This window comes from Dasypus novemcinctus, chromosome 7 (assembly GCF_030445035.2).
Source record: "Dasypus novemcinctus isolate mDasNov1 chromosome 7, mDasNov1.1.hap2, whole genome shotgun sequence".
NCBI classification, from domain to species: domain Eukaryota; kingdom Metazoa; phylum Chordata; class Mammalia; order Cingulata; family Dasypodidae; genus Dasypus; species Dasypus novemcinctus.
Genome location: NC_080679.1, coordinates 42,910,410 through 42,982,498, shown reverse-complemented (window position 1 = coordinate 42,982,498; position 72,089 = coordinate 42,910,410). Strand labels below are relative to the sequence as shown.

The window sequence follows — 72,089 nt, the reverse complement described above, 5'->3', positions numbered from 1 at the left end:
TCTTTAATGCCTGCCTTGACAGAAGACAGCAGGGTAGTCATATCTGCTTCAATTGTTTCAACATTGTTTGCAATTGGTTGAAGTTAATAAAGAAAATCCAGCCTCATACAGATATGTATTTGGAAAAGAAAGCCTTTTCAAATAATTGTGGATATTCTTCTCTGAGAGCATAGTTTCTTAATTGAAATGTGGAATCTGAAACCATATCAATGAACTTTTGTGTTCAATTACATGGAAATCTATTGGTCTGGCTTGCACTTTGAACATATATTTTTTTCCATGCTTAACTTTGTAATATTTTGCATTAGTTATTTAGAAAACATTGATTCACTGAGTTATGTAGATCTTCTAATTGTTGACATGTTTCATTATACAATATCCAAAAATTGTATTCATTATTTTTACAGACACATCAGAAAAGATCTTTAAGTGTTGGAAAATAGTCAAACTCTCAGTGACATATATAAGTTTTCCAAATTCAAATTTTACTTGAAAGCTCAAATTTTGTCATTAACAACATTAATTGTCAGTTGTTTTCTTTAAATTGACAGGCTCATTTCTTCTTTTTTTTTTTTTTGAGAAAATGTCTGCTGTTTTCCCAAGTCTGAAAAAGCATTTTTGACCTGTCATTTGTTCTTTAACATAAAAATAGTGTTCCATTAAAAAGAAGTGGCTAGACACTGAGTGTACACTTTGAATGGACTGTACAAAGCTTGGGACTGTATGATACAGAGAATTCAGTGGTGGAAGATGGACTGTGGTTAACAGAACAAATATGAGAATCTTCTCTCATAAAGGATAACGAATATGTAATACTAATACAGCGTTTTAAAAATCGGGTGGAGGCTGGTGGCGAACTTGGCCCAGTGGTTAGGGCGTCTGCCTACCACATGGGAGGTCCGCGGTTCAAACCCCGGGCCTCCTCGACCTGTGTGGAGCTGGCCCATGCCCAGGGCTGATGCACGTACGGAGTGCCCTGCCACACAGGGGTGTCCCTCGTATAGGGGAACCCCATGGAACAAGGAGTGTGCCCTGTAAGGAGAGCCACACAGCGTGAAGGAAGGTGCAGCCTGCCCAGGAGTGGTGCTGCACACACGGAGAGCTGACGCAACAGGGTGACTCGGCAGGGAGAGACACAGATTGCTGTGCTGCTGACAACAGAAGCGGACAGAGAAGACACAGCGAATGTTCACAGAGAACAGACAACCGGGGTGGGAGGGAAGGGGAGAAAAATAAATCAATAAATCTTTAAAAAATAAAATAAAATAAAAATCAGGTGGGTTGGGGGAAAATAAACCAAATGTAAGTTATGCCCTATAGTAGTATGCTAACAAATATTTCACAACACGCAAGGTGTTGGTGATGGTGTGCTGTATGGGAGTCTTGTATGATGATACGCATGTTTGTTTTGTAATTTCATAACTTTTACTATATACACTTACTGTTTTATGTGTGTTCATGTATGAATGATATATTTCAATAAAACTTTATTTTTAAAAAAGTGCCTAGAGAAACTTTGAACAACCATCAAGAACAGGCAAAAAAATCTTTCTTGAACCTCCAGAAAATAAAGGCAAGTGCCAAATTTTAAAAAAAGAAAAAAAAGGCTACTTAAAAGAAGCCAGCTCTCACTGGTTAGGTATGAACCTAGCCCAGGCTCCTAATGTATTTAAGGAGTATGACGTGTGCAACCTACTCTCAAATGTTTAGATGATAGATGAAGATAGATAGATGGATGGATGGATGGATAGATAGATAAAAAGAGAATCATGGGGCAAAGGTGGCAAAATGTTAAAATTGGTGGATTTGGTTATCTGGGGTTTATACATATGTTGGAGTTCTCTGTAGGGGTTTGTAGTCATTTTTGCAACTGTTCAGGAATTTTTTAATTATTTCAAAATAAAACTCTTTTTAATAAGTGGCTAATTCAACAACCAGCAAGATGGCAACAGAGTAAGGCACTCCTAGAGTCAGCTCCTGCTACAGGGCAGTTACTAATCACCAAGAGCTATCTAAAGCACCTGTTTGGGGGCTCCAGGAGACCAGAAGAGCATCCTGCAATATCCTTGAAAGAATAGGAGGAGGCTGCCCATCTGCAGAGAAGATTCCTAAGTAGGGCACTCCACACCATGGAGGCCAGTGCCCATTCTCCACTGACAGCACAAGCTGCCTCAGGAGCTATTCCACAGCTGGAATTGGAAGCTCCACTTCCCAAAAACAGGGGAGGAAGAGATGGCTGGGCACTAACTTCACCTGCTGATTAGTAAATTCAGCAGAATGAGGTATAGTCCTAGGAACGGCTAAGATTTGAACCTGTCAATTCAGATAGAGGCCGGTAGTGCCATTTTAACTCTGCCCTTGGCACAAGGGGAAGCAAAGACTGAAAAGCACAGTGCTGGTAGGGACCAACTTCTTTCCATCCAGATTGGATTGCAACTCTAGCATAAGCCCCAGCCCCACTGCAGGCATGGAGGAAGCTGGGGGTCCTGTGCCAGCCTCTCTGGGAAAATACAGACTACACATTGGAGGCTGGTGATCATCCTTCTCTGATGGTGCAAGCCACCTCAGAAACTATTCTGTAGCTGTAGTTGAAAGCTCCATTTTCCAAAATAGGGGAGGAAGAGACAGTTGATCACTGACTTCAGCTACTGATTAATCAATTCGACTGGCTAAAGTATAACGCTAAGAACAGCTGACGTTTGGACCTGTCCAAGTAGGAAAGAGGCTGGTAGCCTCCCTTTTGACTCTGCCCATGGCATGAGTGAAAGCCAGGCAGACTGAAAATCACAGTGCTGGTAGGGATCAGCTTCTTTCACCCAGACTGGTCTCCAGCCCTAGCCTAGGCTTCAGCCCCACCTCTAGCAGGGTTGAGGCTGGCAGGCCCTGCACCAGCCTCTCTGGTTAACTGCAAGTATATTTGACTGGCACAGACTGAATAGTCAGAAGTCTACTGGGGCATCTGTGGTCATTTTGGACCCACATGGCATAGATTGCTGCTCACACATGCAGCGCCATCCCTGCCCCAGGTAGGGAATGGACATGAAGCCTCATCAGTTTCTCTGGGCAACTATAGTCTAGGCCAGCAAAACTTGGATTATTACACATGGCTGTGGCTCTGTCCCTTCCCCTGGCAAAGGAGAAAGTTGGGAGAAGCTTCCTTGGTCCCTGGGGCAATGAAGGCAGCTTGAGCCTCCACACCAACTACATCCTTGGCTCCTACTACACAACCAGCAAGGGAGAAAGGGCAAGAAACACTCAATTAAAGAGAGAAACTGCATCCAGAAAAAATACATATATTAAGCCACATGATTAAGACACCAACAAAAAATTACAATCCACACCAAGAAATGGAAAGATATGGCCCAGTTAAAGGAAAAAGATAAGCTTCCAGATATGACATAAAGGAGTTGAGACAACTAATCATAGTTGTTCAAACAAACCTCCTTAATAAATTCAATGAGATGGCTAAAGAGATTAAGGATATTAAGAAGACATTGGATGAGCACAAAGAAGAATTTGAAAGCATACAGAGCACAGTGTGCCACTAACCACCTGATTTGAATCTCTGAATGGGCAGCAGTGGAATGGGCACCCCGTCATTGCCCCCCACCTGGCAGCTCTACCTCAAGGATCACCGCATCTCCACCTTCAAGAACTGGCCCTTCTTGGAGGGCTGTGCCTGCACCCCAGAGTGGATAGCTGAGGCTAGCTTCATCCACTGTTCCACTGAGAATGAGCCCAACCAACTTGGCCCAGTGTTTTCTCTGTTGAGCTGGAAGGCTGGCAGCCAGATGGCAACCCCATAGAGGAACATAAAAAGCACTCATCTGGTTGTGCTTTCCTTTCTGTCAAGAAGCAATTGGAAGACTTAACACTCGGTGGATTTTTGAAACTGGACAAAGAAAGAACCAAGAACAAAATTTCAAAGGAAACCAGCAATAAGCAGAAAAAAATTTGAAGAAACTGCAAAGAAAGTGCATTGAGGCATCAAGCAGCTGGCCGCCCTGGAGTGACCCCTCTTGCCTTATCTGACTGGCTCCACAGCTGAACACCTGATTCCCAAGGCACGTTCCCCAGAGGCATGGCCCTCCTGGGGGACTCCTGAGCAGTGCCTTAGGGAAGGAGGACTTCCAAAACTTGAAATTAGGATATTCAAACTACATTTTGTTTTTTCCTGGGAAAAAAAAAAGAGAAAGCATACAGAGAAAAATAGCAGATCTTATGGGAATGCAAGGTGCAATAAATGAAATTTAAAACACACTGGAATCATATAATAGCAGATTTGAGGAGGCAGAAGATAGCCTTGGTGAGCTTGAAGAAATGCCTTCTGACAGCAAACATACAAAAGAACAGATGAAGAAAAGAATGGAAAGAATTGAACAAGTTCTCAGGGAACTAAACGACAGCAAGAGACATGCAAACATATGCATCATGGGTGGCCCAGAAGGAGAAGAGAAGGGAAAAGGGGTAGAAGGAATATTTGAAGAAATAATGATAGAAAGTTTCCCAACCCTATTGAAGGACATGGATATCCATGTCCAAGAAGCACAATGTACTCCCATCCAAATAAATCTGAATAGACAAACTCCAAGATACACTAATCAGAATGTCAAATGCCAAAGACTGAAAGAATTCTGTGAGCAGAAAGAGAAAAGTAATGCATAACATATAAGGGATACCCAATAAGATTAAGTGCCGATTTCTCATCAGAACCCATGGAGGCAAGAAGACAGTGGTATGATATATTTTAAATACTGAAAGAGAGAAATTTCCAGCCAAGAATCTTACATCATGCAAGATTGTCTTTCAAAAATGAGGGCAAGGGAAGCAAATGTGGCTCAAGTGATTGGGCTTCCACCTACCACATAGGAGGGCTGCATTCAGTTCCCAGTGCCTCCAGGAGAAGGCAAGCTGGCATGACAGGCAGGCACATTGAGCTGATGCAACAAGATGACACAACAAAGAGACACAGAGGAAATACAATGAGAGACACAACAAATCAGGGGCTGAGGTGGCTCAAGTGATTGAGAGCTTCATTCCCACATGGGAGGTGCCAGGTTCAGTTTCCGGTGCCCCTTAAGAGAAGATGAGCAGACATAGTGCGCACATAGCATGGACACAGAAAGCAGACAGTGACCTCTAACAATAGGGGGTGGGGGGATAAAAATTTTTTTTTTAATGAGGGCAGGTTTACAATATGCACAGATTAAAAGAAACTGAGAGAGTTTATAACCAAGAGACCAGCTTTGCAGGAAATACTAAAGGTTGTGCTACAGTCTGAAAAGAAAAGACAGGAGAGAGAGGCTTGGAAGAGAGTCTAGAAATGAAGATTATATCAATAAAAGTAACCAAAAGTGTTGAAAGAGTGGTGAAAATAAAATATGGCAGATAAAACCCAAATACTTTGGAATAAACTTAACCAACAATGTAAAGCACTTGTACTCAGAAAATTACAACTCTTTCAAAAGAAATTTTAATAAACCTAAATAATTGGAAGAACATTCCATGCTCATGGATTGGAAGACTAAATATCATTAGGATGTCAATTCTATTCAAATTGATATACAGATTCAATGGAATCCAATAAAAATTCCACCAGAATTTTTTAAATAAATGGAAAACATGATTATCAAATTTATTTGGGAGGGTAAAGGATCCTGAATAGCCAGAAACATCTTAAAAAGGAAAAGTGAAGTTGGAGGACTCTCACTGCCAGACTTTAAATCATATTACCTAGCTACCGGGAAGCAGACTTGGCCCCATGGATAGGGCATCTGCCTACCACATGGGAGGTCTGAGGTTCAAACCCCGGGCCTCCTTGACCCGTGTGGAGCTGGCCCATGCATTGTGCTGATGCACACAAGGAGTGCCGTGCTACGCAGTGGTGTCCCCCGCATAGGGAAGCCCCATGCACAAGGAGTGTGCCCCGTAAGAGAGCCGCCCAGTGCAAAAGAAAATGCAGCCTGCCCAAGAATGGCACCGCACACACGGAGAGCTGACATAGCAAGATGACACAACAAAAAGAAACACAGATTCCCAGTGCTGCTGATAAGGATAGAAGCAGTCACAGAAGAACACACAGCAGCGAATGGACACAGAGAGCACACAACTGGGAGGGTGGGGTAAGGAGAGAGAAATAAATAAGTCTTTAAAAAAAAACAATAAAAATGTAATATTTGTGCATCTATGCCAAAGATGTACTGTGTTGATAATGGGGGAGTATGGAAAAAGTGTGCCAAATCTATACTATGGACCTGGTAATAATCTGACGATTATCTCATCATCTGTGACAAACGTTCTACTACAGTGTGGTGTGTTGATAGAGGGATGTTGTGTGGGAATTCTGCACATATGCATGATTGTTTTGTAAGTTTACAACTTCTGTCATAAAAATATATTTATAAAATAGTAATTGGATGTGTTGGGGGGAAAACACACCAAATATATGATAAAGACTACAGTTAATAGTAAGATTTTTACAATATTTTTCCATAATTTGTAACGAATGTCTCACAACAATGCGAGGTGTTGGTGGAGGGGTGATGTATGGGATCCCTGTATGAGGTTATGTGTGTTTCCTTTGTAAGTTCACAAGTTTTACTATACATTATTGTTTAGGTATGTTCATGTATAAATGATATAGTAATAATAATAATAATAGGCTGGGTTGGGGGAAAAATACACCAAATATAAGATACTTGGGTTAGTAGTAATATTTTGAGGATGCTCTTTATTTTCTATTTTTTTTATTTTTTAAAAGATTTCTTTATTTATTTAATTCCCCCCCCCCCCCCCAGTTGTCTGTTTTCTGTGTCTATTTGCTGCGTCTTGTTTCTTTGTCCGCTTCTGTTGTCAGCACCATGGGAAGTGTGGGCGGCGCCATTCCTGGGCAGGCTGCACTTTCTTTCGCGCTGGGCGGCTCTCCTTACGGGTGCATTCCTTGGGCGTGGGGCTCCCCTACATGGGGGACACCCCCGCGTGGCAGGGCACTCCTTGCGTGCATCAGCACTGCGCATGGGACAGCTCCACACGGGTCAAGGAGGCCCGGGGTTTGAACCAGGGACCTCCCATGTGGTAGACGGACGCCCTAACCACTGGGCCAAGTCCGTTTCCCAAGAATGATCTTTAATCATTAGTTAAACATGTTTCACAACAATGCAAGGTATTGGTGGTAGGGTGAGGTATGATAGCCCTGTATGATGTTATGTATGTTTGTTTTGTAAATTCACAACTATTACTATATACTTATTGTTTATATATATTTATGTATGAATAATATATTTCAATAAATTTTTTTAAAAAGAAAAAAATTTGCTAATTCAGGGGAGTAGATATGGGTCATGCAGATGAGTGTCCCCTTCCTACATGGGAAGCCCCAGGTTCGGTTTCCAGTTCCCAGAGTAGATTTTGACTAACTAGGGCACGGTGAAATAATTTAAGTTAGAAAATTTTGGAGATAAGGAGCAGATTTGCAATGAGTAGCTGATATGTTTTAGACAAAAGTTTGCAGTATCCAGAGTCATCCAAGGACAGATGTCCAGAAGGCAGCTGGATATGATTTGGACTACTAAGAGAAATCTGGGTTGAAGATAAGAGATTTGGAAGTCATTGGCACAAAATGATGGTGATGATGATGATGTTAATTATTAACATTTGTTGATTGTCAGACACTCTTCCAAGTACTGTACATGTATTATCTCACTTAATAGTCACAAAAACCCTTTAAAGTAGTAGTAGTGCTCATGGTAGGTTGAGGCTTTTATGTTCTTGAATTAATTCATACCTGTCAGTGTAAACTTACTGTAGGTATGACCCTTTGATTAGATTACTTCAGTTAAGGACCATTTCATTAGATTACCTCAGTATGATATAGCCCAGGGGGATCTTATTCCTCTTACTGGAGTCTTATATAAATAGGAAAAATATACTGAGAAAAAAGGACATACACAGAAACCACCAGAAACTGAAAAAAAGTCACAGAAGACAGAAGCGAAATCATTGGAACCTGGGAGAGAGAAAGCCACAGGAGCAGAGAACACCGTGAGAGCAAGAAGACGAAAGCAACAGAGCCTGGAGGAGAAGGCAGAGACCAGCAGTCACTGCATTGTGCCCTGCCATGTGGCAGGAGCCCAAGATCACCAGCAGCCTACCTTCAGGGAAAGAGCCTCTCCTGATGATTTGATTTGGACATTTTTTTCAGCCTTGGATCTGTAAGTTTAATTAGTAAATCCCCTTTGTAAAAGCCAACCCATTTCTGATATATTACCTTGGCAGCCTTTAGCAAACTAAAACAGTACTCTTTCAGTGTTTGTGCCTGCCAAACCAAATACCATGTAATAGATTGATTTAAACAATAGGAATTTATTGGCTCATCGTTTTTGAGTTTAGGAGAAATCCAAAACCCATTTCAAGTACTATCCTCATTTTATAGATGATCAAACAGAGACAAGAGAGATTTATAACTCACCCAAATAAGTGAGAGAGTTAGGATTTGAACCAGGAGATCTTGACTCTCGTTCCATCAGTAACTTACAACAGATAAGAGTGCAGGAGAAATATTCCCTAGACAAGGCCCATCAAAACAACCTGAGAGGTTTTCAAATTAAGCAAACCACAGTCAGCTCTGACACCCCACTCCAGGTGACACTATGTTGACATCTACTTTCTCGGCTCCACCTAATGACTTTGGTACTGAATAATTTAAGAAGGGCAAAAAGGAAAAAGAAGGGAAAGGGGAGGCAGAAGAGGAAGGGGAAAAACTCAAAGCTTTTCTTAATTTCCCGCCTCCAAGGCCCCAAATTTCTAGACTCTATTCCCTTCCATTTCTGCTTACAAATACACTAATTCTTCCCTGGTTGCATCTCTTTCTTGTAATATCTTGCCAAACACTCCTAAAAATAACCACTATTAAGTTTCTATTTTCTGTTCCCTTCTCTCAGGTCAGGCTCAATAGACACATGGTCTGCTGCTCGAGTAACTTCAGGCAACAGTTTTGCCAAATGTTGTGCCACTGCATCTAAAGACTTACCATCTTTTTAGCCTCTGATATCAGATTCAATGCAGTCTGTCACCTACCGATTAAGTCAATACTGCATAGTTAGGTAGTTTCTCTAAAGTAATTCTCCACTGCAAGCAGAACAAAACAAATAGAGTCCACTTTATGGAGGTCATGGAGGAGTCTTCTAACTCCTCAAAAGTTTGTTTTGTTTTGTTTTTGAGTTACTGGGGCCCAAGGATTAAACTCAAGACCTTGTATGTGGGAAGTTGGTGCTCAACACTGAAACACATTGGCTTCCCTGATTATCTTTTTTCATTTTTTTAAGATTTGTTTATTTATCCCCACCCCCTCATTGTATGCACTTGCTGTGTCTGTCTTCTTTGATTCTTTAGGAGACACTGACAACTGAACCTGGGACCTCTGTTGCAGAAAGGAGGCCCCTAATCACTTAAGCCACCTCCATTCCCTGCTTTATTGTGTCTCTCATTATTTTCTTCCTCCTGTGTCTCCTGTTGCGTTGGCTTGCCACAACTGTTCATCATGTCAGCTCGCTATCTTGCCTGCTTCTCTAGGAGGCACCAGGAACCTCTGTTCCCTGTCTTTTTTAGGAGACACTGGGAACCAAACCACAGACCACCCATGTGGTAGGCAGGAGCACAATCATTTGAGCCACATCCACTTTCCCCTGAGTTGGTTTTTTTTGTTTGTTTGTTTTGCTTGTTGTTTTTTCAAGAGATACCAGGAACAAAACCCGGTACTTCGTGTGGGAGGCCAGCACTCAACCGATTGAGCCACATCTGCTCGCCTTGAAAGATATTATTTTAGGAAAGACATGCTGCTTTCTCTGACTAGAAGACCATGCTACCCCTTATCTAGTTCCCTTCATTTGGATTACTCCTATCTACTAATAGGACTCAAAACATATCTCTTTCAGGTGTCTTTTCTCACCCCCAATTACACATCATGCTGATAAAAAAATTACCAAGATTTTTTACACTTCCTCCTCCCTGCTCATTAATTATTTAAAGCAAATTCCAGACATGTCATTTCACCCCCACATACTTCAGAATGCATCACTTAAAATGTAGATAATTTCCTTAAATTACCATAATATTACCAGATAACTATAAATAAAATGATTCTTTTAAAGAAAAAGAGCAACCAATTTGTTAACAGTTATGATGCTTGTCTGTGGTGGACTAAATAATGGCCCCCCAAAAAATGTTCATCCCCCTAATCCCCACAAACTATGATTATGTTATGTTACCTTACATGGCAAAAGGGACTCTGCAGGTGTTACTAAACTAAGGACCTTGAATTGGGGTAGTAATCCTGGATTATCTGGGTGGGCCCAACATAACCACAAGGGTCCTTAATAGTGAAAGAGAGAGGCAAGAGACTGAGTCCAGGTCCTTATGGAACTACCATATGACCTGGCATTCCCATTTCTTGGTATATATTCAAAATAATTGAAAGCAGGAAGGAGAACAGATATTTGTATGTCAATGTTCATAGCAGCATTATTCACAATAGCCAAACGGTAGAAACGAACCAAGTGTCCATCAACAGATGAATGGATAACAAAATGTAGTACAGTATATACATACAATAGAATTTTATTCAGCCATAAAAAGGAATGAAATCCTGATACATGTTACAACGTGGATGAACCTTGAAGACATCATCTTGAGTGAAATAAACTGGACACAAAAGGACAGATATTATATGATTCACTTACATGAATAAACTAAAATATGCAAATTCATAGGGACAGAAAGTAGAGTACAGTTTACCAAGGGTGGGTGAGAGGGGGATTGAGAAGTCAACGTTTAAAGAGTTCAAAGTTTCTGTTTAGGTTGATGGAGTTTTAGTAATGGATGGCAGTGATGGTAGCACAACGTTGTGAATGTAAATGCCAAGGAATTTTATGCTTGAAAGTGATTAAAAGAAAATTTTGTGTTGTGTACATGTTATCAGAATAAAAAATAAGGAGAGTCAGAATTTGAGGAGAGGTGATGACAGAAGCAGTGATTGGGGTAATGCAAGACCACATACCAAAGAATGTAGGTAGCCTCTAGAAGCTAGACAAGGCAAGGAAGTGGATTCCTTCCAGGGTCTCCAGACTCTAGGTGCCCTGCTGACACATTGCCTTTAGCTGGTAAGACCCATTTCAGGCTTTTTTTAAAAAAGATATATTTTTTATTTATTTCTCTCCCGCCCCCCCCCCCCCCCATCTGCTCTCTGTGTCCATTTGCTGTGTGTTCTTCTGCTTTGATTCTTGTCAGCAGCACTGGGAATCTGTGTCTCTTTTTGTTGTGTCATCTTCTGTGTCAGTTCTTGATGTGTGTGGCGCCACTCCTGGGCAGGCTGTGCTTTTTTAGTGCAGGGCGGCTCTCCTTGGGCATACTCCTTGTGCGTGGGGCTCCAGTACGCAGGAGACACCCCAGCATGACACGGCACTCCTTGCGCACATCAGCACTGCACGTGGGGATGCGCACCACACGGGTCAGGAAGCCATGGGTTTGAACCCTGGACCTCCCATATGGTAGGTGGATGCTCTATCAGTTGAGCCAAATTGCTTCCCAATTTCAGACTTCTGACGCCCAGAACTTTAAAGAAAATAAATTTGAGTTGTCATAAGCCACTAAATTTGTGGTAATTTGTTAAAGCAGCTATAGGAAACTAATACACTGTCTTTGTACCTGAACATGAGTGTGTTTCTACCCAAACTGAAAAGTACTAAATTGTTGAAACATATTCATATAAATTATTGATATTATTTTAATTATATATAATTAACCTATAGTAACTTTTTCTTTTTTTTTAAATTTTCTTCTTCCCCATCCCCCTCCCCCCTTCTCCCTCCCCTTTCCCTCCCTTCCCTTCTCCTTCCCCTCCCCTTCCCCCACCCTGCTGTTTTTGCTGTGTCCATTCACTGCGTCATCTTCTGTATCTATTTCTCTTTTGGTCTTCTCATCTCTTCTTTCTCCTTTAGGATTCACCGGGATTCGATCCTGGGGATGTCTGATGTGGAAAGAGGTTCCCTGTCAATTGTGCCACCTCAGTTCCTGGTCTCTACTGCACTTCACCTTGACTCTCCCCTGCATCTTTCTTTTGTTGTATCATCATCTTGCTGTGTGACTCACTTGCACAGGCTGACTCACTGCATGGGCACTGGCTTGGCGCAAAGTCATGCTTTCTTTTCTTCTTTTTCACCAGAGGCCCCAGGGATCATACCCGCTCTTCCCACATGGTAGGCAGAGGCCCTATCACCTCAGCCATATCTGCCTCCTGACCTTTTCTTTTTGATTTGGCAGTTCTTTTCAAACACTGAGTTTGAGAAACATGCAATCTTTTTACAGTATTATTGGAATAATTTTAAAAATCTATTTATTAATCTTAATTGTATTAAGAATTTCAAATATAATTATGCTATGTAATTATACTATTTATGTAATTGTATATTATAATTAAACACGTATTAATATCTTATGTTTATTTTTTTCTGTTAAAGAAGTAATATATACTTATGGAATAGTATATAATATTACAACATAATATAATGAATATATATAATACAATAATATAATAAAGAAATTATATAATGTCCTTTACAAGGTGAAAGAGCCCATCTTTGTGGATCCCCCTGCTGTCTAGGAAACTCCAAATAACATTTAGTTGTAAAAGACATTGTATAAGTCAGAGTTCTCTTGGAAACAGAATCAACAGGATAATCTGTAAATAGTGTAAGATTTTATAAAATTCTCTCATGTGACCGTGGGGGTGCACAAATCCAAATTCTACCTGCAAGTAGCAAACCAGGGACTCGGATGAAAGTCCTTGATGATTTCCCAGGGGAGTCTGGCTGTCTGAAGTCAAGCCGGAAAATTCTCTCTGAATGCTGAAATCACTTCCCTGTTTAAAGCATTCAACTGATTGGATAAAACATCACTCAATGCTAACAGCAATCTCCTTGGTTGATTGTAGATGTAATCAGCCATCTACGCAATAAATTCACTGATGACTAAAGTCCATAAATGTCCTTGTATCACAATTAGTCCTGTGTTTGCTTGACCAAATGACTGGGTACAATTACCTGGCCAAGTTGATACATTAGCCTAACCATCACAACATCTAAACAGTTTTATTCTGAATTTGGAGTTTGTATTTGAGAAGGATAATATTTAAAAGATTCATCAGAGGAGACAAGATATAAGCATGTCATATTAAGTACCTTTTAATCCTCTCTAGGCCAGTAAAAACAGGAGCTCTGTTAAATTTAAGGTAAGTCAATAACTAGTTTTTCTGGAGATAGGCAAAAGTATACTAATATGTTTGCTTAGAAATTATCTCATACAATAGAAGAATGTTATTGAAATTTGGAGCAAGCTAGGGATTTCTGAAGAATTTTATAACTGGATCCCACCCTATTTCATTGTGCACTCTGTTGTAATACTTGTTCAGTCACATTATGGATCACTCTAGGGATACAACTTTAAGGTTTATTAACATCTTGTCCATAGTGGAGCTTTCCCTCACGTCTTAGTTTATTTATTTCATGATACTGTCCTATTTTCCTTTGAGAAAGGTAAAAAAAAGAGAGTTATGCCCCCAGCACTCTTCGATTTCTCAGGAGGTGATGAAGCTCCAGACTGGTTGTCAGAAGCAATCATTTCTACTCTATCTGGATTTCCATTCCACAAGTTTCATTCCATTCATTCCACTAATTTCCATGGAAATGTGGATTTCCATTCCACAAGACTCATTCATATAGCTGTTATATAAATCAAAGCCATAAATAAATATTTCTTGTTCTAAAGCCATATCAAAGCAGTTGAAAATTTTTTGTACACATTTTCTACCCTTTAAGGGTATATCTTTCTGATTGCATACAAATGACTGATTTTTATAACCAATTTATCTCTGATAGTCTTCAGGGAGTGAAAAGTTGGGGGAGGTAGCAACAGATACAGAAATGTAAAAAAACATTACAAGGTCTAGGTACCTTTCTTTTGTGAGAAGGGGGAAAACTTTTTTCATTTATACCCAAATCGAACCAAGGTTTGAAAGGAAACACCAAGTACAAAACTTACTCATTGGGAAGTGGACGTGGCTCAGCTGATAGAGTGTCCGCCTATCATAGAGGAGGGTCCAGGGTTCGATCCCCAGGTTCTCCTGACCCATGTGGTGAGCTGGCCCACTCGCAGAGCTCTCATGTGCAAGGAGTGCCATGCCATGCAGGGGCGCCCCCATGTGGGCGTACCCCACATGCAAGGAGTGTGTCCAGCAAGGAGAGCTGCCCCATGTAAAAAAAAAGTGCAGCCTGCCCAGGACCCCTGAAGGGAGTGGTTTGGAGGTGAGCAGAGGTGTGGTCAGTACCTATGTTCAATAAGTGGTGGCAGTCAACATAACAGGACAATGTATCAGTCACAGTTCTCCAGAGTCATGGTTCTCCAGGATACACACACACACTCCTCATATAGAAAGATGGATATAGACATATAAAGATATTTATTAAGGAATTGGATTATGTAATGCTGGGGGCTGGCAAGTCTGAAATTTGTAGGGCAGGCAGCAGACTAGAAACTCAGGTAGGATTTGATGCTGCAGCCTTGAGGTAGAATTTCTTCATCTCCCAGCAACCTCAGTTTTTCTAAGACTTTCAACTTATTGGATGAGGCCCACCCACATTTTCAAGGGTAATCTCCTTTACTTAAAGTTAATTATAGATGTTAACCACATCTACAAAATACCTTCACAGCAACACACCTAGATTAGTGTTCACTTAAATAACCAGGTACTACAGCCTAGCCAAGTTGATACATAAGACTACCCATCACAGATGACAATACTAATAGACACCAGAGCAAGGAAATGTAGAGCTGGAGGCAGAAGTTCAATAATTACATGAGAAACGCCATCAATTGTCCATTCCCTAGGGAGTTCTGAAGAGAACAATGAGGGTGGCTGTGTAATCGTGGGTTACCTAACTTCTCTGAGAAGGAAAAAGAGGGTAATAGTAAGAGTATCTACTGTTTAGGGTTGCTGTGAGGATTACATCATATAACAAGCATTGGAAAAAAACAAACATACCAATTGTTAAATACATGAGAATGTTACTTTACTAATTTTAAATTAGGGTCATTTATAGTCACTCCAGTATTAGTCCTGCTGTTCTGAGACCCTAACTGGCCCCCTCCTACCTTGGTAGGAGTGCTAGGGGAAGAGCCTGGAATGCTCTTCCCTTAGTATCTTCATGGATGGTTGGTTCCCTTATCTTCCTAAAGTCATGTACTCAAATGTCATCTTCTCAGTGAAGCCTTTCCTGACTACCCTGGAACACTTTTCCCACCACTACCCTGCTTTATCTTTTTTTGTTGCATCTAGTATTACATAATGTACTAGATTTTACTTATTTTCTTTTCCCCTCACTAGAACGGAAGTTACATGAAGTAAGGAGATTTTTCTATGTTTTTTTCACTACTATATTCTTAGTCCCTTTAAGAATGACTGGTACAGCAAAGCAGACGTGGCTCAAATGATCCAGCTCTCACCTACTACATCGGAGGTCCCAGGTTCGGTGCCTGGTGCCTCCTAAAGAAGACAAGCAAGATAGCAAGACCATGTGAAGGGCAGGCGCAGCAAGCTGATGCAACAAGAGACACAAGGAAAACATAATGAGACACAACAAAAGCAGGGAGTGGAGGTGGTTCCCTCTCACATTGGAGGTCCCAGATTTGGTTTCCGGTGAGAAGACCAGCACAAAACAAGCAGACACAGCAAATGCAAACAACGAGGGGGTAGGGGAAAATAAACAAATGAAATATTTTTTAAAAAGAATGACTGGCACAGAGTAGACCAATATTTGTTGAATAGACAGCTGTTCATCATCCAGAATATTCATTTCCTATTAATAGGTATATCCTGGTGTGTTACTAGGCATATAGGAGGACTCTGAGCAAAGGGATATTTTTTTGCTAATCTCAGGAGGTCTCAAAAAGCATTTGAGGTCTTTAGTAGCACCTTGAAATAATTTAATCTCATCATTCATTCATTCACTTACTCACCTTTCATTACTCATATTTATAAAGATCAGACCATGTAAGGGATATTAGTGTAGTACTAGGCATCCAGCAGTGAATTTTCATGACATTTTTATTCTAGTTGGGACAGGGATGGCATTTTAGGGGTGAAGGGATAACAGGAGAAACATGTTTCTGGTCCCTGTCATTTCACCATGTTAAGCCATTCCTAAAAATAGAAGGCCCTCTGATTATCTACATTCTTGTCATACTGCTCTGCGCTTTCTCCCCTAGACCTGGAATTTTAACAAAGTATTGAGTCTCTGGCTTTTCCTTGCAGTAGGGAATTTCCAGACAAATACTGTAATTTGCCAAGATCAAAATCCAAAATCATAGTCAGCTCTGGATTCCTGACTAATGCATTCTACTGAGCTGATTATGTAAATGCCAAATTATTAGGTTGGTGCAATAGGAATTACGGTTTTGGACCATGAATTTTAAATCATTATAACTAGGCTCAATAGGAACCATTATAATCAACACATTTTTGCTAACGAGAAATAAGTTTGTTTATTCCGGTAGCATAAAATCCTTCCTTTGAGTTTTGACAAACTCTTGGAAAGCATTTTCTGCATCCTGGTGGTTATAGAAACATTTTCCCTGCAAAAAGTTGTTGAGATGCTTGAAGAAGTGGTAGTCGGTTGGTGAAAGTTTAGATGAATATGGCACATAAGGCAAAACTTCGTAGCCCAATTCGTTCAACTTTTGAAGCATTAGTTGTGCAACGTGCCGCCATGTGTTGTTGTGGAAAAGAATTGGGCCCTTTCTGTTGACCAATGCTAGCTGCAGGCATTGCAGTTTTTGGTGCAACTTACCGATTTGCTGAGCATACTTCTCAGATGTGACGGTTTCGCCAGATTCCGAAAGCTGTAGTGAATCAGACCAGCAGCAGACAACCAAACAGTGACCATGACCTTTTTTTGGTACAAGTTTGGCTTTGGAAAGTGCTTTAGAGCTTCTTCTCAGTCTACCCATTGAGTTGGTTATTGCCAGTTATTGTATAAAATCCACTTTTAAGGCAAGCGACTGTGACTCAATCTATTGGGCTCCTGTCTACCATATGGGAGGCCCTGGGTTTGTGTCCCAGGGCCTCCTTATGATAAGGCAAGCTGGCCCACGCCTGCGGAGAGCTGACAGCCCACGCCCATGGAGAGCTGGCGCAGCAAGATGACACAACAAAGGGAGACAAGCAGACATAGAAGAACGAGCAGCGAATGGACACAGAGAGCAGACAGCAAGCAAGGTGCAAGGGGGAAATAAAAAAAAAATCCACTTTTCATTGCGTGTCACAATCCGATTGAGAAAATGGTTCGTTGCTGTTGAGTAGAATAAAAAAGATGACACATCAAAACAATGATATTTTTAATTTTTGGTCAGCTCCTGAGGCACCCACTTATTGAGCTTTTCCACGTTTCCAATTTGCTTCAAATGCTTAACCACCATAGAATGGTCAACGCTGAATTCTTCAGCAACTTCTTGCGTTGCTGTAAGAGGATCAGCTTCAATAACTGTTCTCAATTGGTCATTGTCAACTTCTGGTGGCCGGCCACTACGCTTCTCAACCTCAAGGCTCTCATCTCCTTTGCATAACTTCTTGAACCACCACTGCACTGTATGTTTGAAAGCAGTTCCTGGTCAAATGCATTGTAGACGTTGTGCTGCTTTATGACCCATTTTGAACTCAAATAAGAAAATGGCTCAAATTTGCTTTTTGTTTAACATTATTTCCATAGTCTAAAATAAATATAAACAGCAAGTAGTTAAGTCATTAGCAAAAAAACCCAGAAAGCAAGAAATGCACATTAAAATGATGTATAACATAACCACATTTATTTAAGAATATATGCCAGTATCAAACAGCAAATTTCAACAATGCAAAACCACAATTACTTTGGCACCAACCTAATAACAAGAACAAAGGAGATGCCATGGTAAAGAGGCTTGTCACAGAATAATTGGTTTCATTTCTCTTTGGGTGAAGAAAGCAAAGCTTTAGTTACAAGGCAAATGATTTTACTTCCTGCAGACATTCATTATACATTTAGTAACTAATTAATTAAAGTCCACTTTATGATTAGCATAGTGTGAGTCCTTGTATGGACACAGTAAGTGTAAGATACAGACTCCACTCTGTAACAGACGGCACTCCTTTATGGAGACTAAACAGGAACATATTATGAATGGAAATAACATGACAAAGACTCTGTGCTTCCACCTCATCAATTTCCCCACTGCACCCCCTCTCCCAGTATAGCCATTTTCTTTTCTCTTGACTCCTGACCATACCGGTCCTATGACTATAATTAATCATGCTTTTGTCTGCACCCTAGATTCCCCTGTCCATTGACTTTATCCCACTTTCATCTTTTTTATTACTCAAACCGCTACTTTCATTTATCTTGTTCCCAGATTTCAGAGCTGTTGGCGAAAATCACATCACCTTGTGCTCTGTAACTTTGAGTAGGTTACTGTTTAATGCTTACAGACAATCTGCACATAGGGCCTGAGAAGTGAGAAAGGAAATTTTACTACTGGACTCCTGAGTAGTGGAAGAATTGGCGTATTTAAGTCCTGTCACTGAGACTGAAAGTGTTCCTGAAAACAATTTACACCAGACGAGGGGCAAGGTTTCGATTCAACCCTGCAGTCATTTTTACAAATGCAGCAAAAATAGGGAGAGGCCTATACATATTTGAAAGATATGTGTGCTGATTATCAGTTTTGCCAGACAGAAGAGAAAGACCAAGAGTGCTCACAGATAGACTGACAGCGATGATGTCTTTCCGAGGTCTTCACTTCAATGCAGGGGATAAACAGGAGTAAAGACTAAGTCATTGGGTAGCATTTCTCAAAGTCCAGATGATCGAGGCAGATAGGTGTCGAGATGACCTCTCATTTGTGTCAAAATAAAATATATTACTTTGTGGAGTTAAAAAAACAACAACAAACCCAGCAAAGCCTTTCTCCTCAGCTTTCCACAGGGACCGGCCGCTAAGCTACTCGTTTAAGGGCCTAAGAAATCTCGTGATATTTCGCGACCCCGTCGCCACCAACGGCGGGAAGATTCCGGAAACAACGACACACTCTGTCGGAAGTGACGTACATGTCCCCGAAACCTTAGAGTAGAAGCGCATTTCAGCATTCTGTGTGCTGTCTGCTGTGGAACGTTTGGGCAGGGTGGCCTGAGCCCTTGCGTGGTGGCTTGCGCGATAATTCTGTGCCCGCTGCGGCCCTACGGGCCTTTGGGGGCTATAAATTTGGTCATTTCCCGCTGGTATCGGAGCTCGTGTCGTGTCGCCCTCCACTCTGACTCGGCCTCACCATGTTAGTGCTGTTTGAAACATCCGTTGGCTACGCCATCTTTAAGGTAGGTGGGAGATTCAGCGTGGGCGGGGGGCACAATGCTGGTGCTGGTGTTGGACAGGCGAGGGAAGGGAAAGAGCTGAGGAGAGGACGAGATTGGTTCGGATTTGCATGGGTATCTTTTATATCCCCAGGCTCTGAAAGAAAGGGAAAGAGTTCAGGCTAGGAAAACGCGTGATTCTGTGAACACGTGGCCCAGCCGTTTGGGGTTCCTAGCTGCGTTAGAGTTTTGGCCAGGTTCGAGAGGTCGGCAGGAGTCATATAATGAGAGTTTTGCAGGTTTTGATAAGGAGTTCGGGTTTTTTTGAGGCATTATTAAAAGGTTTTAAGCAGAGGAATCACCTGACTTAATTTACCTTTTAATAAGGTTACTTTGCTTTCTGAAGACTAGAATACAGGAAATCAAGAAAGGAAGCAGGGACGTTTTTGCATTAATGTAGACAAGATGAAATCGCTAGGATTTAAGGTTGATATGGAGGGAAACTAATATCTAGAGACATTTTAAAGTTAAAACTCGTAGAATCGGCCGATGGATTGAGTGTGGTTTTAAATAAGTGGGTGCGTGGTGGTGCTATTTGCCCAGATGGGAAAGTCTGGAAGAGAAGCAGGTTTTGTTTGTGAGAGCGGTAGTAAAAAGTGCGAGTTTTTACTGTTTGCGATGCCTATTAGAGGTAGAAATGCAGTCGTCTTCCATCGGCCAGTCCAGTATTTCAGGTTTGAAACTTGTGGAAGAAATGTGAGGTGGTAATATAGATTGAGAGTTGGTTGTTTTAATAGGGAAAGTTTGAGATTAATTTATAAGTTCATCAGTACAGTAATGAACGAACAATGGAATATTGGTACAATACAATGCTATTCCTATGTAGGGAAGAAAGAGGTATCTTCTGAGCGCTTCTAAGATTCTGTTCCGAGCTCTGCAATTGTATCAACGAACAACAAAGCTTGTACTTATATTCTAGATTTATGAATGCTTGTATAAAGCAAAGACTTTTAGATAAAATATATAGTGTGAGTCCAGTTATGACTCATAACCCTTTGTATTTATGTATGTTGTATGGATACAGAAAGCCTAAGTAAGCCTCACTTCTGACGTTTGAAAATATACTTTTATTTGTACTTTTTGCGTCAAATATTATTTTTTAAGGAAGCCAGTAAAATAATTAAAAACCAAAAGGGAACTTTGCTTATTTTTCCACTGTATGGGAGGTGGGCGATCAACTGCTTGAGCGGCATATACTTTCTCCATATTATTAATTTTAAGGGACTTTTAACAACCTTATTCTCTTTTAGAGCCCCAGAACGTGCCTATTTTGTTTTTCCCTGGCTTTTTGAAGTCTTTTCTAAATTCTTACGTACAATGCTGAATATGTCCAAAGTTCTCTAAGGGGTTCTTAACAAAGGGTCTGTGAGCTTGAATTTAAATTAAAAAAGAAAAAGTTATTGTGGGGATGTGTTGGTGAAGATGTGATATATTTTAAAATAGTACACAGTATAGTGTGGACTTATTAACGGGTCCCCTGCTCTCTGTCAAATTTTGAATTGTTGTATGGTGATGAGTTTCTGATTAAACTATTTTTGTATGTACTATCCTGAATTGGATGCTAAAAGGACCAACTACACAGTCAACTAGTTGCCTACCAAAGGTAGAAAGGTATTGGCCTACCAATTAATAGTCTGGTTTCTGGGTGTAGGTCATAAAAATTCACCTTTAGTTGATTTCTGTTCATGAAGAATATCCTGCCCCATAAAAGTAAGTCTTGAGTATTTTGTTGCAGTTTTCATAGTTACATTTTTTTAAGTTCAAAAAATTTTACATTTTGGTTTGTATAACCTCATAATTAGAGAAATAACTGGTCAGGCTCAAATATATTGAAATACTGATCCACATGTTGTCACCTGGAATTCACTTATTACTTATTACTTTATGTAAAAATAAACATACTAAGTGTTCTGGAATTAGTGGTGATGGTTGCATAACTTTGTGAATAGACTGAAAACCACTGAAATGGAAATTTCAAAAGGGTGCATATATGGTGTGTGGATACGTCTCGATTTAAAATATTATATTGTATAAATATTTCTAGAGAAAGAATGAAGATTAGGGACCACAGGGGGAAGGGGAAGGAGTTGGGTTCAGAGTGCTTGTAAAGTTTGAAAATTCAAAACAAAACAAAACAAAAAAAAAAACAGTTCAAGATTATTAGCTCCCTTTTGTGAGCTTTTTTTTTTTTTCCAGAATGCTGGGGTATAAAATTATTTTGGTTGCTTAAAATTCATGCTCTGATGAGAATGCTTTAAGACATTTCTTCAAAACATTTTTAACCTTGATTCACAGTAAGAAATAAATTCTATATGATGCCCCAGTATACACTGACCAAGTTATACTTACATGTATATCCATATATACAGAGAAGTTAAAAAAGAATTGAACATTTTGAAAACTTATTGTTTGGTGACAAGGTTATATATATATGAGTGTAAAGTCAAAATTAGTATGTAAAGAAAAGAAACTTATAGTTATTTCTAAAATAATACAAGGACTCAACTTGGATCTCATGTCACAAGGCACACAGCATAAGGGTAAAGATGTCCTAAAGTCTTATTCATCCCAGACCTTTTGTAAAAGTTGTGCTTTCCGGTAGGGTAACTACTATGCAGATGTGACGAGCACTTTATATGTGACTAGTGTGACTGAGGAAATGAATTTTTAGTTTTAAATCATTTCACTTTAAATAGCCACATTCAACAGTGCTGTGTACTATGGCATTGTATATTCCTTCATTTCCTCAAAACTGGAAGGAAGAGATTCTTGATGTGTCTACCAGATGTTCATATATAACATGATTACTAAGCAATATTTTTTTCTAGCTTTATATAATTGTATAATTTACATCATGTGTAATTCAACCATTATAAGTGTACAGTTCAGTATGTTTTAGTAAAATTTATATAGTCGAAAAAGCTCCACGTCCAGTTTTAGAATGCTTCCATCATCCGAAAAAGTTAACCTCCTGGAGCCAGTGTAGCTCAAGTGGTTGAGCGCCTGCTTCCCATGTACCAGGTTCTGCGTTCAATCTCTGGTACCTCCTTAAAAAAGCAAGTAACTTTCTGCTTGGTTACAAGTCAATCTCAGCAATAGGCAACCATTGGTGAGCTTTCTGTCTATATAGTTTTGTCTTTTTTATAAATTTCATGTAAATGGAGTAATAATGTAGTTTTTTTGTGTCTAATCTTTGTTAAAATAATTTTTAAATATCACCAGTATGCTTTGCAACCATTTGTTGCTCCCTACTTGTGATTCCTTTATAGTTTTTCCAGTTTGGTTTATTTTGACCAACTTTTCAGGTTCTGTAAATATATCTAATTCAGTTAAGTGTGAGGTTAAGTTTAAACAACACAACAGATCTTAAAATTGTCTTGCATACTCACCTGTCATAAATTAAAATTGGCGTGCATCTATCACTGTTGTGTTTTTTTTCCATAAAATACATGTATAATATCTAAACATACTATATTTCATCAGATTTTAGAGTCCGTTATATTACATTGTCAAACTGACCTGCCATCAATTATAAGACTCCCAATTTCAGAGATGTTAAACATGGAGAGGGAAACAGGTACATTTTAGGATTTTTATACCATGTCTTATACTTGTCAAGTTGACTTTCATCACACAGAGTATTGGTGAGGGTATGGGAAAATAACTTTTATTGATTAGAGTAAAACTGATAGATTCACTTGTGGGCAATTTGGTAGTATCTGTCAAAGTAAAATATGTGTGTCATATATGATCCATTAACTTCACTTCCCAGAATATTTTCTTTGGAAATAAAGCATATATTCATAGGCATTTTCTGAAGCATTGTAATAACAAATTTAAAACAAATTAAACATCTGTCAGGAAGAGCACAAATGGTAGTACACCCATATAATGCAGCACCAAGCCGTCTTACACCAGCAATACCAAGAAACTATGCTGTGAATGCTAAAAGTATGATTCCTAAAAGTATGCATGTATTTTAAACGTCTTAGAGAATGTATATCCAAATGTTATTATATTTCATAGGGTAAAAAGTGCCTCTTTTTTTTCTTTACATTTTAAAATTTCTTACATCTAGATGTCTTAGTTGATGGTGTTCTTGTTTTAGTAAAATCCATAATGTGAGGATGATCATAGCAGTAGCAGGATGTTTTTTATTGAAAATGAGCAAATAGTCTTTTGAGAATGTTCTGTGAATATGTTGTGTATTACTGATGATTGTGAAAGGACTAGGAGCACTTTAAAGATAGGTTATCAAAAAAATCATAGCTAGAGCTGAATTCCTTTTGAGTTAATTGTCATGTTGAATCACTGTTTTGACCAAAACTTTATGCTGGATAAAAAAGAAAATACTTTATTTCAGGGAGAGAAGTATCTTCCATTACCCTCATTTTGTTTTTGTTTTTTTTTTTTAAATTTCTTTGTCTTTATTTTTTTTAATGTTACATTAAAAAATATGAGCTCCCCATATGCCCCCTTATCCCCCTCACCCCACTCTTCCCATAACAACCTCCTCCATCATCATGGGACATTCATTGTACTTGGTGAATACATCTCTGAGCACTGCTGCACCATGTGGTCAGTGGTTCACATTATAGTTTACATTCTCCCCTAGTCCACCCAGTGGGCCATGGGAGGACATACAATGTCCAGTAACTCCCTGCAGTACCACCCAGGACAACTCCCAAGTCCTGAAAATGCCCCCACATCACATCTCTTCCTCCTACTCCCCACCCTCCATCACCCTCATTTTGCATCTACATTTGTACCTGAAGAGTGTAGTTACATATACCTATTCTGGGACATTTAAATAAATTTATTCAAATATTTATTCCAGGTTCTAAATGAGAAGAAACTTCAAGAGGTCGATAGTCTGTGGAAAGAATTTGAAACTCCAGAGAAAGCAAATAAAATGTAAGTAATCTTGAAACAAGTTTTAGCAGTAAATACTTAGGTTGGTTTGTTTATTTTTTTAGGATTTATTTTTATTTATCTCTCTCCCCTCCCCCCGCCTCAGTTGTCTGTTCTCTATGTCTAGTCGCTGTCTGTTCTTCTGTGTCTGCTTGTATTCTTGTCAGTAGCACCTGGAAACTGTGTCTCTTTTTGTTGCGTCACCTCCTGGGCAGGCTGAACTTTCTTTCGTGCTGGGCGGCTCTCCTTATGGGGTGCACTCCTTGTGTGTGAGGCTCCCCTATGTGGGGGATACCCCTACGTGGCAGGGCAGTCCTTGTGCGCATCAGCACTGTGCATGGGCCAACTGCGCACAGGTCAAGGAGGCCCTGGGTTTGAACCGTGGACCTCCCATGTGGTAGGTGGACGCTCTAACCATTGAACCAAGTCCTCTTCCCTGTATTTAGGTTTATTTTTTAACAATGTTCCTTCTGACCTGTATAATGTTGTATTTGTAATTATTATTAGTTTTTGAAATCTGGTTCAACCCAGATTAATGTAACCCTAATTATTACAGATGTTTAAACTTTAGTTTCCCTAAGTTAGTGATATTCAAATGTGTTTGAACTTGTTCATAGCTCATTCATTCTTTTTATGACTTTCACTTCCCAGGTCCTCTGGAGTAATTAAAAAACTAATTAGTAAAGCCTCTAAAGATAAACCTGAGGCTCCCAATATCTCTGAATGACAAAGTAGATAAAGTAGGACTTTGGTACTCAGCCTAAGGAATGAGAACTGGCTTTTCCTCAGGATTTAGAGTCAAGATGACATTTCACCATCTGTGAATCATTTGTGAAATAGACTGTTTTGTGAATGTGGTCTTTAGCAGAACTTGATTGATTGTCTTGATCCCTGTGGATTTGGAGGAGTCTGTGTGCAGTTATGTCTGTGGATGCCAAAAGGGCATTTGGTAAATTCATCTGCTCTTTTTAAAAAAAAAAAAAATTATTTTATTTAATTTATCCCCCCTTCCCACCCACCCCCACCGTTGTTTGAGCCCACTGTCTGCTCTCTGTCCATTTGTTATGTGCTCTGGTCTGGTTGATCTCTTTAGCAGGCATCAGGAATCCAACCTGGGACCTCCCATGTGAGAGAGAGTCACTCAGTCTCTTGAGCCACCTCAGCTCCCTGCTTTGTTGTGTCTCTCATTGTTTTTCTTCTTTGTCTCTTCATTGCATCATTTTGTTGCATCATCTCCTGGAGACTTCCCATGTGGTAGGTGGAGCTCAACCACTTGAGCCACATCCACTTCCCTCATCTGCTCTTGCTAATAAAAACTCTCAGAATAGAAGAGAACTACTTAAGCTTGTTAAAGAGTGTTACCCCCAGAGAAACAGCATATTAAACAATTAGATAAACTAAATATAGAGATGATTGTTGTTGTTTTTCTGGTGGCCAAAACCCCAATTTGAATTTGAAATAGCTTAAATGTCCATCAGTAGTGGAATGGTTGAAAAAATGTACTAACATCTGTACATTTCTTGTTGGACCATGAAGTACTGAGAAAACCAAGTTTCAGAGTAGTTTATGTAATGTGATCCCCTTTTTGCAGTGTCCTTATATGTCAGTATATGCATTTACATGAGTACAGAGAGATACGAACAAATATCTCCTCAGAAGGGTGGAATAAGGTGAAATTATTACTTTTTTCTAAATCTTTGCATTGTCAAGTATGTATCATAAAGACCACCAGGCTATTCCTGATGAGGTAAGAAAACTTTGCTCAAGATACATGATTTAAGGCCCGATGGAAGAATATTTTTCTTTTTCTTTTTTCTTTTTTTTAGGAGGTACCAGGGATTGAACCCAGGACCTTGTACATGGGAACTAGGTGCTCAACCACTGAGCTACATCTACTCTCCAATGAGAATTGGTTTTTTTCATTTGTTTGTTTTGTTTTTAGGAGGTACTGGAGATGGAACCTGGAACCTCATACATAGGAAGTAGGCGCTTAACCACTTGAGCTACATCTGCTCCCTGTTTTTCATTTTTTGCTTCACTGGGCTGAATTAACCTGATTCATTGTGGTCAATGATGTATTCTTGTTGGAACTGAATCTAAGTGATCTAACTTAAAGATTCGTCACTATCACTGAGACAACGATGAATTAACTATATGTGATTGTTTTAAAATAAAATCATGTTTTCTAAAACCTTGAACATAAGTGTACAGAGGAGAAAGGATATAAATAAGGGTAGCAGGAAACAGATCTGCGAATAAGCTATTTATTTTTTAATGGCACATTTCCTGGGTGGGCAAATGAATATCGTGAGGTTCCTGACCTTATAGGAAATTGCACTTTTTCCTGGGCTAGCTCTGTGCTGTGTAGTAGAAAGCTTCTGTGTCCAGGCTTTTGAGGACAAGGAGTTATTTTGAAGCTTCACCATCTCTGATGTGTTTTGGATGTGGTAGCGTAGCTCTTTACTCTTAGCCTAAGTTTTCTTCAAAGCCTATAACCTTCAAGTAATAGTTGAAACATTACTAGTTCAATGTTTAGAAAAACTAGTTACTTTATGAAGAATAGCTGACTCTTCACCTTGATGCCCAGCAACAGGTAGGTTTTTTTTGGCATGTGCTTAAGGAACCTGTCTTTCCCAGGCATATGCTTTATGTGGCTTTTGTAAAATCAGTGTGCCCCCATAACATCAAAATATTTAAAACTTTTTATTTTGAAATAATTTCAAACTTGCATGACAGTTGCAAAAATAATAAAAACTCCATACTGAAAACTTCAACACACCCTCATCACTCCCTCTCAGATGCCCAGATCTACCAATTTCAACATATTGTCACTTTTGCTTTATCATTCTGTTTGCTGAACATTTGAGAGCAGGTTGTACACATTATATTCCTTGAACACTTAACACCTGTACATTTCCTACGAATGAGGGTATTCACTTACGCTGTAATCATTGTAAGTGCAGCTACCAAGTTCGAGTAATTTAGCATTGATATAAAATTTATATTCTGTAGTCCAATCCAATTTTTATATGTCCCAATAGTGTCCTTTTCAGCCTTTTCTCCTGCATTGTTAGATCTCACCCAGTATTATGTATTGTATTTTATTGTTGTTATCTCTATAGTTTGTCTTTCCTTTTTTCTTTCAATCTAAATCTTCCCATTTTAACCCCTCCCAAGCATACTGTCCTTGTGGGATTAATGACATTCACAATGTTGCAGTATCCTCACCACCAGCCTTCTCTCACCTTCCCTTCATCCCAAATAGAAACCCTACATTCATTTTGGATTAACTCCCCATAACCCCTGTCCTATACTCCTGCTAATCTGTTGCTCTACTTTCTGGCTCCATGAGTGTATCTTCTGTAATAATTCTTTGTGGTTACTTCGGGGCTTTAAATTTAACATCCTAAATCTTTAATAGTCTCATTTACTTTGATACCAACCTAACTTCAACAGCATACATAAATTATGTTCTTGCTATACCCTTCTGTCCCATCATTTTATCCAAAACTACTGATTTATCATTACATTTTATATATTTGCCTTTTAGATTCTGTAGGCAGTAAAAAGTGGAATCACAAACCAAAAATAGTAGTACTGACATTTATATTTACCCAGGTCACTACCCACACTGGAGATCTTTGTTTCATCATGAGTCTTGGACCTATTATGTTTTGTCCTTTCCTTTCAACTGCAGAGAATCTTAGCATCTCTTATAGGGCAAGTCTAGTGGTGGCAAACTCCCTCAGCTGTTGTTTATCTGGAAACATCTTAATTCTAATCTCATATTTTAATGAGATTTGCTGGATACCAGAATTCTTGGTTGGCAATTTTTTGCTTTCAGCACGTAAATCCTTTGTTTCACTGCTTTCTTGCCTCCATGGTTTCTGATGAGAACTCTTCTTACTGGGGCTGTCTTGTATGTGACACGTTGCTTTTCTTGTGTCTTTCAGAATTCTCTATTTTTGGCATTTGACAGTTTATCACATGGCGCGGTATGAGTCTATTTGGGTTTATCCAGTTTGGAGTCCATTGAATGTCTTTGATGTGTATAATTATGTCTTTTGTTCAATTTGGAAAGTTCTCAGCTGTTATTTCTTTGAATATTCTCTCTGCGCCTTCTTCCCACAGTGTGTATATTGGTATACTTGATAGTGTCCCACAGGTTTCTCAGGCTCTGTCTACTTTTTCTTTCCTCTTTCTGGTACTCAGACTGGATGGTTTCAGTTGACTTTTCTGTTAAAGGGTTCAGTCTGCTGTTGAACCATTCTGTGGAATCTTTAATTTCTGTTATTGTCTTCAATTCTGTTTGTTTTCATATAATTTTCCATCTTTATATTGATATTATCTTTTTGTTCATCTCTCATTTTCCTAGTTTCCTTTAGTTCTTTGTCCATGTTTTCTTTGAACCCTTTGAGTATATTTAGGACCGTTTTTTTAAAGCCTGTGTCTGATATGTCCCAGATCTCTTCCTCATTGATGGTTTCTAATTCTTTTTCTCCTTTGCCTGGGCCATCACTTCCTGTTTCGTTTTCTTATTTTTTGTTGAAACCAGCACATTTTGACATTTTAAGGTATTATTGTTGGAATTTAGTCTCTGAGGCATCTATTCGTTAAGTTTGTATGAGGCATCTATTTGTTAAGTTTGTATCCAGCTAGTGTTATGTCAGAACTTTCTTTGAGTTCCAGGTGCTAAGGAAAAAAATAAAAAGAAGAAATAAAAGAAGACATGCCTTTCCCAGTCTTTGCAGAGTAACCTGTGCAAGTGCTCTCCTTCAGGACTTATCCATGCAATGAGTTTGAGAACAGTTCCAGACCAAAGTACATTTCTGTGCACATGCCTGTGTCCCTAGGAGTACATGCTCTGAGTGTCTTATCCATGCAGTAAGTTTGAGAACAGTTCCAGGCCAAAGCACGTTTCTGTGCACATGCCTGTGCTCCTAGGATTACATGCTCTGAGTGTCTCCTCTTCCTAGAAAAGTTTTCTCAAAGTCTAAGGAGCTGCACACTGTGTCTGTCCCACAGTCAGCATTCCCTTGCCCCAGGCAGCATGACTTGACTGCTCTCCCATGGTATTCTGTGGGAGAGCTTGATGATGAGCCACCTTATGTGCTATGTAAATCAGGGCTCTCTAGGGAAGCAGAATCACAAAGAGTTATCTGTCAATAATATGCAATTCTCTAAGAGTCTGTCACGCAGCCATGGGATGCACAAGTCCAGGTTCCGCAGGCAGACTGCAACCAGGGGCTGCAGTGAGTCAGTGAAGGTTCTTGACGAATTCTGGGAGATGTTGGCTGTCCAAAGATGAGCTGGGAAATTCTCAATGCTGGAATAATCACTTCCCCTTTTAAGGCATTCAGCTGATTGGGTTAAGCATCTCTCATTGCTGATGGCAATCTCCCTGATTGATGTAATTATAACCAGCTATCTGTGATTTACCACTGCAGTAAAGTCAGTGGTGACTAAAGTCCATAAATGCCCTTATATTACAGTTAGCCCAGTGCTTGCTTGACCAAACAACTGGGCACAATTACCTGACCGAGTTAACACCATAGCCTAACCATAACATGCACATAGAGCAAGTTCTTGAATGGTGTGTACTGCCAGCCAGATTGAGCCACCATATATTTTACCAATATGTGTGCAGTGGTTCCTCTGCTCCCTCCAGAACTGTGACCTACACTGGGAGCAATGGGTAGCTATGCACAGAGTTGCGGGGGTTGGGGATTGGACGATAGGACAGCTAGGTCACCAGGAGATCATGCTTTTAAGTGGCCTAAAGCAGCTGCTGTTACTACAATCCTTACTGTTTGTTATAGAGCTTTTCGAAAGATCTCTGCCAGTTCTTGCTGGATATTCAAAGCTTCTGTGGGGATACAAAGCCCTGATGTGACTCATTCCATTATCCTGATCTGAAATTTTTTTTTAATTGCAGAGTAAAGCTAAAACATTTTGAGAAATTTCAGGATACAGCAGAAGCATTAGCAGGTAAAGTTAAAGACTGGAAGCTTTTTTTTTTTAATGGCAATTCGTTTTCCTTATTTAAGGGTTGCTTTCTTCAGTTGCCTGAGTTATAACCTTATTCAATGTTGTCAATGATGCATTCTTGTTGGAACTGAGTTGAAGTGATCTAACTCAAATTCGTCACTACCACTGAGACAACATTGAGTTAGCTTTTTTCACTATAGGGCTATTTTCCTCCCATTGGTGAGAGTTGAGAAGGTTTAACTTGATCTCCCTGTGGAAACCACAGCATAATGCTGAAGCACAATACAGTAAAAGCTTTTCTACATGGGACCAAGGTAATGTGGTCGAGTACACAACTCTGATCATTTTAATCCGAGGTTATAGTTGACTTTAGCTAGGATTCACAGTTGACCGGGATGGGAGTAGGGTTGTTAAGGAAGTAATAAAGCTCTCTGGAGGCATACATTTTTAGTTAAAAAAAAAAAAAAAAAAAAAACATTGCCGCATATTCGATAATATCAAAAAAGTGTAGAGGGGCAAAAGAGGTTCGTTGAGCGTGATTTTTACTGAATAAGAGGATTGGGTGACTCATCCTTCAGCTAGTTCCCAGGTGGGATAACAGAATTACAGTGATAGGATTGGCTTCAACAGACAGTCTTAAACATTAAACATAAAACAGTCTTTTTAATGTTAGGGGTAACAGGAGAACTAGATATAAACCCAAATCGGCCATTTTTCAGTTGCTTAAATTCTCGTCACAAGTCAGTCAACTTCTTGGTGGTATCATGAAGAATATGACTTAAAATTAGGAAAGAATTTGACAGATCCAAATATTTTGTTCATCAGTCACAGTAGGGGAAAGGTATGGTTCTCTTCTGAAAATGGGCAGGCCTAATTAATATACTAGAATATTAATGGACATCCTGACTATGGTGAAGGGGATTTGGTGGAGGGAGTATCCAAGGATAGGGCCTTTTTTTTTTTTAATAGTGCCATAGCACAGCTACTGTAATTTTATTCTAAAGATTTCTTAAATAGATATGTTCATTATACCCTTAAAATTAAAGCAGATATGGCTCAAGTGGTTGAGCGCCTGCTTGCCACGTACCACGTCCCAGGTTGGATCCCTGGTACCTCCTAAAAACAAACATGAAAAAAAACAAATTTAATTGGGGAGCGGATATAGCTCAGTGATTGACAACCTGCTTCCCATATATGAGATCCTGGGTTCAATTCCTGGTACCTCCTAAAAAAAAATCTTTCTAAATGGAAAAGCTCAGTCTTAACACAAACATGAGACAGGTTTTTGCCATTAATAGCTAATGTAGTGATCATACGGTAATTGTCAGGTAACTGCCCAGCACTTCTCAGTTACCTTATTATTCCTTGAAAAAATCCTTTGATACAGATTATATCATAATAGCCTATTTTAAAGATGATAAAACTGAGGCTTAGAGATGTATCTGAATTTTCTTACCTAGCTTCTCTATATTGCTTAAAATAACATTAGGTAAATTGAGAGAATGTTATAATAGAGAATTTAAAGTCCTCATACTCTCCCTGCACCCTCACCCCAGTCTAAGCTCCATGGAGGCCATGTTCTTGCTCATGGTCAAATCCCTAGATTTACGATACATATATTTGGGTTAATTAATGAAAATAGTGAATTCTTTTGGGAATCCAGTCATAGAAACCTCTATGTTGTTTTTCCCCCATTTACTTTTACCAAGAAGCTGAATGTCACTTTATTATTAAGAGGGAATTAACTTCCCTACTGCACAAGACAGTTTTTGCATTACATAACCCAAACTGAGTGGTTGTAGGTATCAGCATACATTTCAATTCCAAACCTTTTAAGGAATTTAGAATAGGATGTCAATCTGTTTTGGTCCAGAGGTTCACATATGCTACTTGCACAGAGAAATTTATTCTTTCTTTTGCATCATGTTCTTACCTTGTGAGTCTTCCAAAAGCCATGATAAAATTTGGGGCCAGTCTAAATTAGGTGCAATAGAGGGACTGCTAGGGGATGCTGAAAAGTGGCTCCAAGGAGTAGAAGTGGCTCAAGCAGTTGGGTGCTCACCTCATACATTGAAGGTCCTGGGTTCGGGTTCTGGTGCCTCCTGAAAAGAGCAGAGGCAAGCATCCAGCAAAGCAGGTGAAACCAAGGGAAGCCAATGTGGCTTGGTATTTGGGCATCAGCTTTCCCACATAGGAGGTCCCAGGTTCTAATCCCTAGTCCCCAGTACCTCAATAAATAAATAGGACTTAACAACCAAAAGTGAAGGCAGAGACAAGTAAAGACTTCTCCTTATCTCTGCTATCATCCCTTTGTTCCAGCCTTTAAAAGTACATATTATGAAGAGTAAACTTTTCAATAAAGAGTTTTTTGTAAATAGTAATAAATCTAGAATATGATCTTTTTTACTTTTAAGAAGTTAAGTTTAAATAAGGGTGAAAACTAGGTTGAACTATAAAAGTAGGTAAAATGAAAGATTGAGAAAAGGAAGAAGTTGAATAAAATTACTTTTTAATTGTAAAAGAGGATTAGAAATGTAAAAAGAAAGACTTATTAGAAAGGAAGATATAAGAATCAATACTGTACAAGATATAAAAGGTTAAAACCCAACAATAGTAGCTTGAATCCTAGTTTCTCAGTATAGAGACCCCTGCAAGGGCTGGGTAGTAGCCAGAATTGTTTTGTCCTCACTTCTAATTATCAGATGGACTGCTAATTCAAATGGAGATGGCATCAGGAGGGAGGAGCAAGTACCTGACTGCCTTGAGTTTGAAATTGACAGACCTTCTTTCCTGCTGGGCATGCTTTAGCCTCAACCAAAAGCCAAATATCAGAAGTGTTACTCCACAAAGCTCCCAAAGATGGAGGTGCAGGACTAAGAAAGGATAAAAGTTAAAAAGTGGCAGATTTAGAACTTGTCAGAAATGAAAGCTGTCCCTGGAATCAGATAGGCTACCTTGAGAGTAATACATTCTCACTGGAGGTTTATAAGCAGAGGTCTGATGACATATCTGGATCAGGGATTAGCTAAAATAAGGCATGAAAAGGTTTCTTAGCCGTGCTTAATACTGTGGCAGAGCCTACAAATTGATTGCACCCCTTTTTACCAAAGTCTTCACATGATTTTAGGATATTCCACAATCCAGAATGTAAATCAATCAATCAGAAATTACTTAGAAGAGTAAATCAATTTGTCATCCCCAAATAATCTAGCCCTGAATTAAGAGAAGAGTCATGTGACACAGGAAAGGTACTTTGGACATGGCTTAACTACTGGCTGTGGAGCAGAAATAAGAGTAATTGTTGATGATCAAATGCAATTGTGAAAAGCAGAACTCGTAAAACATTTTTCTGTTCATTATTTTACTTTAGAAGTAAATGTTTAATATGTTTCTTTGGAAAAAAAAATTTTTTTTTTTTAATAAAAATTTTAAAGACTTTAATTTCTCACTGTTAAAAATTTCAGAGTTAACTGACTTACTTTTGGTTTTCTTTTCCCTGAAAAGCATTCACAGCTCTCATGGAGGGCAAAATCAATAAGCAGCTAAAGAAAGTTCTGAAGAAAATAGTAAAAGAAGCGCATGAACCCCTGGCTGTAGCCGATGCTAAACTGGGAGGGGTCATAAAGGTAAATCATGATTTTCTTTGATGCTTGTTAGTTAGGGCTTATAATAAGCTAAATTAAAATTAAGTTTATTTTTTAAAAAAGTTTGTTAAATATTTAAATTTCATTTCAGTATTTCTATTACTGTTAGGTTATAAGGTTTTCTTTGATATTGATCTCTACGTCCCTTCAAGAGCCCACATTTTGGGAAGTGGACATGGCTCAACTGATAGAGCGTCTGTTTACCATATGGAGGGTCTAGGGTTTGATCCCCAGGGCCTCCTGACCCATGTGGTAAGCTAGCTCACACACAGTGCTACCATGTGCAAGGAGTGCTGTACCACGCAGGGGTGCCCCTGCATAGGAGTGCCCCACGCTCAGGGAGAGCCGCCCCTCCTGAAAAAAGTACAGCCTGCCCAGGAGTGGCGCTGAACACAGAGAGCTTATGCAGCGAGATGACACAACAAAAAAAAGAGATGCATTTTCCCAGTGCCTCCACATAATACAAGCAGACACAGCAAATGGACACGAGATCGGGGGGTGGGGAAGAAATAAATAAAGTAAATCTTTAAAAAAAACCACACATTTTATTTCCTTTTTTTCCTCTTAGAAATCTTAAATTTTAACATTTTAATTCAGCCTTCTAGGAATTGAGCATCATTCCAATTTTTGTTTCTAGTCGAGCTGTGTGTGTATACATCCGTGTTTGTGTTTGTATGTGTATATGTTATGCACAAAAGCATGACAGCCTGTGAAAAGGTGTAATAAACAGTACCAGTACTGCTTTGAATGGGTTTATATGCACATGGTGTAAACATGCAAAGAACAGGCACCCAAAAGGTTGTTACTGCTGAATGGTAGGATTATTGTCCTTAAGCATATAATGCAATGTATGCAGTTTTGCATGCCATGAGCCAGAACTGAATAAAAAAGTTGTCAGTTATACTGCAAAGTGAAAAAAAATGGTGTGCAGAACAAAGTTTATTATATTTATGTAAGATGGATGGAGATTTAGACTATTTTTAAAGATGCATATGTAGGTGCATAAATATCAATACATTAATTATTTGGGAATGTTCATGGGGTGATAATATTAATAGCTATTTGTGTGTAGGGAGAGAACCTAAGGCTTAGAACTTTTACTTTTCATTCAGTCCCTTTCTATACAGTACTATTGATTAAAATTCTAGTGTACGTTATACTTTTGCAGTTTTAAAAAGAAATTAATTAGTGTATGGTAGTAAAAGATATCCATGAGCCGGGGCAGCGGACTTGGCCCAGTGGTTAGGGTGTCCGTCTACCATATGGGAGGTCCGCGGTTCAAACCCCGGGCCTCCTTGACCCGTGTGGAGCTGGCCCATGCGCAGCGCTGATGCGCACAAGGAGTGCCATGCCACGCAGGGGTGTCCCCTGCGTAGGGGAGCCCCACGCGCAAGGAGTGCACCCCGTAAGGAGAGCTGCCCAGCGCAAAAGAAAGTGTAGCCTGCCCAGGAATGGCGCCGCCCACACTTTCTGTGCCGCTGATGACAACAGAAGCGGACAAAGAAACAAGACGCAGCAAATAGACACAGAGAACAGACAACCGGGGGGAGGGAGGGGAATTAAATAACTAAATAAATAAATCTTAAAAAAAAAAAAAGATATCCATGAGCCAACAAATGAGAATGATAAGAGTAGGTCGCATAGTGTTTCATCTTTTTACAGCTTTTGATTAATATAGCCAAGCTGCCTTCCAGGAACTTGTGCCACCAATAATATACAAAAATGCTCTTCCCTAAAATACAACTAGAAACTATATACTTTTTATCAAATCAATAAATGTTATATTTAAATCAATGCTATTTTAATATTTAAATTGTTTCAGGGAAGCTTTTCTTTCCTTTATTTAAAACATCCGTTCTTTGTTTTTAAAGGAAAAGCTGAATCTCAGTTGTATCCATAGCCCTGTTGTTAATGAACTTATGAGAGGAATCCGTTCACAGATGGATGGATTAATCCCTGGAGTAGAACCACGTGAAATGACAGCTATGTGTCTTGGATTGGCCCATAGGTGAGATTTGCTGAAAAGTAAAATCAGCTTATTTTTATCTTTTGAACACTTATATAGGACTGTTCTACACACATTACACATACTAATTTATTCCTCTTAGCAACCTTTTGCATAAGGTGGTAGTATTGTCCTCATTTTACAGGTGAAGAAACTGACACCAAAGATTAATGCAACTGGTAAGTGGTGAAATCAGGATTTGAATCCAGGCAGTCTGACTCCAATGCCTTGGCTCTACACCTCATCACAGGAATTCTCTTATCCTCCAGCATTGGATTCCACATCCTCGGCTTTCTCTTCTCCTAAGTCACTCCTCACTCCTCCATCTACCTGTCAGCCCCCAAAATTCTCATCTGTTACGGTTTCCTCTTCTTTGTATGTGTTGATTCTTTTACTCTGGTTTTTATTGAGCTGTTAGAATGAGGCAAAAAAGCATGATACCCTACCATGTTTTAACCAGAGGTCCCCTAGAACAGGCATTTTTGCTGTTCTGATACATGTGCTCCTAAAAAATGTGACATTCTATGAAATTGTATACTAAAAATAACAGGGTTTATAAGAAACAACAATATTTAATAAAAACCTATGCAGCTTTGTAACCAGAGATTAAAAACAACAAACCTGGGAAGCAAATGTGGCTCAAGCAATTGGGATCCCATCTACCATATGGAGGTCCAGGATTTGATTCCTGGGGCCTCCTGGTGAAGGCAAGCTTGGCCCACATGGAGTGCTGGCCCAAGCAGAGAGCTGGCATAGCAAGATGATGCAAGGAAAAGAGACACTAAGAAGAGACAATAAGAGAGCAGCAGACCAGGGAGTTGAGGCGGCACAAGAGATTAAGCACGTCTCTCCCACTCTGGATGGTCCCAGTGCCGCCTGACAAGACAAGCAAACACAGAATGCACAGCAAATGGACACAGAGCATACAACGGGGAATGAATAAATCTTTAAAAACAAAACAAAAACAATTTAACACAGTTAAAAAGACATGTAAAAAAGGTCTGTCTAACCACAAAAAGGTTTCCGTAGTTTGGAAGGGTTGAAACTGACAAGCAAAGTGTACAGGGATCAGGAAGAACCTTGCAACAAATGTTACCCGGAGAAAACAAATAGCTAAAACTGATTGTGGAATAAGTGGGCATTGTTTGCAGCAGTGATTTTCAACAAAGGACAGTATTGTCCCTTAGGGAATCTTTAGCAACATCTGGAAACATTTTTGGTTGTTACAACTCAGACAGCATGCTACTAACATCTAGTGGGTAGATGCCAGGGACACTTCTAAACATCCTACAATGCATTGGACAGTCCCCTACACAAAGAATTTGTCAGATCTAAAATCAATAGTTGCAGGGTTAAGAAATCCTTCATGTACAGTATTGTTCCTCCACAGCTTTCTATTTCCAGTTGTAAGGTTCTATGTTCTTTCTTGGTGGTATAAAGCATTAATGTGCTGTAGGAAAAATCACGAACCAGTATGACTTTTGTACTTCATTGGCATCGTTATCCTATTAGTAAGAAATACATGTTACAGAAATAACAGGTTTTAACAGATTTTAACAGGAAGTTTTTTTAATGTATATTTTAATCGTGCATAGTGTATTGCTGTTCAACTGATTTTCCTACTTTGGAAAAAAAAACATTGCAGTTCTGAAGATATTAATTTGGGTTAAAAGATTGTTAAAGACGTTAATTTAAAGGCATTTCCTAGATGCTATCTTAAAAATTTGTTATTTCCCCCCTTCTCCACAGTCTTTCTCGATATCGGTTGAAATTTAGCGCTGATAAAGTGGACACAATGATTGTTCAGGCAATTTGTAAGTATAGTTAAAGTCTACTCTATATTCCTCATGGTTTTTTCCTACTGTTGAAAACTGTATTGGTTCTATTTATTGAAAAAGAGAAAGGAGATGAGGTAGAACTTTTAGTAAAATAGATAAATGGGAAAGCACAGAACATAAAAGGAAAATTTTGGTTACTTGGAGAAGATGTGAATCACACTTAACATTGTGTAAATGAATTCATTTGTTTTTTTTTCCTATGAAAAATGTTAAAGCCATATGTGGGATCTCTATAGTTTTATATTCTGCCTTTACCTACTTGTCTTTATAATAACCTGTCATTAAACATTTTTTTAAAGTATAAAAGACAAAACAATTTTCACTTTAAAAAATCCCTTTAAGTTGTTTTCATTTTAATTGATTGCAGCCTTGTTAGATGACTTGGATAAAGAACTAAACAACTACATTATGCGTTGTAGAGAATGGTATGGCTGGCATTTCCCTGAACTAGGAAAAATTATTTCAGATAATTTGACATACTGCAAATGTTTGCAGAAAGTTGGTAAGTAACTTGCTTATTCTTTAAGGCACTGAAAATAATGATTTATTTGCATCCTAAAACATGATTTATAGTAAAAAAAAGTTCTTTCTGATGTGGGTCTCAGGACTGTAAGTTGGTGGATTCCATTTGTTTGTGCTAACCTCCTACATCAGAATTTTTAGGGGATGGAGTCAAGAATATATTTTTAACAAGCTCTGCAGGTTTATAAGCTTGGACAGCATCGTTTATTAATATCTGTTAGATTTCAGAAACAATGAATTTTAACTTTGTGGTGGTCTATGGTGCAGCAAAGAATATGGCTAATTTGGAATGTCTTAAAATGGCTTCTTATAGTGCATGCATCTTGTAGTTAATTTGCTATTAATTGGGATAACTGTAGACTTGGGAGATCCTGTAATATGCTAATAATATTTAATTATTAGTATCTATACTATTAGTGTTATATTGTATACTTATAGTGTAGTAAAAATATTTTAAAAGGTACATGAGGATTGCAAATAAACATGGATTACTTGACTCGTTATTGGTGTTATGTCATCATAATACTACCCCAAGAATTCCTGGCCCTGTCTTGTTTGCTTCATTATAACCATAACTACAAATTTTATCTCTAAAATCAAGCCTCACCATAGGTAAAGCTACTAGGTCAAACTTTTTTACTCTTTGTTTTGTTCACCCTTGTCATTGGCTTATCTCTACTTTTTCTTTTGACCAGTTGGTGGGATTTTATATAATTTGTTGAAGAGTGATTCTCCTTTATCCTCTGCAAACTTTCTGTAGGTGATAGGAAGAACTATGCCTCTGCTAAACTTTCTGAATTATTGCCAGAAGATATTGAGGCAGAAGTGAAAGCAGCTGCAGAGATATCTATGGGAACAGAAGTTTCAGAAGAAGATATTTGCAATATTCTGCATCTCTGTACCCAGGTAAATTGATACACATAAAGTTGTGGTGTAATATTACTTTTCTGATGGCAATGATGATTTTTTTAACTTGCTCACCTGATATGCACATATGAGGGTGTATAGTCACTACCTCATCTGATGCCATCTTCATTTTTATATTTAAGGTGGAGAATAGATGCTAAAAACAAAGTTAGATAAGTACTATTTAAATAATTATTTATATTATTAGCATTGTCTGAATAAGGAATTATCAAAATTGCAATAAGAAATCATAAATACAGCTTGACTTGTTTAGTTCTGAGTGTTCTAATGTTTTTTCTCTGGTTTGGAGATAGATATACAAGAATCAAAGAGAAGATAAGACAAATGTCTAGCTCTTGGAGTTTTAAAAAAATATAATAATACTGACATGTTAATTTCAGGCAGTGTAGTAGTTAAATCAGCCCTGTGAAGGAAGGTACTTAACCTCCATGTTATAAGAAACTGAAGTTAGTCCAGGGTCACATAGCTGCTCTGTGATAATTCAGGATTTCAGTGTTTTAGACAGGTGTCATTTTTATATTCTTACCTTTTAAGGTTTTTGTGGTTTATTCATTTTGTTCTTTATACTAGGTGATTGAAATCTCAGAATACAGAACCCAGCTCTATGAATATCTACAAAATCGAATGATGGCCATTGCACCTAATGTTACAGTCATGGTTGGGGAATTAGTTGGAGCACGGCTTATTGCTCATGCAGGTGATGGTTTTAATGTAATTCACAAACAGGATCTTGAGAAAACATAGGTTTTTTTCTTTAAACTGAACATTAAAGAAATATTCAGTAATAAAAAGAGGTACATAGCATGTGTCTGAGGACTAAGGGCCAAGTGTTCAATGATGATTTTTATTTGTGTGCCTGACTTCCTGTTGGATAATGAAGGCATCTTTAGTCACTACCTCTTCTGAGACACTTGTGGTCCATTGTCAAGTTTATGTTTGATTAAAATGAGCAAGTGAGGGAAGCGGATGTGGCTCAATCAGTTGGGTTCCCATCTACCATATAGGAGGTCCAGGGTTCAATGCCTAGGGCCTCCTGGTGAAGGCAAGCTGGCCTGCACAGAGTGCTGCCCCATGCAGGAGTGCTGGCACAGCAAGGTGATGTAACGAGTGGAGACACAGAGAAGAGATAATAAGAGATGCAGCCGATCAGGGAGCTGAGGTGGCACAAGAATGGACATAGATCTTTTAACAACAAAAAAAAATGGTCAAGTGAATACAAAAGTATGAAATCAGTTAATATTTCATAATAATAAAAACTCAGGGAAGTGGCTATAGCTCAAGCTCCACAGGTTTGATCCCGGGACCTCCTGGTGAAAAAAAGGAAAAGTATCCCAGACCTGCACAGCACGACGCACCAAAAAGATGACAACCAGGCGGCGGACTTTGCCCAGTGGTTAGCGCGTCCGTCTACCACATGGGAGGTCCGCACTTCAAACCCCGGGCCTCCTTGACCCGTGTGCAGCTGGCCCACACGCAGTGCCAATGCGCGCAAGGAGTGCCGTGCCACGCAGGGGTGTGTCCCCCTCGTAGGGGAGCCCCATGCGCAAGGAATGCACCCCATAAGGAGAGCTGCCCAGGAATGGTGCCCTGCACATGGAGAAATGACACAACAAAAAGAAACACAGATTCCCGTGCCACTGACAACAATAGAAGCAGACAAAGACGACACAGCAAATAGATGCAGAACAGACAACGGGGGTGAGGTGGTGAAGGGAGAGAAATTTTTTTTTTAAAGATTTATTTTTATTTATTTAATTCCCCTCCCCTCCCCCGGTTGTCTGTTTTCTGTGTCTTTTTGCTGCGTCTTGTTTCTTTGTCCGCTTCTTTTGTCGTCAGCGGCACGGGAAGTGTGGGCGGCGCCATTCCTCGGCAGGCTGCTCCCTCCTTCGCGCTGGGCGGCTCTCCTTATGGGTGCACTCCTTGCGCGTGGGGCTCCCCTACGCGGGGGACACCCCTGTGTAGCATGGCACTCCTTGCGTGCATCAGCACTGCGCATGGGCCAGCGCCACACGGGTCAAGGAGGCCCGGGGCTTGAACCGCGGACCTCCCATGTGGTAGACGGATGCCCTAACCACTGGGTCAAAGTCCATTTCCCTAAATCTTTTTTTTAAAAAAAGATGACAACCAGATAAAAACAAAAACAAAAAACTAATCAGATTAAGATTTGAATAGTTTTAAGAAACTGCTACAAGTGATGTATATATATCCTTTATTAAGAACCTCAATTTCATTATTAAATGTGCTATTTTAATGTATTTGACTTTCAAATATGTTTCAGATTAACTCATTTCTGTATATGGTGTATATTGTATATGGTGATATTGTAAATAACAGTATGATACAATAATTGAAAAGTTAACTAGAGTGAATTTAAAGTATATTTATGCACTAAAATCTTAACATTAGAATAGCTCCTTCAGATGCCATTATTAATCAGACAAACATTCCATTGAAATACAGTCAGTTTCAAGGTCAGAATCTTTTGGACTAGTTTCATTGTCTTTACCAAACTTTCGTAGGTATAGCTAAACTTGGAGCAGTTAAGAAATGGGGATTAAAAGAAGTGTTTTGCAGTAGCTTGGTAACTAGTTTTAGGCAGATCTTATTCATCTGTGTCTTGAAACAGCAGGATTATTTTTTTTTTAATTTCTCTCCCCTTCTCCCTCCATTGTCTGCTCTCTGTGTCCATTTGCTGTGTTCGTCTGTGTCTGCTTGTATTCTTGTCAGTGGCACCAGGAATCTGTGTCTCTTTTTTGTTGCGTCATCTTGCTGCGTCAGCTCTCCATTTGTACGGCGCCACTCCTGGGTGAGCTGCACTTTTTTCACGCGGGGTGGCTCTCCTTACGGGGCAAACTCTTTGCACTTGGGACGTCCTTATGTAGAGGACACACCTGCATGGCAGGGCACTTCTTGCACACATCAGCATTGCGCATGGGCCAGCTTACCACACATGTCAGGAGGCCTTGGATTTGAACCTTGGACCTCCCATGTGGTAGGCAGTTGCTCTATCAGTTGAGCTAAATCTGCTTACCCTAATAAGTTTCTATTTATTTTTGCGTAGCTTCTTAAAAAAGCAATAAATTGACTTTCAAAATCTCGGAAAATGAGAATAGATTAGATTGGTGTGTGTGAAATACATGCTTACATGTTTCTATCACTCCTATAGTATACTAAAGGAATACTACCATGCCTCAGATGGGTAAGTTAATAAGGTTAACCTTCCAATTTGTCGTAGGAATTCATCACAGTTTCCTTATTCGTTAGCTCATTTGTGGAACCACAAATGCTAAAGCATCAGAATTTTTTTTAGAATTGTTTCAGGCTGCTAAATGGCAGCACCCTAGGAATGACTCTATATTGTATCAGATTTTTATTTACACTACTGGGTTTGATGCTTACATACCTAGAAGGGCATTTTTTAAAACTACTTTTTTTCTTTTGTAGGTTCTCTCTTGAATTTGGCCAAGCATGCCGCGTCTACAGTTCAGATTCTTGGAGCAGAAAAGGCACTCTTCAGAGCCCTCAAGTCTAGACGGGATACCCCTAAGTATGGTCTCATTTATCATGCTTCACTTGTAGGACAGACAAGTCCCAAACACAAGGGAAAAGTGAGTTAAAATTGTTTTCCTAAGGTGTGTGTAGGACTTTTTTCCTTTTTCCCCCAACAACTCATTTTCCTCCTTACCCATTATGTTAGTAAATCTTTCTCTTGTCTCTTTTTCATTAAATGGAGAAAAGTGAATTCTTTAAATAAAAGGCACTTTCCTATACTGAAAGAAAAAGAACAAATTATATTTGGCCCTATTAAAGCCATTTTCTTTTGCTAATTGAAAGGTTATGTAAATTCTGAGATAAACCCTTGTTGGGGGAGAGTGCTCATGGAGGATTAAAATCTGCATAATCTGAAAATCATCAAGAAACCTTTAAATACATTTTAGGACATCCATACCAGTGTTTGCCAATAATAATAGTGTTTGCTTGCATTTATTTGGAATCTGCTTGTCGGTAGGGGTTAGGGTGGGTAGCACACTATAAGTATTCTGTGTGACAGGAACTATATGATTTAACATCAACATTTAATAAAATACATGTAATACATGTACTGTGCTGAACACTTTATAACACGGGTTCTTAACCTTTGTTCCACAGGCCCCATACTATACTGCACATTACTTAATAAATACATTTCAGCTGCACCAACATCCCCACAAGAATGATGTGGTTTTTTTTTTTTTTAATTTCAATTCGAGCTCATAGACTTCTTGTTAAGAACCCCTGCTTTAACAATCTTTTTGATAGTCCTTTGAAATCTAGGTGTCTTCTTTTGTAAATGAGGAAACAAATTCAGACAGAGTAATTCCATTTTTTTTTAGGGTGCAAAACTTATAGAACCAAACTAAAATTTAAGAAAATTCAGGCCAGAATACTGGAAGAAACGAGGGGATCAATAAAATAAAATACTAAATAGTTCGGGGAAAGACCCACAAATAATTGAAAAACTTTTGAGAAAGAAGGACTACACACTCGTTCTGGATGACTTTTAAGAGTCATTGAGTAGAAACAAAAGGGGAGGAAGGCATTGGAAGAACAGTGTCACCTAGTTTTAGATATGAGCTGCTACAATATCTTACCCAGAAGGTGATGGAGGTGATATATACCCAGTTGGCCATTACAGTATGGAAACGATTCAAGCATAAGATGGATGCCTTAAGTTACATGATTCATAATACTTTCGTAATTTTGATTTTAAGAATATCTCAGAGTGAAGGATATGCTGATGTTTTGCTATAATTTTCTAATGAAAATAAATTATTGGGAGGTGTTTATATCTCGTCAGTATATGGTTTATGAATGCCTTTAATTTCATGTTCTCTATTAGATTTCTCGAATGCTGGCAGCCAAAACTGTTTTGGCCATCCGTTATGATGCTTTTGGTGAGGATTCTAGTTCTGCAATGGGAGTTGAGAATAGAGCCAAATTAGAGGCCAGGTTGAGGACCTTGGAGGACAGAGGGGTAAGCACTACATCTTACCTATTTGTAGGTCTTTATAATATAAAAATTACTTAATTTATTCTGATTATATTTATTTTTAAAAATTAGCTAATTTTAAAGAACTAATGTGAAAGTGTTTATTGCAAATGTTTAAAAAATAAAAATAATCATTGGTTTTTCAGTTTGTATCCTCTCTTAAGTGAATTACAGAGGACTCTACTGTGCACACAGATCAGCTGCTTTTTCAGTTTATAAATATTAAAAGTAACTATTTCATTAATCATTCCATTTTAAAAATTTTATTTCGTTTAGCATATGCCTCATAAACTATGAGTAGTTTTATGTACCTAGTCATTTCAGCTGCTAAAGTTTTTGTAATAAGATATATTTTAGTAGGTTTTAATATAGTCTTTCTGTGCCTGCTATGGGCATTTTGTGTATTTACCAAAAATAGATATCTTTAACAGTGTTTGCCATTAAAATATGCTATTCAAAGTAAACAGAAAGAAAATTATCAGGTATTGCTTGTTGGACTATATATTTTTATTATATTATACTTACTCGCTATTCTTGCTTTTATTAGACTACATTTTAAAAAATAATATGGCTTAGAATTTTATTAGTAATTTTTCTTTTCTTAGATAAGAAAAATAAGTGGAACAGGAAAGGCATTAGCAAAAACAGAAAAATACGAACATAAAAGGTGAGTAACATTGGAAGGCGAGGATACCATAAACTCTTACTGCTTATCTAAATGTTAATTATTGGCAGCAACTTTTTTTTCTCTTTTTTTTTTTAAGATTTATTTTATTTATTTATTCCTTTCCCCTCGTTTGAGCCTGGTGTCTACTCTGTGTCCATTTGCTGTGTGCTCTGAATGTCTCTTAGTCTTCTCTTTAGGAGGCACGGGTAACTGAACATGGGACCTCCCATATGGGAGAAAGGCATTCAATGGCTTGAGCCACTTCAGCTCCCTGCTTTGTTTTCTCTCTCATTGTGTTTCCCCTTTGTGTTCTCCTTTGTTGTGTCAGCTTGCCCCGCCAGGTCATCATGCCAGCTTGCTGTCTTGCTTGTCCTCTCCAGGAGGCACTGGAAACCGAACCTAGGACCTCCCATGTGGTAGATGGGAGCCCAATTGTTTGAGCCACATCTGCTTCTCAGGCAACTTTTTATTATAAATTTTAACTGCCTGAATATCCTTCTGATATTTTTCTTTGCCATTTACAGTTTTCTGTATTCACTTCTAGTTTTTAATTATATATACTTACTTTTCATTGTTGTAATAAGTACATATAATGTAATGTGCTTGACTTTTATCCCCTTTTTAATATTTAACTTATTTCCAGGTTTTATAGTAAATATTTGTCTTTCAAAGTTCTTTATGTATGCCATTTTTCCAAAAAAAAAAAGAATTTGTAGTTAATCCATACTCAAACCTATAAAAAAGTCAAATGACTGGAGACAGGTATAAAAATGGTTATTAGAACTATAAAGTATTCAGACTTCATCATAAAATTGACAGAAGATTTGCATGCAGAAAGGTGGTTTGGTTATTATTTGAGGTATTACTGGTATACTTGTGTACTGAGGAGGTTGTGATCAGATGCACATTCTAGATTATACACCTTTTCTGGGAATCAGTTTGACATTGTGTACTAAGAACCTTAAAAATGTTCCTAGTCTTTGACTCAGTAAATCCTACTTTTAGGAATTTTCTAGTATTAGGATGTAATTACAGAAATTTAAGCAAAGGTGTAGATAGAAAGGTACTCCATTATGTAATATATAATATTAGTCCTTTAAGAATTTTAATAGTAAAATCTTATGCTATTGGGGGCCAAAAAGCATGTACATTAACATCTCAACTATTACTATATATGTACATGAATATTTTCTATATTGTGAATTTTCCAAGTTTTCTACAATATTTTTTTTCTGTGATTTTAAAAAAAAATCTGTATAATTTGGTGCACTTATTTGACAGCTGAGGATCTTTTTTAAATTATAAATGTTTTAACTAGCCATGCTAATAAGCTTAAGAAATAGAGCAATTTAAACACAATGCACTTCAAGCACTAAGTAGTATTAGCTCACACTGCAGGCACTGAGTATTTCCATTTTTGTTTTCCCGTTATGTTAGAACCAAAATAAACTTTGGGCTTTAGTGAATCGTTAATTTTATGTTATCCCCTTTTGTTCCCCTGCCTTTTGGATCTTCTAGTGAAGACTTCTGTATAAAACTTTATTTTCATTTAAATGTTTTTAAAACTTGAATTGGTTCCAGTTTTATTTTCTAGTATAGTAAGGTGGTAAAAAGACCAATTTTCCTTTGTGCTGAATGAATATTTTCCTATACCATAGTAACTCTCCAGATTAGTAAATCAGAATTCATTTAACTCTCTATGAATAATTCATAGTAACTCTCCAGATTAGTAAATCAGAATTCATTTCTTTTGAGTGTTATTGGCCTACTTGGAAAACATTATTAGCTTTACGTTCTAGAAACTGATAGTCTTCATAAACTATCCAAAGCAACTAAAATGAAATTGTATTATTTGCTTATATAGTATTACCTAATGGCATTTTCTTTACATCTCCTCTGAGACTATTTGTAAAGATTTTCTAAAATTCTGGCTTTTTCAGTGAAGTGAAGACTTATGACCCTTCTGGTGACTCTACACTGCCAACATGTTCTAAAAAACGCAAGATAGACCAGGTGGATAAAGAGGAGGAAACTACTGAAAAGAAAGCCAAAAAAGCCAAAATTAAAATCAAAGGTTGGTTTGTATTTTTATGTCATTCGTGCTCTTGTTCCTTAAGTACTCCAGACTTCATAAGTCTTATAGAAGTACCTGCCTTAGAACTTTCTTGTGGAACCGCCCATATTGAAAGCTAATGGCATTTTAATAAGCTGTCTTGTTCTCTGGTTAGGTTTTGTTAAATTTTTTATACAAGTATTTCTTTATAAGTACTTGGAATTAAGTATTATGCTAAATATGCCAAAAGTTTAGCTTGTACCACATCAATATGAAAATTAGAATAGAAGAAAGAAAAATAAGTGATTTTGGTTTCTAAATTGGTTGTTGAAAATTATTATATAGTTAAGAATGAGTGTAAGTTTAGTGCAGCCATTGCTTTCTTCATTGTTTCTGTTACGTGGAATGGACTAGAAGAGTCTAGTGGGTATCCTGCCACCAGTCATAATATTTAATAGGTATTCCAACAGTGAGTCAGGTTGCCTTGTAAAAATTCACTAAGTCATGCCCTGTTCATTAATTGCACCTATGTTAATTGAGCACCTACCAGCTAGTTTAGAAGAAGGATCAAGAAGCAAAGATTGATTTAACTTTTCATATCTAAATAGTTTCATGGTTAAAAGTATACTATTTTTAATGCATGTGGACTCCTACCATTTACTCAGTGGGGAGAATATGAACAAGTTCTTTAACTCCTGTGAAGTAAAGAAATCCCTAAACCTATCTGAATATTGTGAAGATTAAATGATACAAAACCAAGCACAGTGTCTGGCATGTTATTGAACTAGTCTTCAAGTATTAACTGTATATAAGAGCCATAAATATGACCATTGTTAGCACTACTAGAAATATTGGATACTATAATTCTTTCGAGAGGGTAAATATCAGAGAAGCTGAGACCTGAAGAGTGAGAGTTGAGATTGGGGTGCACAAAATGGAATATTAGAAAGGAATGCAGTTCTAATAAAAGCTACAACATGGATAAGCCAAACAAGCCAGAAACAAAAAGACAAATAGTGTATGATTTTGCTTATATGAGATACCTAGAATAAGCAGATCCAAAGAGATTAATATTTGCTTATAGGTTATGGGGCTGGAGTAAAGTAGGTGAGGGGAATGGGGAGTTATTGCTTAATGGATAAGCAGTTTCTGTTAATAGTAGGATGAGTCAAACAGTATTGCTATATATCCTTTTATTTTTTAGTTCAGGAAGTAGTAATGTAGGTCCTAGAATGTACTAATTAATCCCCACCTTCTGATTTAATCTAACTCTCCAGGTACTGTGTGTCTCTATCTGTATAGCTTAATGTGACTTGAGAAAGATAATAATCATGTTGACTAGTCTTCCCCTTAAAATTCATGATCATGAGCTTCAAGTGGACCCTTACTGCTACCCAGCAAGCACGCTATGTAGTGCATGCATTCTTCTAGATGACTATCATTGTGTTTCTTCTCTCAAACACCTTTACTTTGAATCAGTGATCTTTCTTCCTGTTTCATACAGAAAAGCAATTTAAAGAATTTACACAAGCCCAAAGAACCATACCTTACCTGTATTGAATCCCTTCATAATACAGTTGCTTCAGTTGCTTTTACTAGTATAGATAAAGCTGTCAGTACTTTTGCTAAGACCCCCTCTCTACTGGTGCACAATATTACCTTCCATATCTCTTATTCAGGGATTTGCTTCAGCAGTTTTCCCATTTCTTGAAATATCAAGTTATCCCACTTTGACATCTTGGTGTACTCTTCCATTTCTTTAAATAAAAAGAAACTCTGTTGGGGCTCACCCCACCCCCCTTTTAAAAAATTCTCTCTATAACAGAACTCCCTGAAAATTGATTTCTAGTTCTTTGGGCTTGTTTTAAGTGTTTCCAGTTATTTCTGGAACTCAGTATAGGTGGGCCTTTACCCTAACATTTTCCCTGTCCTTTTCAAGGGTATCAGTTCACCTCCACAGTGCTAAATCTAAGGTCAGTCCTCTTGCACTCTTATTTAACTCATTAGTAGCAGTTGAAACACCAAATTCCAGATTTTATCTTCAAAGTATATCCAGAATCTGTCCACTTCTTATATCCATCATTGCCATTCTTTTTTTTTGTTTTTAAAAAGTTTTAGTGAAGTATATCATTCATACATGAACATACATAAACAGTAAGTATATAGTAAAATTAGTGAATTTGCAAAACAAACATGCATATCATCATACAAGGCTCCCATACATCTCCCACCATCAACATCTTGCATTGTTGTGAAACATTTGTTACAAACTATGTAAGAGCATTATCAAAATATTAACTACCACCACTGCCATTCTTACTGTAGGATCCACAGTGGCACCCCATTAATTGATCTCTTCTCATTTTCTGCTCTCCTTGCTCATTCTTCTCCAGACACACAGAGCATAGTTATTATTCCTTGAACCTCCCACCCCCACCCCCACCCCCTCATATACCCATAGTCCTACCCTCTCCCCTGCCTCCCCCCCTCCCCAAAAAAAAAGAACTCAAGCGCTTATATTTTTGTATTGGTTCTCTCTTTGTGGAATGTTTTGCTCCAGGCTTGCCTGACCATACTATCTAAAATGTCCACATGCCTTGCCTCCCATCCCTTTCTTAAGCTTTGTTTTATCCTTAGGACTGATTACCATCTAATAAATATTATATAATTTATTTTTATGTCTTTTTCCCACCCCCACTAAAATAAAAACCTTTACTGGAGCAGAAGTTTTTGTCTCTTCTGTTCCTGCTGTATCATTATTGTCTACAACAGAACCTAGGATAAAGTAGGTGCTAAATAAATATTTGTTGAATAAATTAGATGCATTTTCAACAGTAATAAACCTTTACTGAGCCCTCTCTTTAATGTGCCAAGCATTATACTAAGTATTTTGCATGAATTAACTCATTAAATCCTAGTAACAGTCCAAAGAGATATCTATGCTCTATAGATAAGAAAATGGAATTTTACATACAAAGTTAAAAACCTACTCAGGAATCACAGCAGATGAAATAAACCTGATTTCTCTTGGGTTTTTCTAGGTTTTCAGCCCAGGCTCTTAATCATCATTTCTTCTCTAATTGCCCCCCCTACCCCCAAAAAACAGTTTTTGAAGGTCAGATTGATAGCCTTTAAATGTTTAAAGAACATTTGAAAATGTTCTTTTGTTCTCTCTTTTTTTTTTTTTTTAAGGTACTGGGGGCAGGGATTGGACCCAGGATCTCATATGTAGGAAGCCAGCACTCAACCACTTGAACCACACCTACTCCTCAGTGTACCCTTTTTTATTCTTGAGTTTTCATTTCATATATTTTTATTTTTCCATGTCTTTTGCATTAACATTTTATTTTGAAATACTTGGAGGATATTTGCAAAAATAGTATAACCCCCCCATTCAGACAACTCTAACCATACCCCTAACCTCTTAGACCAGACACCTAGATCCACCAATTTTAACATTTTGTCACATTTGCCATATCATTCTGTCTATCCATATATCCATTTCTAAACACTTCAGGGTAGTTTGTGTACATCATGTTCCTTGCGCACAATATTGCCATTGTAAATAAGGATTTTTACTTACTTAACCACCATGAGTACAATTAACCACTTCAAGGAATTTAACATTGATACAGAGCTTACAGTCTGTGTACCAGATTTTTCGTATGCCCCAGTAAAGTCCCTTTTGGCCTTTTTCCCTTCCTTGCTAGATCCCATCCAGAATCATTATTGCATTTCATTGTCATTGTGTCTTTTCTTGGAAATATATTAATATATACAGCATTTTTCCATCTCAGTCCCACTCAGGCATATACAGTTCAATGGGATTAATCATATTCACGATATTATGGTACCCTCACCACCTTGCATTACTAAAATTTTCTCATCTTCAAACAGAAACCCTACATTCATTATGCATTAACTTTCCATTGCCCCTTTCCCCCACCCCTGACAATCTGTACTCTTTGTGTCTTTATGAGCTAGCATATTCAGTATTTTCTTTGTAGTTACCATGGGACTTAAATTTAACATTCTCAGGTCATAACAATCTTATTTGCTTTGATACCAATTTAACTTCAATAGTACCCCAAAATATGTTCCTATACCCCTCTGTTCCCCCATCTTTTTTCTTGTCACAAATTGCATATTTATACCTTATAATGAGGTATAAATATGCAGTACTCCACTTTTTACTGCCTACAAGACCTAAAAGGCAAATGTATAAAATGGCAATGTCTTAATCCTCCCCTCTTTTTTTAAAGACAGTTTTGCCAGATGTGGAATTCTTGGTTGACAGGATTTTGCTTTCAGCACTTTCAAAAACTTCTTGAGTCCTTGGTTTCCAGTGAGAAATCAGTACTTAATCTTACTTAAGCTCCCTTTATCTCTGGCATTTGACAGTTTGATTATAACATGGCATGGTAAGGTTATGTTTAGGTTTATCGTGATTGTAGTTCGTTGAGCATCTTGGTTATGTATATTCATGTCTCTCATTACATTTGGGGAGTTTTCAGCCATTATTTCTTTGTGTATTCTCTCTGCAGATGACTTCTTTTTAATCATGTAATATTTGTATATAGCTATAGGATCAGAAAATAGCTTATTTTGAGCTTCATCTCTGTCATTTGTAAAGTTAGTGGTGTTGGACTGGGTTCAATCTTGAAGTACTTGTTTAATTATTTAAAAAAGCATTGGATAGTTGGCCAGAATGACAGGGAAAAAATGAGGACTTCAACCATTTTTGCAGGGTTCTGATTCAGTGTTACTTGCCGTATCACACTTTTCCCATTTAGTTGAAGAGGAAGTAGAAGAGGAAGAAGAAATACTAGTGGTGGAAGAGACTTCTGTGAAGAAGAAGAAGAAAAAAGATAAAAAGAAACACATTAAAGAAGAACCACTTTCTGAGGAAGAGCCATGCACCAGCACAGCAATTTCTGTATGTATATTTTTAGCATCTTTCTCTTTATTTTTTAATTTTTTTTAGTTTTTTTTACGCGGTACCAGGGATTAAACCTGGGACCTCATACATGGGAAGCAAGCACTCAACCACTGAGCTATATCTGCTCCCCTGTATGTGTATTTTTAAAAACCAATTATATTTGACATGGGCAGGGTCTACATATTTTAATCCACTCTGTATATAAAAGTTAACAGAAAATGAGTAGGCATTGCAAAGAATGGTTTTCATTGATGGGGAGGTAAGAGTATGACTTAAAGGGCCATTTCCCTAATGTAGAATCTTATTTACAAAATGGGTTTGCTTTGAGGAAGTGAGAGAATGTAATATGATTTGCTAAAAAATTACTGTCATGGTTAGTTTTTAAATTTTTAATAAGTATTTACTTAAAGTAATCTTTTTCTTCCCCAAATTGTTTTCAAGGGAAGTAAAATAGATTTCTTTTGTTTTTATAAAGAAAGTTTGTTTTACTCACCCATTTAGTCACAGCGCTTTCAAAATCATTCTTGTTGGTTGTTTTCAGAGTCCAGAAAAAAAGAAGAAAAAGAAAAAAAAGAAAGATACTGAAGACTAATGGAAGGAAACCATAATTCAAGCTCAACTGAACACATCATACTTAAGATTCAGTCAGGATCATCTGTAGCTTTTAATCCTAAATAAGACAATTTATTTGTCTTGGCATCAAGTCTCTTAAACCTTTTGTCATCTTTTCTTAGAGTCTTTGATATACAAATAAAAATATTTTCTTTGTATTTAAAGCAATGCTGTGATATCTTTATATCTGAGGTAGAGAATTTTTGGCCTTCATATTTTATTTGGCATCTGAAGATTATTGTTTAGATAATTACAGCTAAAAAGTGAGAGTTCTGAATAGTTAATTAAAACTTAGCCTTTTGGAAGGCATTAATTAGATGGACCAACTTAAGTACCTCAAATTGTGTTTCTCTTGCCTTTTTGGGCTGTTTCGTTTTTCATTTTTACCATTTTCTGCTTTGATTCTGCTCCCTTATTTATTTAAATAAAGTTTTTTTGTTCATTGTTTTTAAATTAGGTGAGCAAAACCTTTTAATATTTATTCAGAAAGAGAGATGAAAATATAAATAAATAAATCTGTCCCTAACTTTATTTGTTAGCAAATTTGAAAGGTGCAACAAAATAATCTTACTCATCTAGACCCTGATTTGTTTCTGTGGTAATCTAAAGTGACTTAAAAAGGTAACACAAAATGTTTTTAAATAAAGAATAAGGAGATAAAAGGACGGAAAAAAAATGTCAACAGGAATGAGATAGTAATCTGAGTTTCTCAGGCATAGTGTTTAATATGTAAACAGTAGTTTTGTTGACAGTTCAGCTGTATAAATCAGTGCAACTGTAAGTTTCACAAAAATTTTATATTTTGCCTTTCTCAGTGTATGTCCTAAACATCATGCTAAAGCCCAGTTCATTAAAAAGCGTTTGGCTTTACAAAATGCTAGGATTACTGTAGTTTTGCGTTCCACCTCTTTTTTTTTTTCTGTGACCACAGGCAAGTCAGCAGCCCCTCTGAACTTGAGCTTCTCATCTGTAAATCAGATGATGGTCAGCTTTACCTCTCCTAATAATTTGTGGAAAATGAGATGATATAAATTGTCAAAGATGTAAATAAGTTTCAAAGTTAGATATTTGATGGAGATAAATATTGATAAATACATATGGCCATCCCTGTACAAAATTCTATAATAAAGCTTATCTTGCCATCTAGGAATGTTGTCATTTTGTGTCACCCAATAGGAAATAATAGTACCCAGACATTCTCTATTTGAGACACCACATGTTAGTTTTGTTTTTAACAACTTTCTATGATTAGACCCACCAGGGGCTGTATAGCCAAAATCTTAACATCTGAAACAAGATAAAACACCAGTTAATAAACTGTACCTAGTTTTGAATATTCTACCTGCCTTGGAAAAACCTAGTTGAATCACAACCATGACCTTTTCTGAGTGCTAAAGGTAGTGTGCTGCTTGGCACTAATTAAGTGCTGTAAGAATGAAGAGTTGTAGATGTGGCCTTGTGTTCCTTCTCCAACCTCAGAACACTGCAGTTCTGTATTCCCATTGCTGCCCAAGAAAAGTTTTCTTTAATGCATTTGTTGTGTCCCTAAGGCCATCTGTAAAGATTTGTTTTAGGCTTAGCCTCTCCCTCAGCTCTGCCACTTAGAATTACATGCAGTAGGGCCCAGCTTAAATTTTCATGTGCATAGTAGCCACCTAGGGATCTGGGTAAAATGGATGTTAAAGTCAGTAGGTCTAGGTGGGATCCCTATATTATTTTTTTTTAGCGAGTTCCTAGGTGATGCTGGTCCAAGGTTAGCAAGGTAAGGAATTAAACTTGCACAACCTGCTTCCTTACCCAAAATAGGATTGCTATGAGAATTAAGCACCATAATATATGTAAAAAGGGTTTTAAATGTTAATTTCCTTTCATCAGCATTCCTTAATCATACCCATTCCCCAGTTTAGACCCTCCTTGTTTGCTTTCCTTAAGCAGTTACAGAGTTCTTGGGTATAATAGACCTTTAATGTTTGTTTAATTGATAAGTGAATGACCTGTGGAGAATTTTGTTTTGATAAAAGGAGTTAAGAATGCCACTTCTAATTTTCCTTTCTTTACAAATATTTTTGAGAACACCATTAATTCAACTGTAAGGCTCCAAGTGATAGAGCCAAAATTTAACTCCAGGTTTTTGGACTCTGGACTTAGTTTTCTAGTTGCATTGTTTCTTGTTTTTTTGTTTTTGAGATATGGAGGGGCCAGGGATTGAACCTTGGGACCTTGTATGTGGGAAGCCTGAGCTCAACCACTGAGCCACATGGGCTTTCCTGAGTAGTTTTGCTTGTTTGTTGGTGCTTTTTTTTTTCCCAGGAGGAACCAGGAACTGAAACTTGGACCTCTCATGGGATGTGGGTGTTTAACTGCTTGAGTCACATCTGCTCCCAATTTATATTGTTTTTGTGGCCATTGACTGAACTCTTCCAAAAGTCAACATTTGTTGACTTCTTTTAAATACATTTTTTATAAAGCGCATATGGTTCAAGCAGTTGGGTACCTGCCTACTACATGGGAGGTCCCAGGTTCGGTTTCTAGTGCCTCCTAAAGAAGAGTAGCAAGACAACTGATGCAATGGGCTGGCGTGGTGAGCTGATCCAACAAGATGACACAAGGAGAGAACAAGCAGGGAGCGGATGTGGCACAAGCGATTGGGTACCACATGGGAGGTCACGGTTTGGTTCCTGGTGCCTCCTAAAAAGGAAGACAGGCAGACAAAACCAACAGAGAGCAGACAGCAAGCACAAACAATGGGGGGTGGGGGGATGGGGGAATAAATCTTTAATAAAATCAGTTTTTAATACAATTTTATAGATAAGTTTTGTTTGATACCTGTTTTCAGTTTTCTTGGATGTATATTTAGGGTTGGAATTCCTGAGTCAAATGACAGTTCTGTTTTATTTCCTGAAACTGCCAAACTTTTCCATAGTGGTTGTACCTTTATCCCAACAGCAATGAGGGTTCCAATTCTTAGCTTTTTAAAAGGAAAGTTTAGGGAAGCAGATTTGGCTCAATGGATAAGAGTGTCCGCCTACCACATGGGAGGTCCAGGATTCAAACACAGGGCCTCCTGACCCGTGGAATGAGCTGGCCCACACACAGTGCTGATGCGCGCAAGGAGTGCCGTACCATGCAGGGATGTCCCCCATGTAGGGGAGCCCCACGCATAAGGAGTGCGCCCTGTAAGGAGAGCGGCCCAGCACAAAAAAGGTGCAGCCTGCCCAGGAGTGGCGCTGCACACGTGGAGAGCTGACACAGCAAGATGACAACAAAAAAAAGAGACGTGATTCCCGGTACCGCTGACAAGAATACAAGCGGGTCCGCCATCTTTCCACCCCTCAATCAGACCTGTACGGAGACGCTTCTGGAAGAACCATCACAACGGCTGCCCAAGGAGAACCCCAAGTTCAGTTTAAACTTGTATTGGTTGGCGATGGTGGTACTGGAAAAACTACTTTAGTAAAACGTCATTTGACTGGTGAATTTGAGAAGTATGTAGCTACCTTGGGTGTTGAGGTCCATCCCCTTGTGTTCCATACCAACAGAGGACCTATCAGATTCAACGTGTGGGATACGGCTGATCAGGAGAAGTTCGGTGGACTGCGAGATGGCTATTATATTCAAGCCCAATGTGCCATTATAATGTTTGATGTAACATAGAGAGTTACTTACAAGAATGTGCCTAATTGGCATAGAGATCTGGTACGAGTGTGCGAAAACATCCCCCATCGTGTTGTGTGGCAACAAAGTGGACATTAAGGACAGGAAAGTTAAGGCAAAATCTGTCATCTTCCACCAAAAGAAGAATCTTCAGTACTATGACATTTCTGCCAAAAGTAACTACAACTTTGAAAAGCCCTTCCTTTGGCTTGCTAGAAAACTGATTGGAGACCCTAACTTGGAGTTTGTGGCCATGCCTGCCCTTGCCCCACCAGAGGTTGTCATGGACCCAGCTTTGGCAGCACAGTATGAACATGACTTAGAGGTTGCTCAGACAACTGCTCTGCCGGATGAGGATGACGACCTGTGAGAAAATGAAGCTGGAGCCCAGCGTCAGAAGTCTAGTTTTATAGGCAACAGTCCTGTGATGTCAGTGGTGCAGCGTGTTTGCCACTTTGGTATATAGCTAAGCAGAACATGTGCTTAATCTTTGGGATGCTGAACGAGATGTATGGGCTTCAGAGTGAATGTGGCAGTTAAAAAAAAACCTTCATTTTTTGGACCTGCATATTTAGCTGTTTTGGAATGCAGTTGTTTCCTTTTTGAGTTTCAAATATAAGACTGCTGCAGTCACATCACAATATTCAGTGGTGAAGTCTTGTTTGTTACTGTCATTCCCATTCCTTTACGTTTAGAATCAGAATAAAGTTGTATTTCAAATATCTAAAAAAAAAAAAACAAGCAGGCACAGAAGAACACAGCGAATGGACATGGAGAGCAGACAACTGGGGGGCAGGGAAAGAGAGAGAAAAAAAATTTTTTTTAAACGTTTATTGTATCAGATACATTGCAACAATAAAAGCTTTTTAAAAAAGTATCCAATATGCTTAAGATAGAGCCCAAGAATTTTCATTTTAAACAAGTTTCTAGCTGTTGATGGTTGGGAGTCCACACCTTAAGAAACACTTTGCTTAGAGAATTGTCTTCTACTGTCCTGGTAGCCCTCTGGTAGTCAGGCATGTCTGTCTTGCTAAAATAGCATAATACCAGCATCAGGCAACAGCATTGGTGCTTCATTGTAGGTAATTGAGGAGGCCCCTGGGGGAATGATACACTTCCTGGGGAAACCCTCATAATCTGGTCAGTGCTGTCCCTACATAAGACAAATTTGGATGGATGTAAGGAAAAATTGGCATTGTTTCCATAAAAATCTGCCTTGAAGAGAGTTTCCTGGGAGTGGGGGAAGTTATTTGAAAGTGTAAAATTTAATTGTTGATGCTGTAAGTGTTCTGTATGTTTTTTAGTATAAAAGAAAAAAAATCATTTTGTTCGTGAGAGCAAAGAATACCAAATTTGAAACAGCATATAGCCCAAAATGTGCAGCACAAACACATCTTCGAAACAAATATTGAAATGGTAAATGTATGGACTCCTTCCACACATTGTGCAAATGACTGAGCATTTCTGGATCTTCGGTAGAGTAGTTCTGTTTTTTGTTTCTGTGGCAGTTTGATGTTGTTATGAATTCCAAAAATAGATACTGGATTATGTTTGTAAACTGGTCTGTCCCTCTGGGCATATTAGATTATATTGGATTCAGAGGTTTCACTTTTACATGACTAAATAATGATTAAAGCTTTGGGCCACCTCAGCAGGATGTTGCATCCCTGCCCCCTTGGTGGGTGGGGACTCAGAGAAAAGACATGACAATGATCAGAGTTGGAGTTATAATCCTGGAGTCCAGGAAGTAAGCACACAGTGGAGCAGAGAGATGGCCTGATTAGTAATGGCAGAGGCCTGGGGAAGAGAGACGGGCCATTTGCCTGATAGTCTACAGCTGGCCTTGTGAAGATAGCAAAGCAGCTGAGCCCAGAGAGAGGCAAGCCCCTGGAAAAGAGGAACTCAGGAAGCCTGAAATCAGCAGTCATCATGCTCCAACTTGTGGCAACAGACCTTGGTGAGGGAGGTAACTTGTGCTTTATGGCCTGGTAACTGAAGCTTCTATCCCAAATAAATACCCTTTATAAAAACCAACTGATTTCTGGTATTTTGCATCAGCACCCCTTTGACTGATTATAATAGAGTTTGTTTTGACTATTACAAAGCTGCATTGCATGTCTTTTTATACTCACCTATATGTTTTTGTAGGATAAATTCCTGGATGTGGAATTTTTTTTTAAGAGATTTATTTATTTATTTATTTCTCTCCCCCCACCCCCCAGTTGTTTGCTCTCTCTGTCTATTCACTGCGTGCTCTTCTGTGACAGCTTCTATCCTTATCAGAAGCACCGGGAATCTGTGTTTCTTTTTGTTGCGCCATCTTTTTGTGTCAACTCTCCGTGTGTGTGGCGCCATTCTTGGGCAGGCTGCACTTTCTTTCACGCTGGGTGGCTCTCCTTACAGGGCGCACTCCTTGCGCATGGGGCTCTCCTACATGCGGGACACCCCTGCATGGCACAGCACTCCTTGTGTGCATCAGCACTGCGCATGGGTCAGCTCCACACAGGTCAGGGAGGCCCGGGGTTTGAACCCCGGACCTCCCATGTGGTAGAAGGACGCCCTTTCCATTGGGCCAAGTCCACTTCCTTAGATGTGGAATTATTGTGTTAAAGGGATGTGTAAAATTAATATATAGTGCCAGTTTGCATACAAAAGGTTATATTAATTTATAATCCAATTATACATATACACTCCAGTAGTGCTAAGAGAAAACTCCTATTTCAGTAATCCACCCCAAAACCCTACTTGCTAGCAAGCTACTTTTGCTTATATAGTAAGTTCTCAATAAACTTTAAAATATTAATTTGGTTTAAGTGATTTTTAAACCTGGATAATTTTCACTTTCTACCTCCTACAATTCTATAGTGCAAAATGTACAAGATGGGACGCAGATTTGGCTCAATGGATAGAGCACCCGCCTACCATATGGGATGTCCTGGGTTCAAACTCAGGGCCTTCTGACCCATGGGATGAGCTGGCCCACATGCAGTGCTGATGTGCGCAAGGAGTGCCATGCCATGCAGAGGTGTCCCCTACTTAGGGGAACCCCACACGCAAAGAGTGCACCCCATAAGGAGAGCTGCCCTGCACAATAAAAGTGCAGCCTGCTCAGGAATGGTGCCGCACACACAGAGAGCTGACACGGCAAGATGACGCAACAAAAAGAGACACGATTCCTGGTGCTGCTGACAAGAATGCAAGCAGACATAGAAGAATACACAGGGAAGCACACTTGGCCCAGTGGTTAAGGTGTCCGTCTACCACATGGGAAGTCCGCAGTTCAAACCCCTCCTTGACTCGTGTCGAGCTGGCCCATGCGCAGTGCTGATGCGTGCAAGGAGTGCCGAGCCACGCAGGGGTGTCCCTGCTTAGGAGAGCCCCATGCGCAAGGAGTGCGCCCCATAAGGAGAGCCGCCCAGTGCGAAAGAAAGTGCAGCCTGCCCAGGAATGGCGCCACACACACGGAGAGGTGACACAAGATGATGGAACAAAAAGAAACAAATTCCCGTGCCACTGACAACAGAAGTGGACAAAGAATATGCAGCAAATAGATACAGAGAACAGACAACTGGGGCGGGGGGAGAAGGGGAGAGAAATAAATAAAAATCTTTTAAAAAAAGAGAAGAACACACAGCAAATGGACAGAGCAGACAACTGGGGTGGGATGAGGGTGGGGGGTGGTGAAGGGGAGAGAAATAAAAAATAAATCTTAAAAAAAAATGTACAAGAGGATTCCACATTATCAATATAGCACTGAAGTCATACTTAAGATTTTATACACTCCCACCTAGCCTTGTGCCACTAACTAAAAGAGGGAATTTACGTATTAATAATAAGAAAAAGGTGTTGCCTTTACAACATGCTTTACTACTAGGTGCCAGAAAATGTGTCATAATTATATAAGTTTACAGTGAGAAGGTGACTACAGGATTTGTGCAACAAACAACTGGCACAATTGTAAGCTCCTCCCTGCACCACCTTTCACAACCTGTGATTCACAATGTTGGTTCTGTATCATTTCTTGGAATATAAAGTTGTAAGTCTAAAATGATAATTAACTATTTTTTTGTCTTCATTTATTTTTTCAAAGTTACATTAAAAAAATATGAGGTCCCCATATACATCCCACCCCCCTCACCCCTCTCCTCCCCCAAAAACAACAACCTCAATCATAATGAGACATTCATTGCATTTGGTGAATACATCTCTGAGCACCGCTGCACCTCATGGTCAATGGTCCACCTCATAGCCCACACTCTCCCACAGTCCACCCAGTGGGCCATGGTAGGAAATACAATGTCAAGTAACTGTCCCTGCAGCACCACCCAGGACAACTCCAAGTCCCGAAAACGCCCCCACATCACATCTCTTCCTCCCACTCCCTACCCCCAGCAGCCACCATGGCCACTTTCTCCACACCAATGCCACATTTTCTTCGATGACTAATCACAATAGTTCATGAATAGAATATCAGTAAGTCCACTCTAATCCATACTCTATTCCTCCATCCTGTGGACCTTGGAATGCTTGTGTCCACTCCACATCTGTATCAAGAGGGGGCTTAGATTCCACATGGATGCTGGGTGCAATTCTGCTTTCAGTTGTAGGCACTTTTGGCTCCCTGGTGTGATGGTTGACCTTTTTCACCTCCATGTTAGCTGAGTAGGGTAAATCCAATAAACCAAAGTGTAGGAGTTGCAAGTCTGTTGAGGCTCAGGGCCTGGCTATCACGTGGTCAGTCCAGAGATTCAAGTCCCCTGGGTATACATGAAACCCCAGCAACAACTACAGTTCCAGTAAAAGTAATAGGAAAGACTTGTGGACAAAGATCACATCTAGGGTGGCGGACTTGGCCCAGTGGTTAGGGCATCCATTTACCACATGGGAGGTCCGGGGTTCAAATCCCGGGCCTCCTTGACCCTTGTGCAGCTGGCCCATGAGCAGTGCTGATGCATGCAAGGAGTGCTGTGTCATGCAGGAGTGTCCCCCACGTAGGGGAGCCCCACGTGCAAGGAGTGTGCCCTGTAAGGAGAGCTGCCCAGTGCGAAAGAAAGTGCAGCCTGCCCAGGAATGGTTCTGCACACAAGGAGAGCTGACACAAGATGACACAACAACAACAACAAAAAGAAACACAGATTCCCGTGCTGCTGACAATAACAGAAGCGGAAGACGCAGCAAATAGACACAGAGAACAGACAACTGGGGTGGGAAAGGGGGAAGGGGAGAGAAATAAATAAATCTTTAAAAAAAAAAGATCACATCTAAGTCCAGCTCCATCACACAGAAATACAAACTCCAAAGTAGGGCCAACTGAGATGGCACTGAACTCCATTTGCCATGACCATAGAACCTGTGGGTCTCTGTAGCCCTCAGAAGAACCAATACCTGGGAGTGTATCTACTTTATCTGTCTCTGGGACTCTGCTCAGGTGTACATAAGGGCAACCCCTTTGATAACCTCCTGGCTCTTTTTGGAGACTCATAACCATATAAACTCATTTGTCCTTTCCATTTCCCCCTTTTATTCAGGTCAAAAAGCATTTTTAACTCCCGGTATTATATGTAGATTGAGATATTCTGCTGGTCCGAGTTGACCCTTTTATTTAAGGTCATTTTCTAGTTACATTATCAGCTAGTGCTTGGTAGTAATCCCTCAGTGCCAGGGAGGTTCATCCCTGGGAGTCATGTCCCACACTGGGGGGAAGGCAACACATTTACATGCTGAGTTTGGCTTCAAGACTAGCCACATTTGAGCAACATGGAGGCTCTCAGGAGGTAACTCTTAGGCACCCTGCAGCTCTAGGCCTTGTTCTTATTTCAGGTGCACAGGCTCACAAGCATAGTCATTAGTATCAAGGGCTCATAGTTGGACCTTCCTTCTTTTTTGGTCTTTGCTGTTGCACTTGGGGGATTGTTGCTGTTCCTTTAGAGACTGTGATAGTGCTCTCCTGGCTAGGAACTCAGCACTCCCTCAGTTGTTGTTTTTCATTGTAACCACTATGAAAATAACCAAACATTTTTATGTACTCTGGATATATGCCCTGGAGAACTCGCTGCCAACCATGTGTCCCCTGTCAATAACATCCCACACCAGTATTCCTCCCCTGCCATTGTTGAACCTCTCTGTGATTCAAAACATCTTCAAAAGTGAAGCCCAATATATTGCCAGGTTCCATTAATAGTAAAATGGAATATAGTGATGAGTTTAAAGGTTAGATATAGAATACATATTAATTTAGAAAAATTAAGGTAAAAATAAATTGGGGTGTCAAAAAATTTTTAAATGCAAAAGCTTTGTTTTTTATATTTTGCCTTCCATCACTGCAATAAGTGTTTCCCTGTATGCAAATTGGCAAGGCAACTACTTCCGTCTTTTCCTCAGTGTTTACGTCCTATCTTTTTCTTTTTTTCCCCTAATTATTAAACTTATCTTCACAAAAGTTTTAGATCACAGTAATTCATATATACAATATACAGTATTCCCACATATCCAACATAAAACCCTTTTCCCTTCTACAGCAATAATCTTTTTACATATTCATACTATATTTACTGAAACTGATGTACAGATGTTGAGACAATAGCTTTCAAACAAGGTAACATTTGGGTTTACATTGTTGTTTATATTTTAGACTGTACAATTTTCTAAATTTTTAGTTATCTTATGTTTTACATTATGATTTACATTTTAGCCTATCAGCCCCTATATATTTTTGGTGTAATTTAAGATGTCTTATATCCATCCTTGCGTAATCTTGTGGAACACATCTGTTGCCCACACAGCTATATTGGTTCTATCTATTCAATACCTCTTTTCCCCTCCCCTTAGGGTCCATACTGACAGTCAATCTTCATTGCTTGAAGGGCCATGTTCAGAGATACTTGCAACAGTGTTGAGGGCTTGATATGCTCAACTGCCCTAATGCGCTGGGAGCCACCATTTCTCTCAAGAGATACAATTTCCTCTATTTGAGAACATCAGCCCAATAATTAACTATTGAGCACTTACTATATCAGACACTCCTAGCCACTTTTATTATTTTAACCTAACAACCTTTCTAATACATCTATTATTATATACCTTATACTTGAGGAAATTGATACATAGAGAAGTTAGGTTACTTGCTTGATGCTGTTAAAATCATTAATAGTGTGGGGGGGTATGATTTGAATCTAGTCAATTTGCCTCTAAAGCTTGTGCTCATTGATTCTAATAAATTCAAACTATTCTTTGTTGGAACATTTTTGTAATAGTCTGAAGGATATTGGAATCTTGTTATTTGAAAATAAAAATAAATGGTTTCGGCCCAGCAATGAGCTGTTGGCAGTAAGGTCTATGGAGTGGTGGCGCATTGGAGATTTCTCACAGTCCTGTGGAACCAAAGGGTGCCGTTTGCTATTCTCTAATTTAAGCTATGCCCCCAAAGCCTGCAGGCCACCAAGGCAGTAGCTTTGGAAATGGATCCCTAAAATTCTCTAGAGTGCCATGCTGGTGTAAGCCAAAGTGCCCCTAGTAATTGGCAGGCCAAGACACCCATTTAGTTACAAGTCCTGTGAATGCTTTGGCAATTCCTGCTCTGTCAGAAAATGGAGCCTTCAAATTTGGAAGATATTTGTATAGCTGTGAGTGCATCCCTTATAAAGTAACCAAAGGTGAACAAACCCTCATGAAAACTACAGTCTCTGATTACTCAGGATGTGGCAGTACTTGAGAACTAATAGTTGTAAATGAGACAATAAAGAACAACATCACAGCTTTAAAAAATTTAGTCTGCTTGTCTGTGCTAGAGGAGGGGAATAGACTATTTTAGTGGTAGAAGAGATCAAAGTAATACCTTGGATGACTCTGTCATTCTACAAATGAGGACACTGAGGGCCAGAGAGACCTTCACCATATGTGTGTACAGTATGTTGGCATATTCCAAAGACTTTAGGCCTTCCTTTTCCTCAGCATCAGGGAGAAGGTAATTTGTTTTGTAAAAAGTGAGTACAGTTCTGTAAACCCAGGACTTCTCTAATAAAAGAAAAAAAAAGTGAATACACATTTAATCAAGCCTTTAGCTCTGTCTTCCAGTTTACAGGACCTACTGAGGATAGAGGAACAATTAAACAATACCATAATGAAGCAATCAGAGCCAGGGTGTGTGACATTTTTATTATTAAAACAGAATAGCAGGAAGCAGATGTGGCTCAAGAAATTGGGCTCCTGCCTACCATATGGGAGGTCCCGAGTTCATTTCCCAGCCCTCCTGGTAAAGGCAAGCTGGCCCATGCAGAAAGCCAGCACAACAAAAGAGACAAAGAGGAGATAACAATGAGAAACACAACAAACCAGGAAGCTGAGATGGCTCAAGTGATTGAGTGCCTCTCTTCCACATCAGAGGTCCCAGGATCAGTTCCTAGTGCCTCTTAAAGAAAAGATGAGAAGAGAAGACAAACAGACACAGAGCACACAGCAAATGGACACAGAGAGCAGACAGCAAGCACAAAAACAAGGCGGGGTGGGAATAAAAATAGAAATCTTTTTAAAAAACAGAATAGGAGCAAATGTATCTCAAGTGGTTGAGCACCTGCTTCCCATGTACAAGGTCCTGGGTTCAATCCCTGGTACCCTTAAAAAAAAGAAAAAGTATAGGTGAAGGGAGGAGGAGATTGTTCTAGATCAAGGTGGCAAAGAAAAGTCTGAGGTCTAAATCCTACCCTCAACCTACTTAAATGAAGTTTAATTGGAACATAGCTGTGCCCATTCATTTAAGTATTATCCCATGGCTTCTTTTGCACTGTTAACAGCAGAATTAAGTAGTTACAACAAAGACTGTGTGATCTTTATTGAAAAAGTTTGTGACCTTTGTTCTAGATGAAAAGAAACTTAAATGATAATCAAATAAAATGTGTGAAACTTGATTGATCTTGGTGTTTTTAAAAAAGCTATAAAAGACACTTTGGAGACATGTAGAGAAATTTTAATATGAACTGGGTATTAAAGGAGTTCAGGGAACTATTGTTAAATTTTTTTTAGATGTGATAACGGTATTGTTAGATATGAGAATGTCCTTAATTTAGAAAATACATGCTGAAGGGGATAAATATCCTGATGTCTATAATTTATTTTGAAGTGGTTCAACAAAAATATGGATTCAAATAGATGAAGCAAAAATGGCAAAATATGTGGGTGTTAACTGTACTATTTTCTCCTTTTTTCTGTATGCTTGAAAATGATCATAATTAATTTTTTTAAAGCAAGAGTATGCTATTTATTTTGCTCAAATTCTCAGTTCTTTATCTCTCAAAACTTCCAAGTTTTTTACAAAATTCTTACTCAACAAGCATTACAGATACCTACCACAGGCCAGGTGATATCCAGGATATCTCAAAGAAACAAAAGATGCAGCACCTGCTGCCCACAACAAGGAGTTCACAAAGTGAACCTCAGACCTCGAATCCTCCTGATGAAGAAGGTTAAGTTCTTTTTTATGTCCATTCTTGAGGAAGAGAGAATGCAGGGAAGCAGCAGGTAAAGATCTCAATAGAGGGAAGCGAACGTGAATCAACTGATAGAGCGTCCGTCTACCATATGGAGGGTCCAAGGTTCGAGCCCCAGGGCCTCCTGACCCGTTGGTAAGCTGGCCCATGCGCAGTGCTCTGCCGTGTGCAAGAAGTGACGTGCCACGCAGGCGCATCCCCACATAGGGGTCCCACACACGCAAGGAGTTTGCCCCTCAAGGAGAGCTACCCCGTGTGAAAAAAGCACAGCCTACCCAGGAGCCCACCTGGGGGTGCACACATGGAGAGCTGATGCAGCAAGATGATGCAACAAAAAAGAGATGCAGTTTTCCAGTGCCGCATGACAATGCAAGTGGACACAGAAGAACACACAGCAGGTGTACATAGCAGACAACAGGGGGAAGGGGAGAGGAATAAATAAAATAAATAAAAAAAAAAAAGATCTCAATAGAGGATGAAAACTATGGACATTATGAAGACAAAGACAGCAAAGCAAAATTTGAGTGTATGGCGTCCCTTTCCCTTCATTCTACTAGAAACTTCACACTAAAGAAAACAAAAATCAGAAATATCAGCAGAGCCACCGCTTAGTAGGTAATAGAGAGTGGGATATACCCCAGCTCACCACACCCCCTCTTCCCATTCCAGAACCACCCCCCAACATCTTTTGAGTTTTGTCAACTTGATACTCACCTCGAGAACTGCGGTGTGTCATAAAAGTACAGGTAAGCTGTCATGTACATTCTCAGGGCCTCATAAAACTCTGGCTTCCTAGCCTGAGCCAAGAGGCAGGGATGGGCTTGGTTCCTAGCAGGGATAAATGTGCCTGACTCCAGGAAAAGATCACTTAGACAACAAATATATCTATTTATAGCCTATAATCTGCTGGGCTAGCAACCTGCTAATAACCAGCTGGGCATGATGGAGAGGCCACAAGCAAACTGCCAGAATGGGAAGAATCCTACACTAGTGGTCAGAGAAAATAACATACATGAAAGTGCTGGATAAGCCAAAAAGTATTACATAAAATATCCTTGCTGTTGTTATTATGAACAAGTTTCACCACTTACTAGTTCTTGTTCTTGGATAAGTCATCCTCTTTGAGCCTCTATGAAAAGTTTATCTTTCAGAGCTTTTGATTTATGCAAAAGTTCTTTGTAAACTACAAATATAAGATACTCTTTAAAATTTTTTTATATTGTGGTAACATATATCATGAAACTTGCCATTTTAACAATGTTTAAGTGTTCAATTAAGTGGCTTTAATTACATTTACAATGCTTTGCCATCATCACTACCTTCCATTATGAAAACTTTTTCATCATCCAAAATACAGACTATTTTTTGAGCAATAACTGCCTATTTCCCTTCCTCCCAACTCCTGGTAACCTCTGAATTTGCTCATTCTAGGTATTTCATATAGATGGAACCATACAATATTTGTCGTTCTGTATTACTCAAAATTTGCACTAGCTGATTAGGAAGACCCAAGAGGTATATATTCTAGGAGAGAGGTCAGTGGGAGGACCGAGGAGAAACTTCTACAATGGCAACCAGCCAGCCATTTACCAGATGCATTTTTTATTATTTCTGGGGCAAAGCTAGACTGTATTTCTCAACCTTCTTTGCTGTTAAGTGTGGCCATGTGACTAAGTTCTGGCCAATAGAATGGTAATAGAAGTTGTAGACACTACTTGATGCCTAGTCCATAAAAATCTCCCATCACACCCCTCAATGCCATTCCCCCTCTTTTGGTTTGATGCAGGTAACCATGATCTTTGGAAGTGATGTGATAAAAACAGAGAAGCTAAAAGACAGAACCCAGCGACCTAAATCACCAGTGACATGGAGGACAGCTACCCACTCAATAGGAACATTCATGTTGGACTTTATAGAAAACAAAATAAACTTTTTATCATGTTTGGGCCATTATATTTGGCTCTTTCTGACCTACAAAAATGACAATTTCCTAAGGCTCGAACTAATAGATATTTTGGTTTGTAACCTTAATGCACAATCTTAGAGGAAGTCTTTTTAGCTGCCGCATTATCAAAGATGAGAAGGGAAATTAGGATGCTTGAGCTCATGGATCAGAGATTGCGAACAGCCTACCCATGAAGCACATATTGGCACAAAAACATTTGATTTGCTTCACAAAATGTTGGCCCACATAGTTTTTTTTTGAAGACTTATTTTTTAAAATTTATTCATCCCTACCCCTCGTTGTTTGCTCCCACTGTCTGCTCTGTTTCCATTCACTGTGTGTATGCTCTCTGTGTCTGCTTGTCTTCTCTTTAGGAGTTACGGGGAGCCCAACCTGGGGCCTCCCTTGTGGGAGAGAGGCCCTCAATCTCTTGAGCCATCTCAGCTCCCTGTTTCGTTGTGTCTCTCATTATCTTTCCTCTTTGTGTTGCCTTGTTGCATCATCTTGTCACATCAGCTCACAGCATGTGCCCCTCGAGCCAGCTTGCTGTCTTACTTGTCTTCTCCAGGAGGCATCAGAATCTGAACACAGGACCTCCCATGTGGTAGGTGGAAGCTCAGTCACTTGAGCCACATCTTCCTCCCCCACATAGTTTTAATAAGTTGAATTCATTGCTGATATTTAAAAAGTAAAAATATCTCCTTGTCATATTGATATAGGCTATGGGGGGGAGGGGGGCTGTTCCTCTCTTCAGAGATAACCTGACTGAGCTGTGCATTTGGGACAGTAAGAACTGCAGCCCCACCCTTGGTAACTATGACAACAACTCCAGTACCGGGAAAACAGTTTAGCAATGCAAACTCTATAAACTTTAAATATTCAGGGAAAATGCAAACCAAATGTGCTAAAAGCTTATCTAGAATGTATGAACTCCATGCTAAAAGCTTACCTCGGATGTGGAAGATATATGTCAATTCAAGCTTATTGAGCACTGAAACAAAGAACCATTTGGCCCTTCCTCTTATAAAAAGAACTCAAAAAAACTTGTTCAGGGCTCAGATTTTGAATAAGAAGCTCCGAGCCTGGCTGGTTGTAAATAAATCCTTTTTCCTTCCCAAAATTATTCCTGAGTCTTGACCTTTTTATACCCAAATAATTGAACCTCTCTCGACTTCTACAACAATACAGTAAAAAATAATTTTTTCTTTGTCATTTGGCCCTTGACATTCAGAATCAATATAGCAAAAAACCTAAAACCAATCTAAACAAAGTCAAAAAACAAAACCCCTTAAATAAACAAAGACTTAAACTGTATATGTCTTAAAAGAGAGAGAGGGAAATTTTTATAATTTTGGGATAAGGAAGCTCTTTCTAAAAAATAACATGAAATTCAGAAAACAATAAGTTTGAAAAGATTGACAAATTTGACCAAATAAAATAAAAACTCCTGTACTACAGAAATACTGTAAAATAGTCCGAATATGATAAGGACATGTTTTCTTTACTTTATACAGAGAGATATGGAATAAACTAATAAGAAAAAGATGAAAATATACAAAAGACATAGCCAATTCTAGAAAAAAGTATACAAATGATTAATAAATATAATAAAAGCTGTATTCTATCCAATTGCCAAAATTAAAAATATATATAGATACCCCTTATTGGCCAGAGTGAGAGAAACAGATGGCGTTGTAAAATGAACGTGTAACATATTGGAAGCTTTCGGGAGGGCATTTTGCCAGTAGCTGTTGGTGATAATGCTGGGGAGCAGGGGTGGCTCAAGCCATTGAGCACCTGCTTTCCACACGGGCGGTCCCGAGTTCAGTTTCCAGTGTCTCCTACAAACAAACAAAAAAACAAAACAACAAGCAAACAGTGAAAAATTCAACCCAAGGGAGCCAATGTGGCTCAGCGGTTAAGTGCCAGCTTCCCACAAACAAGGTCCCAGTTTCAATCCCTGGCCCTGGTACCTCAAAAAAAAAAATTTTTTTTAAAGGGGATAATGCTAAATAAGCCATGATATTGCTCATTTAATGTAACATGTAATAGTAACAAAAAAGTCATCAAGATATAAGCACAAGGATGTTATAGCATGTTTATAATAATAAAAAACAAAAAAGCACCAAAAATGTAAAAAATAACCACAATATCCATAAATATGGGATAATAAATAAATAATGGTCTGTCTGAAAAAAAATGCAACCATTAAAAATGACACAATAGCCTTATCACATCTATTGGAAGAAAAGAAGAACATCTTAGCAACCAGACTGTTGACCTTCCAGAAAATGTGAACGTCATGCTGAAGGGACACACGGTTATTGTCAAGGTACTTCAGTACATCAGTGTAGAACTCAGTCTCCTTGGTAAGAACAAGAGGCTTTGGATTGACAAATGGTGGGGAAATAAAAAGGAACTGAGCTCCCCTTTCTAAGATGAGATCTGTGTGTGCTTACTTCCTCATGAGTGCGTCTCTTGCTGAAATCAGACATTTCTTGAGTGAAAAATATATCCTCAGGGTTCAGATGAAGCCAGGCTAACTTGTTTAGTGTCTCAAGCCCAGAAAGTTGAGCTGATTCTGAAGAAAATGACACTGAACTTTATCAAATTCAGCTGCTTTGATTCAGCAAACCTCAACAGTTTAAATCAAGGATACCAGAGAATTTGGGAATGGTATCTAAGACTTGGAAAAGGAGCAGTTCAGCAGGCTGATAAATAAGATCTAAGAGTTGTCTAGCTGTGGAAAGAATATGCCAGACCTATTTGTGATATTGTATTTTATTTTATTTTTTCATAAAGATTTATTTTTTTATTTGTTTCTCTTCCCCTCCCTCTCCCCCTCCCCCCCCCCCCCCCAGTTGTCTGCTCTCTGTGTCCATTCGCTGTGTTCTTCTGTGACCACTTCTATCCTTATCAGTGGCACGGGAATCTGTGTTTCTTTTTGTTGCATCATATTGATGTCAGCTCTCCGTGTGTGTGGCACCATTCCTGGGCAGGCTGCACTTTCTTTCACTCTGGGCGGCTCTCCTTACGGGGCGCACTCCTTGCGCGTGGGGTTCCCCTACGCAGGGGATACCCCTGCGTGGCATGGTACTCCTTGAGTGCATCAGTACTGCACATGGGCCAGCTCCACACGGGTCAAGGAGACCCGGGGTTTGAACCGCAGACCTCCCATGTGGTAGACGGACGCCCTAACCACTGGGCCAAGTCTGCTTCCCTATTTGTGATATTTTAAAGATGCAATAAAATTCATCTGTTGAAAAAAAATTGTGTGATTGCTTTGTAGGTTCAAATACAGAAAGATCTCCCAGATACACTATTTAGTAGAAAAACAAAGTGCAAAATAGTGTGAGACCATTTGTATAAAATTTTTGAAATTTTGAAATTTTTGAAGTATATATATGCACACCCACAGTTGCTGTCTTTGTAGAGAGGGATTGAAGATATGGAGATCAGAGGGTGAGGAGGGAGATTTTTATTTTTCATTACTTTTTGTATTGTTTCACTTTTTAAAAACCATGTGGTTGCACTATTTCTCACGTTTTATTTTTCTTTTAAAAATTGTAAAGTAAATGATAGATCAAAACTATATATTTCATCTAATGCCATGATATTGGCTATTTTATTGTTGTTGTTGTTTATCCCTGCAGAGACTGTGAGGGTTATACATTTTTCGTTAGCTCTTTGGTTTCACCAGTGTAATCCCTAAGCTTTTTCCAGTAAGGGACAAAGCGGGACATGTAAGGTATGAATGAGCAGATTGTTTGAGATACATCAGTTCCCAGCACACGGCCCCCCTCAGTCCCCATTCATTATTCCTGGAACTTCAGGCTGAGAAATCATTCCATGGTTTTGAAAGTTTTAAGGTCATATTTATTTGATAGCAGAGGAACTAGAATCATGGTAGAGTTAGGATGACAGAATTATAGAACCAGCTTCTACCTGTTCAGCATTTAGAGAAACATAAAGTTTATAAAATGCTAGTCTGGGGACCAAAGAGTGGCAGTAAGCATGAGTAACACAAATAGTCTTATTTGATGTTAAATGATTTGTCATGAACTGAAAGAAAGCAGAGCTAAATATTGTTTTATTTAATTCTATTTTTGCTACTCATTCTCTGTTTGTTCTAGATGTGCTTTTCTCTTTTTCGTAGTCTTCCTTAGAACTCTCTTCCATCACTGATCAATTCTTGGAATTAAGTTTCCTGTTCTATTCCCAAATCACAGATGTTTTCCCACCCTGTGCTATCTAAGGACTTGCTGGCCAAAGTGTTGTTACTGCTTTGTGTTCTTCTAGAGGAAATCCTTTCTTTAACTGCCAGGAATTTCAGGCTCCAACCTGAGGGGAATAAATTCTGGCACATGGCCAGGTAATTGCCTTCTTTTCC

General features: G+C 38.9%; 1 protein-coding gene, 4 non-coding genes and 1 pseudogene across 7 annotated transcripts; all 6 read left to right on the top strand.

The window, feature by feature from the left end:
* The first annotated feature begins 19,176 nt into the window (after window positions 1–19,176).
* LOC101419631 (nucleolar protein 58) lies at window positions 19,177–53,764 on the top strand. Of its 3 annotated transcripts, XM_004458871.4 has the most exons (15): window positions 19,177–19,447; window positions 24,321–24,397; window positions 30,330–30,382; window positions 33,887–34,008; window positions 35,898–36,034; window positions 37,781–37,845; window positions 38,237–38,371; window positions 39,152–39,297; window positions 39,889–40,015; window positions 42,763–42,926; window positions 44,198–44,332; window positions 44,953–45,014; window positions 46,955–47,088; window positions 51,861–52,003; window positions 52,548–53,764. In XM_004458871.4, exons 1-15 carry the CDS (start codon window positions 19,403–19,405, stop codon window positions 52,596–52,598), a joined length of 1,596 nt encoding a protein of 531 aa, XP_004458928.1. In that variant the 5' UTR covers window positions 19,177–19,402; the 3' UTR covers window positions 52,599–53,764. The 3 variants fall into 3 exon arrangements, with proteins under 3 accessions (XP_004458928.1, XP_012380764.1, XP_012380765.1); XM_012525310.4 differs by lacking the exon at window positions 30,330–30,382; XM_012525311.4 differs by lacking the exons at window positions 19,177–19,447; window positions 24,321–24,397; window positions 30,330–30,382 and adding an exon at window positions 30,582–30,696.
* On the top strand, window positions 26,452–26,540 carry LOC111764258 (small nucleolar RNA SNORD70). Its single transcript, XR_002796911.1, has one exon. It is a non-coding gene; the product is annotated as a small nucleolar RNA SNORD70 (small nucleolar RNA).
* LOC111764259 (small nucleolar RNA SNORD70) lies at window positions 30,477–30,563 on the top strand. The gene has a single exon (XR_002796912.1). It is a non-coding gene; the product is annotated as a small nucleolar RNA SNORD70 (small nucleolar RNA).
* Window positions 39,340–39,423, top strand: LOC111764262 (small nucleolar RNA SNORD11B). Its single transcript, XR_002796915.1, has one exon. It is a non-coding gene; the product is annotated as a small nucleolar RNA SNORD11B (small nucleolar RNA).
* Window positions 40,146–40,229, top strand: LOC111764261 (small nucleolar RNA SNORD11). The gene has a single exon (XR_002796914.1). It is a non-coding gene; the product is annotated as a small nucleolar RNA SNORD11 (small nucleolar RNA).
* Window positions 53,765–54,290: 526 nt separating the features above from the next.
* Window positions 54,291–57,078, top strand: LOC101432854 (GTP-binding nuclear protein Ran-like; annotated as a pseudogene).
* Window positions 57,079–72,089: the final 15,011 nt, after the last annotated feature.

Excerpts from the sequence above, each read along its gene's own strand:
- LOC101419631 (XM_004458871.4), top strand. The coding sequence starts at position 19,403 with ATGTTAGTGCTGTTTGAAACATCCGTTGGCTACGCCATCTTTAAG. Across the intron at positions 30,383-33,886 it reads TACAGCAGAAGCATTAGCAG|CATTCACAGCTCTCATGGAG; the intron begins GTAAAGTTAAAG and ends TTCCCTGAAAAG. Across the intron at positions 34,009-35,897 it reads AACTGGGAGGGGTCATAAAG|GAAAAGCTGAATCTCAGTTG; the intron begins GTAAATCATGAT and ends TTGTTTTTAAAG.